The sequence below is a fragment of the Gossypium hirsutum genome, chromosome D02 (assembly GCF_007990345.1).
Source record: "Gossypium hirsutum isolate 1008001.06 chromosome D02, Gossypium_hirsutum_v2.1, whole genome shotgun sequence".
NCBI classification, from domain to species: domain Eukaryota; kingdom Viridiplantae; phylum Streptophyta; class Magnoliopsida; order Malvales; family Malvaceae; genus Gossypium; species Gossypium hirsutum.
In genome coordinates, this window is record NC_053438.1 from 50,974,516 (window position 1) to 51,046,604 (window position 72,089).

Consider the following 72,089-nt stretch of genomic DNA (forward strand, 5'->3'; position numbering starts at 1 on the left):
CCAAAATGGAAGCATTGGGAAAAGGCACGAGGAGCGAGGTAATTATGGTGCTCGAATATGGTCTTGTTACCTGGGTTTGGGTCTTTGGTTCAGTATGCTAGAGAGGGGGTGAGAATTAAGGGTATATTATGTTGGAGCCAACGGTCAATGAAACGACATTAAAAATTGTAAAATAAACAAAAAAAAAAAACTTGGAACAATGGCGGTCACAAACCCATAAATTATAACAGAAAGCGGGAAAGGGTTATAATTCACATTGTGTATTATGCCTTGGTAATGCAACAAGTGAATGTAGAACTCGGAGGGGGTGCTCAATACCCAAACTCTCAAAACAAATGAAATTGTAGTCTTTCTAAATTTAAACACAAAATTTATCCAAATTGAAAAAATATGTAAATTTTGTTATTACATCAATTGAAATTATGCACAATTGATAAAAAATATTAACATTACAATTAATTATCTTTAAATGGTTATTTACTTTTGAAATTAATAGAGATTAAACTGTTCCTAATTTAGACTGATTAAAAAGTCTTTTTAACCATAATATAATATATATTATAAAATTAAAAAAAAAATTCAACCGAGCGAAACTCAAATCATATTTTAAATGGAATTAGTTTTTTTTTTAGGCCCATTTTGGGCATAATAGTTTTGCGCCCAACCCTTCCACCTTTGGGCGTACAAAGAAAAGCTAAGCTAGCCGATAATTACCTTGGAGTTGGACTCGGAGATCAAGCAAAGCATTTTCATAACCCAATTTTTTTTCTTCAAACACAAATCAAAGGGAGAAAAAAGAATGGCAGTGGAGGGTTCATCGAAGAAGATGATAGCAACACAAGCAGAGATGGTGGAGAACAAGGTCCCCATCCCGTACAGGGATCAATGTGCACATCTTCTCATCCCGCTCAACAAGTGCCGCCAAGCCGAGTTTTACTTACCTTGGAAATGCGAGATTGAACGCCACTCCTATGAAAAGTGCGAGTACGAGCTCGTCATGGAGAGGATGTTGCAGATGCAGAAGATCCGTGAAGAAGAGGCCAAGTTGAAACAGGCTGGGAAACAGGGCGCTTCTGTTCCTCTCATCCCCAAAACTGCTAATGCTTAAGCTGTCTCCAGGGTCAGTCAAATTTTCTTTTCTTTCTTTCTTTTTCTTTCAGTTTCTTTTATATATAATTTAATAACTGGATATTTATCTATTGATGTTTTCGTTCATAGTTTGTTGATGGGTTCATTGATCTTTGTATTGAGGGCTGTTTAAGTTCCAAAATTTTGGGGTTTTTAGCTATGTTAAATTTTTGTTTTTATCTTTCTTAGTTGGCATGATGGATTGGTTTAACTTTTTTAGGGCTTTGTTTTAATCAAGGTTGGCTGCTATATGTTCGATAGAATTTTCCTGTCTGCTCTTATTATTGAAATTGAAGCGTTTAACCCTTTCTTTCCCTTTGTTGGATATAAGATTGATTGATATGAGACTCTGGTACTCCATTGTCAATACTTCTGAGGTTTTTACTGGTTTCCTGTTTTCTATTAAGGGACTTATTTTCATTTAGTCTATTTATAGTAGGGTGTACTGATTTGGGGGTTTATTTTGTTTGGTTCCTATGACGTTTGAATGGAAAGAAATGGTAAACTGGAATATCTCCGTATCAGTCCGTTTCTGCTTTGGGGCCTTTTTGTCCATGGAATTTTGTTTGATTTAGCATTTCATTTTGAAGATTTTGAAATTGTTATTAAGTTGTTCTTGCCTAATGATTCGAAATATGGTGGGGGGATACTTGTAGTGAGATTGAGAACAACATGCATTCTGGATAACCCCCATAGATGGGTTTGAGTAAGACTTAACAATCAAGTGTTTCTTGGACCTTTGTTAATGAGATTGCTTATTATGCTTTGCGAGTAATTGGATATATTTGTGATACTTTTCAGTTACCTGTTCTCCCCGGGGCATGGGGGGCTTGCAAAAAAAGTTGGCTTCGGTGTTTAGTTTCTTTCATGTGAATAAATTAGTAGGTGTAGCCAATGGAAATATTTTGATTATGTTCAGTATAAGATGGTTTGATTACAATGTAAAGAAGAAGTAGGAGTTTAACAGCAAAGCACTGAGTTCATACATGCAGATGCATAAAAGTGGAATATCCCAGTTATTTACCAAACATGAATTTCTGATTTATCATTTTGTTTGATTGTTCTTGCTTGTTCCCATCAAGTACTGCTGGTATTATTCAAAATGTAAATGAGGTATCCTAGGAGGCCTGGGCTAGTGAATTTGATAATGCTGCTGTTTTAGATCCGAGATATAGTCTTATGTTTTGAGCTTGAAAGGAACATAATCAAGAGTAAAGAGCTTGTCTGTAGCTACCCATTTGATGATGCATTATGCTTTACTCTAATCTCTAAGTTGATGGAAATGTTTGGTCAACATTTAAGAGTACTTTATAAGTTTAGCGAATATATCAATTTCTTGACAATTATATTTATGGTAAATATTGAAGCAAACTTAATGGAAGGAATATCAACTAAGCCATTGGTGTAGTGGTAAAAGTCTTGTGTTGATTTCAAGTATTGGTTGACAACGGGTTCAGTGTTCAAACCCTAGACAGCCCCTTCCCCCTCCACTCCTAACAAATGGCCAAAAGAAAAACTTAATTGAAGGAACAAATATGATATTTTCAAATTCTGAAAGCACAAGAATGCCATACTCACAACAATGGCTAGATTAGAAGCTGAAATTAGGCACTAGCAAAACTTGTCAGCTTTTTCCTTTTCACTTGCCTTAGTATAGTATACTCTTAAGTCCCAAGTACAAACTTTACTGATGTTACTGCAAAGGTCTATTTCAGCAGCTTTTAGGTACATTTCCGGTCGTATAACCGTATTCACCACTCTTAATATGCATTAGACTGGTAGATATTCTCTTCCAAGTAAAAAAGTGAACTCTAGCATACAATATGTGTGCATGTGCAACAAAATGAATGATCCAAATTTAAGAATTATTGACTTTCCCTTGTCCAGAAGATTCTTTACATAAAGAAAAATAAAAAAAAGCTGAGGTGCAATGCAATTTTGTTATGTCCCGTCTCCATAACATTTAGGGTGCGTTTGGTTCGCTGTATTGGATTAGAGGTGTATTGGGATTAGAGGTGTATTGGATTAGAGGTGTAATAGCAAATCAACTGTTTGGTTGAATGTAATAGAATAGAGGCGTAATAGTAATCTTGTGTTTGGTTGAATGGAATAGAGGTGTAATAGCATAATGGAAAAAACTAAAATGACTAGAATACCCTTAGCATAAATTTGTTTTGGTAAATGATTATTGTTATTGTTATTTAAATTTTAATAAGATTATTATTATCAATAATAAATAATTTAATCATATTTAAGCATAATTTTTATTAAATATATTTTAATTAAAATATATAATTTAATAAAATTCTTAATAATTAGCAGAAATTTGTTTTGGTAAATTATTATTAACAATAAATAATTTAAAAGATAATTTAACATAATTATTATTAGATATAATTTAATAAAAATATATAATTTAATAAAATTCTTAATATTAAATATTCTTATATGAATTTAATAAAATTATAATATATGATACTATAAAATATAATTTAAAATAATTATTATTAAATATAATTTAATAGAAATATATAATTTAATAAAATTCTTAATATTTAAATATTCTTAAATGAATTTACTAAAATCATAATATATAATACTATAAATATAATTTAAAATAATTATTATTAAATATAATTTAACAAAAATATATAATTTAATAAAATTCTTAATATTAAATATTCTTAAATGAATTTACTAAAATCATAATATATAATACTATAAATATAATTTAAAATAATTATTATTAAAATATAATTTAGTAAAATATATAATTTAATCAAATCATTATATTCCAATATAAATATCTTAGTCAAAATATGACTAATTTTCCGAAGCATGGGAAGAGGATTTATCTAGTAATTTTAAAATTTATCTCAAAAATGCTTAAATTAATAAATTGCAAAAAGAAATTACTGTAAGTTAGAGCATATGAAATTACTTTTTGAAGCATATGAAATTACTGTAAGTTAGAGCATATGAAATTAAGCAAAGATCCATTAAAATATGTTTTGAAGTTTGATACAATAGAGAAGGCAAACAAATAACCCATTTTTATTAGCTGACCAATAAGTCCATTGGCAGATTTTACTCTATATTCTAGCCTAGTACTCATCCCCTTCATCTTCATCTCCTTCACCAGATTCCAAGCCCACTTCTTCATAATCTTTCTCAAGAGCAGCCAAGTCTTCTCTAGCTTCAGAAAACTCACCTTCCTCCATACCTTTACCGACATACCAATGCACAAATGTACGCTTTGCATACATCAGATCAAACTTATGATCAATCCTTGAGAACACTTTAGCAACACTAGTAGAATTTGAAATCATGCAAACTGCCCTTTGAACCTTGGCCAAATCCCCACCAGGTACCACAGTTGGAGGCTGGTAGTTGATGCTACACTTGAACCCTGTGGGACACCAATTAACAAACTGGATGGTCATTTTGGTCTTGATTGTTGCCAGTGCAGCATTCACATCTTTAGGCACCACATCTCCTCTGTACATCAAGCAACAAGCCATGTATTTCCCATGGCGTGGATCACATTTGGCCATCATTGAAGCTGGTTCAAATGCACTGCTTGTGATTTCTGCTACTGATAGTTGCTCATGGTAAGCCTTTTCCGCGGAAATCACTGAAGACAACATGAAATGGATTCTAGGGTATGGGACTAAATTGGTCTGAAACTCATTCACATCCACATTCAAAGCACCATCAAATCTCAAAGATGCAGTCAAGGAAGAAATAACCTGTAAACGATCCAAACATCATAAGTATATACATACAATGCAAACAATCAAATTAAAGCTATCATTTATTGTACCTGAGAGACCAGCCTATTGAGATTAGTGTAATTTCATCTGAAGTTAATTTCATCTGATGCCCTGGAGTTAATTTCATCTGAAGACCACAAGAAGCAAGTAAGAAAACGAAATTCTAAATTCCACAAAAGAAACCAACTACTGCAAAACTTGAGAGCATCAGGAATAACCATTCTCTTGTCTTGTCATATGGTGCAAGAATCCCCTCATAAGCCTTCAATTCACACTAGCGAAAGCTGCCACCCCATGCTTAGTCTTTGCAAGGAATCATCCTGCAATCAAAGAAAATATCAATTACCATAAGGACAGTCAAAATGAAGCCCAGTTATATACTCCATATATGCTGAAGCCAAACACATTGCCTTTGCACCATAAGATTCATAGACCTTGTCAGCTATTAGTTTTCTCTCAATCCAACAATAATAACCTGAAGTACACTCATTCTACTCTCTTTCAATTCGTCCCTACATTTTACCTATAACCAACTATAACAAACACACAGATCTCTAACAAGAAAAACCAATAGCAAACTCTCATTATTAAACATAAAGCCAAATTGATTAGGAAACTACTTTGGAGGAAGATTGGCAGTAAGTTGCTCAAGTCAAGACTGGGAAACAGATCTCTAGATTCAATTTTGTAACACATGCAAGTTTACCAAGTCTACCACTCATTTCACTACACAAAGACACCCTGAAAATATTGCATTCGATGGTTTAAAGTAGCTACCGTACCTTTCTGACCATTTCTTGAGGCTCAAATAGATATGCTTCGACCCAACTGTATCTGCCCGGAACATGATACCACCACTGCAACCAAAGCTATTGTTTTATAAGACATGGTGAAAATAAGAGATCATGTAACTAACTATAACATAGATAATGCAAGAAACCAAATTCATTTTCTTATAGAAAATAGTGACTGAATTTGGCAGGCAATCTATTAGCAAATACTGATTCTTAATAGTAGATCCTATAGTAGTTAACAAGGGAACCATTAAATTCTCCAAACTTTAGAGACTATTCTTGAGTTCAAGTTGCAGAGACAAAAATTGGTGGCGAAGTAGTTACCAGTAGGATGGGAAGCTCATTCCGAGTACAGATGCAACATCAAGGGCTGATGCTCGAGCAACGACACCCTCATCCAAAACACGACATGCCTCGTTAATCGTTGGAAACAATACCATCTCGGTAATTTTTTCATCTGTAACTGATATAGGCTATTGAATGAGACCCAACAAAAATAAATCAGAAAAACAACGAAAGATATAGAGTGTTTTTTTGTTCTTAAGGCATTGGCACACAGAATGCTTCCAGCAGAAAAAACATTGTTAATATACCTTTGAAATTCAAAGGTAGAAGACGTTTGTAGCTTCGCTCTAACCTCTGATTCTGGAAATGGGTGGATTCGTGAAGGACCGGAGGTGGATCGGTGGAGGTGGATTGGTGCCGGAGGTGAAGGTTGATTTTTGAATTGAGAAAAAAAGGGAGGAGGGCAGTCGGGCACGGGGTTAGGGATTTTGATTTGGGGAAGAGGGGAAACGGGAAATGGGGAAATGGGTGTTAAATACATGTTCAGAGAGGGAGCTGAAAAGAAGAAGACTGAGAGGGTAAAACAGGGAGGGTAAACTGAAGCAGCATCTAAACTGAGCAAAACGGAAGGATTAGAAATTGGTGGATTTCACCGATTAGGTGAGTAATGGTTTAGCCCCGTAATCGCAATACATTGAACCAAACAACGGATTAGAGGCGTAATAAGTGGGGCGCACCGATTAGGGGTGTATTGGCATAGCCAATACACCTAACCAAACATTATGTTAGTTGCTAATGATACATTCCACCGATATTGTTTTTCAATTTTAAGATTAATATCTTATTGGGCTTTAGTTTTTGTAATATTGCTCTTAGAGCTTTAATGATTTTCTTTTTCATTTTCCATGAGTTCTATTTATAATACCTTGTTTAAATACATGGCAGGAGGGTTTAGACTACTTTGGCGGATATTTTGATGTTTGTCACCTGTGTGGGGGGAGTTTGAAACTGTTTGTTGTGGACGAATGTAAGGACTGTTTAATTTGTGATCTGTCATCAGCTCATCAACTTTGTTTATGGAATAAAGTTGCTCATCAAAGTGGACATCTGTTTTCACTTAGCCAACTAGGTAAATATGCTTCAGTTTGGTGTTTATTTAATTGCAACAGATATACAATGGATATGCATTAACCGGCGGTATATGCGTCAAATGAGAAATAATATGCAATGACAATGTATAATAAATCTTTTGCTATTTGATCAATCGGGCATGTAGATCATGGTTTTAGCTCACAAGTTTATATAATTCAACCATATCACCAAGTAATTCATCAAAAAGAAAAAGAAAAAGAAAAACATTCCACCTGGTCAATTGGGGCATTGATACATGTATAATGTCTACAAGCCAGCCCATTTGGACGCTTGAAATTAAAGATAACCCAACGAATCTTTATCTAGAGGAAGTGATTAGAAACCTATCGACTGCAGTTGTTCGTTTAACAGATTCGAACTTGGTAGACATTGTTGAGGTGTTCTATGTGCTTGGTTGAGTTAAAGCAATCCGTTTCTATAAGCCAGTCTATTTAGACAAATCTTCAATGTTGTAAGATTCAGATTGCAGGATTCAAATATTCATTTTAAAGCTTTTGCTATTTGATCAATGGGGGCAAATATATCGTGAGCTTACAAATTTATAGTTGAACCATACCACCAAGTAATTCAAGAAAAAGAACAGAAAAAAAGCATTTCACCTAGTCGGTGGGGGCATTGATGCATGTATAATGTCTACATACCAGCCCATTTGAATGCTTGAGGTTGAAGATAACTCAACGATTTATCTAGAAGAAGTGACTAAAAATTTTGTAGATCGAAATTGGTCATTCAACAAATTCAAATTTATTAGACGTTGTTGAAGTGTTCTATATACTTGACTGAGTTAAAGCAACTCGTTTCTATAAACAACTCAAATTTATGGGGCATATGTCAGATATTATTAGGTATTCAAGTCATTTACTCATTAATCACCGGGAAATAACTTGAAGATTGGAGACTCTTAGAGAAACTTAGGTTTTGAGATATCGACTTCGTACTGTCGTAAGCCAGGCATGGCCAAGTTAAACAATATACAAAATAAATATATAATATAAAAATATATTAATATTTATATAAAATAAATTGTTAAATAGCTAAAATTGATATAAATATAAAGTGCTTTAGACATGATTGCAACATTAAAAATACAGAGGTGTATTGACGGGTCTAATGACCCGTTCGGATTTTTTTTTTTTAATATGTTAACTTCACCCGTTTTCCTTGCAAAAGTTACTTTACAGGTTTGTAAGCTGCTTAAAAGAAAATACTTATGTGTTACTTATAAATTGCAACTTCGTCTCAGTATGCAAAATTTAAATTTGATATCATTTGTTTGGAAATATGGCTGAGTAGCCTTGTATGGGAAATGACTAATAAAATTATTTTTAATAAGATTAACAATTGTACATAAATTTTGATGATTAATACAAATATTTATGACATATTTTAATTCCACGAAAAAAACTTAAAATTTTAAATGTTTTTTTTGAAGACTGATGTATTTTCAATTTGACATAATACATAATTTTTAATTAAATTAGATTTGATTTATAGAAAATCTAAGATTTAATCAAATTAATTTATACAATTGTTTTATCTGTACCTTAAACCTCATTGTCAGCACAGTTGAAAACCATAAGAACTTGGCAATGCATAACCTTACAACAACCTTTTAACATCATTCCCAAGAATCCACATAACTCAAAAGATATGTTGGACGGAACTCTTAACAACATCCATCAATTTATCATATCCAACAACACAAGGTTCATTCAAGTCGACTCCAACAATATCTTAAGCACATATATCACCCGATCACTACACTCAAGAGAGGGTAACTTTACCCCAAATCCAACCCTCGTTCCTCTATGAATACAGCTCACCAAAAGGGGGATTCAGCCCTCCACACCAATCATGGCGTAACTCGCTTCATAAGTTACCTGTAACAATAAAACAAGTCATTTTAAAGAACTAATATCTAATAAATTTAAGATTGGAATGAGTACTTATAATCTTTTCTTTCATTCGAATTTTCTAACTTTCAATCTATGGAAAGAGCATTCCTAAATCCAAAGCCAATTTTAATGGTTCGTGATTTTGCTTCACCATTATTATTCAAATTATAAATTCTAATAATATCTATTCTTTTTTATATAATACTTATAACTACCCATAACCCATCCCAACTCATGAATCTCAGATTTTGCTTTGGATAGAGCCGTACCATAAACAAAACACATTTTTGGGTAATCAGGTTTGGCCCAACCTTGTCTGGTCATGAACAAGTTTAGTCGCAACCCAACTAATTGATTGATAGTTAGAAGTGATGCTATAAGAATAATGCCATAAAAATCGATTGTTTATCCAAAAAAAGGAAAAACTTTCAATGTTACATTGCACAGAATACCAATTGGAAAAGCTACCTTGGATTAGCAAGTCATATAAATAAATATATCTCACAATTTACAAGTTCAGGTTCCGAAACTCTCACCAGAGGGTGAAGGACTTGTTGAAGACTAAAGCCCTAAGCTGTAATTGACATAGCAAATCTTAAATTTCCTTTTAAAAAAAAAAAAAATTCTAACGAGCAATTCAAGTTTTATGGCGGCATCTCAACATTGGTCTCCATGGAGTCAACCACCAGGCATGCACGTGTAAAACCATTTAGGAGATAAATGGACCATTGTTTGCTCACACTAACTTCTAAATTCAACCATGAAAGCACTTTCTTTTTATCAAAATTAAAGCAATTTTACTCCAATGGGGTGAAGGTACAGGATACAAAATTATTTCACCATGGACTCATATTACCGTTACTGCAAAGACGTTGAGTCTCATCATATAAAACATTGTTAAACACATACCTGCTTTAACTTGCCTTCTTCCCATTTTTATCGCAAACCAGTGGCTTAATGCAGAGTCTTGGCTTAGTACTAACCAGGTTTTGGGGTAAAACTGACACACCAACCAATAGCGATCCATTAGGCACTCCAGAAAGGGGAAGCAACTCAACAAGAATAGATAGCTGAAAGATTTGCCATTGCAGTTAGGCAGTGAAAAGGACAGAAAACATTATGACAAGCTGTATAGGATCTTGTACCTCAGGAGATTTCAGATCCACAACTGAATCTGAAACAATGCCTTTAACGGCAGCAGCCACGGCACCAAAGCATTTGTTGCGGTCCAATAATACAGACATATCAGAATTCTTTGATACATCTTTCGAAGTTTTCATTTGGCTCTCTTCAGTCCCTCTTCTGTTAAACCCAACTGCAAACTAAAGATAGCAATAATGATTTGAACTTGTACAACTTTGTATTTAAAAGAAAAATGCAGACATTTATGTTAGGAAGACAGATTTCATTTGACAATATAACTCAGATATGGAGTATAGAAAAATAAACCTAGGTGGCTGGATTTTGAGTTAGAAACCACACTTTTTAAGGATGCAGTGAGTTTATTCTTATGGTGTTCACATACGTGGAAAGATAAGTCATCTAAACAAATACAATAGTTAAAATGCATTCCATTTAACATTTTGTTTTCACCATTCCAAGATAACCTATCCCAATGTTCCATAAACCTCTCAGGCAACATACTTCAAGTATAAAAGCTAAAACCTAAAGCTCAAACCTTTAGAGGTTGTGCAAGTTTATTCCGCTTATCATTCACAAATTGAAAGACAAGTTTCGATACAACTGCTTGCAGTTCCTTCTCATTCAAAGTACAGGTAGCTTGGATGGGAAAGATGCGGTGACACCAACTGCACCAATGAAATGAAATTTCACCCAAAATTCAGTAAACATGATAGATTGCTGAAGAAAAAGGAAAAGCATATGAATGATAATGCAAGGATGGAAAAGAAATCAGCGATTGTCAGCCGTGAAGATATCACAAAATACAAATTTGGCAATCCTGGGAAGTGATAACCCACCAAGCTCATAGAAGAGGCAAGTGAAAACATGATCTGCAAATAATTTAACTTACTGCATTGGAGATATTGTGGAATCTTTTTTAACTTTTTGACTCGTACAATTATATGTGCAAAAAAAAGAAAAAAAAATTAAATGCACTTCAAATTTAAGACTAAGCTTTCTTATATTAACATTGGGGTGGTGCAAGGTATTAATCATCCATGTCTTCAGTTCTAACAGCAGCCTACGTACAACTTATTTCATGATTAATGTCAACTTGTTTCCTACACAATTTCCATCCATCTACTATTGCAAAGTGATAACATGTAATTTTAAGTACAAAGGAAATATGTTCTGATAAAAAGTTTAAATGGACTTTAGTAATACTATTCTCTTAAAGAACTTCTAGACCAGCTCATTGAGGGTTTAGGAGCCAATTATGTTTTGATCTACTTGAGATATTATCTCAAACAATATTTTCTGAAGAGATCTCATTGTGTCATTTGGAAGATGATTCAGACATAACCAGAGTTTCTGGAAACAGAAGCCAGGGTAAGAACTATAAACATGCCAAAAGGAGAAAACAAATAAACTTGAGGATATCTGCAACAAACTTACAGTGGTGACTTTAAACTCCCAGACTCCAGATCACAAAAGATCTTTGAAACAACATCTATTGTGTCTAACGAGTTCCCCCATGGGAAGGTAAGCAGAAGCAAACCACTCCTTGTTAGCTTGACTAGTGAAAGAACAAATTCTGGTGCTTGACTTTTATCCGTCTTTGCAGATACAAAGCAGTCATCTTTTGGAATTCCCCCTACCACAATGAGATATTCTCAATAAATTTAGAATCCAGGGCATAAGCAAAATTGAACTGAATGTCAAAGTTCCAGTCTCTTAGGCCTGAAAACTACCCACCGGCTGCATCAGTGATCTCTGAGCTGTCGACACTATTGCCAATATTCTGATCAATTTCTTCTCTATATATTTTTCTTCTCTTAATATCAGCATTTGCATCAGAGTTTCCTGAACATCTCAAGGTGTCATCATCACCATTGAAGGGGCCAACATACTGCAAAATATTAAAACAATTAACAAGCATTAGTATTGAAAACAGTACAACAACATGCCCAATACCAGAAACCTGTTTCCATAAACCTCAAAAGAAACAATTCAAAAGTGGCGCATGCTCTACAATGTCAAATGCACCAATTCAGTGTTTTAGCATCATCATCCAAAAGTGGTGCACACTCCAAGTAGTCAATGTAAAATAGAAAATCTCTTTTTTTTTTTTTTTCAATTATAATGTATTAACGGATACAACTTAATTTGAAGATTTTGCATTTTTTCGCAGTCAGTTAGAAAGAAAAACGAAAATGATATTGTGAAACAACAGTGGCAGTGTCAATCACACTATGAAAGGACTATACAGACTCTAGAGGTTACTTAAACATATGGAAGGATAAAGCAACGTTCATTATTTATGCAACCAACAATTAGCAATTATAGCTCCCAGAGAGAGAACTTCAACTGCTTCCTGTTACTTTCTAACATTGGATGCCAAAACTTTTGCATTTCTTTTTTCGGTTCTCGAATCCCACTCGAAATCTCAGGACATGGTTCAATGAAATCAACAATTAGCTATGCCTATAATAGGAAGACTAAATCAAAAAATTGAGATGAAAAAGACAAGACCTTAGAAAAGATAGCCATAGCTTCTTTCGTCGCGCTCTTCTCCCTCTCTGATAACAAGATAAAAGAAAATGTCAAAACCCCATTTCCAAACTGAAAAAAAGAAGCAGCCATCAGACAAAAAACAGAACAGAAAATTGAAGAAAATCAGGGAAAGGGACCGCAGAAGTACTGATAGTGCAAGTGATAAGAAAACCAGAGTGAGAACGTTGAAGCAAAGAAGAAGGAGCCTCGTAATCGAAGCGAGGAATGCTTATAACTTTGGCGTGTTGCTCCCATGGAGTCATTGAGCTTTCGCTCTCTTCTTCATCCTTCTTTGAAACCAAGTTCAGTTCTCTTCTTTCTTCTTCTTCGTCACTCATTTTCTATTGCACCTCCTACCCAAAAAGTCCCTCTTAAAACCCTATCGTCTCTCACTTTTGTACTTATTTCAGGGACAATATTTGATAGTTGTTTACGGAGGTTTTTTTTTCTTTCCCTTTTATGAAACCAAAGTCTCGTATCGTTGTAAGAGAGTATCGATTGCTTAGGGTTTTGTTTGTTAGTTATTTTTATTTGTATTCGACGTATCCTCAAATAATTTGTATTTAAAAAAAGGTTTAATGCTCAATTTGGCCGTGGAATTATGTTTATTCTCACTTTGCTACCTAATTTTTTTTATTTTAAATTGGTACTTAAACTATCATTCCGCTACTTGGTTTAATCCATTTTTTCCAACAATGTTAAAAAATTGGATTACCACATTGTGCCAATAAGAATATGTCTTGTGGCAACTTTTAACTAATCATAATGTGTCACGAAATAATTAAATTTATTTAAAATAAAAATATTAACTTACTATTGATCGACTTTAATTGTTCACGTGACACTATTAAAATACGCCATATCACCTTTTTTAAATATTATATATAATATATTGTTTTAAAATATAAAAAAATCATACATAATATATAAAATAAATAAAAAAGCTTTAAAAATTCTAAAATATACAAATATAAATTTTAAAAATCAAAATATTATATAAAAATGAAAATTTTTATAATATTATATAAAAATGTATTTAACTTTTAAAAAATTGCAAAAGAAAACTTAAATTTTCAAAAAATATATATTCTAAAAAATTTGTCATAAATTTTATTTTTTCAAAAAAACTCTAAATTTTAAATTTTCAAATATATATATATATCTAAATTTCCAAAATAGATAAATTTCATCAAATATATATAGTTTTAAATGTTTAGAAATATATATATTAATTTTAGAATTTAAATTTAAAAAAAATAAATTTATGACAAAATTTCAATTTTTATATAATATTTTGATTTTTTAAAATTTATATTTATATATTTTAGAATTTTATTTTATTTTTAAACTTTGTTTTAATTTTTTTTGAATTATTTATATTATATATGATCTTTTACATTTTTAACAATATATTATATAATATTTAGAAAAAAAGGAAGGGTGACATGACACATTCTATTAGCACCATGTTGACAGTTAAAGTCGGTCAACGATAGTAAATGAATGGTTAATGTTTTATTTTAAATAAGCATAAGTGTCACATGTCATATTATTTAATTGGTTTAAAGGTGCCATGTGACATATTTTTATTAGTGTCATGTGGCAACAAGATTTTTTAACACCATTAGAAAATAATTGGTTGAATTGGGTAATGGAATAACAATTTAAGTATCAATCTGTGACAAAAAAAAAGTTTAAGTGCCAAAGTAGGAAAATAGACATAGTTAGGAGGCCAAACTGAGCATTAAGCTAAAAAAACATATATATAGTTAAAGTTAAAAAATAAAGGGTTATCATCACCCAATTTTCATAAGTTTTCATTTTGGGCACTAAAATAAAGTTTGCAATGTTGTTATATACTTTAATCATTTTAGTCACTCACTGTTAATTTGTTATTACATACACTCATTTTAGTCATCCAATTTTAATAAGTTTTTATTTGATTACTCATTTTATCTTTTTAACTTTTTTTAAAAACAAAAAAATTAACTCTAAAGAATAATTTGAGAGATCAAAATGAAAAAATTACTAAAATTAGTTGACTAAGACGTGACAAATTAATGGCAGATGAGTAAAATGATAAAAATATGTAAATACAGTGCCCCATATTACAAATTCTTTTTCAATGTCCAAAACACATGGGTTGCATTAAATATAAAAACTTAAAAACACACGGGTTACAAAGTTGGATGTAGTTTAACAAAATATAAAAACTTACAAAAAAAAAAAGGTAAGATCTATTTTCGCAAAGCAAACATATGGGTTGCATTAAAATAATTATGTTTAAGTTGGAGATTAAAACCACAATGTCATTTTATAAGAAATTTACGATATGTTTGATTCATTGGAATAGAATAAGACTATAATAAAATAGAGTTGTAATCAGTAATTCAACTGTTTGGTTGAATAAAATAAAATAAAATTGTAATAATATTCTTGTGTTTGATTGAATAGAATAAATGTTGTAATAGCATGAGGAAAAAGTTGAAATCATCAGAATAACCTAAGAAATAATTTAATAAAAAATAATAAATAATTTAATCATAATTTAATATAATTATTATTTAATATAATAATTTTTTAATAAAAATAAAAAAATTAATAAATTTCTTAATATAATTATTTTTTATTAAATTATATTAAAAAATTTTATTTTAAATTATACTTTGAAATAAAATTTTTTATATTAAACTATGCTAAAATATCTCAAATATTTTGTTTTTATATTTTATGAGTACAAGCTTTAAAGGAGTAATTTGGAAATTAAATTTGTTTTTGTTATTCAAGATTGCATGAAATAGTCATTCTTTGGTCATACCATTAGGGGTGAGCAAAACTTGATTCAACTCAAAAAATAAAAAAAATCGAATTTTTTTTGAATTTCGAGTTAAATGAATCGAGATATTTGAATTAATTAAGTTATTCGAGTCAACTCGATTTTTTTTTTTTGAATTTCGAATTCGAATCGAGTTTGGTTTTCGAATTCGAATAACTCGAATAATTCAAATAAACTGAATATTAAACTATAATAATTTACATTATTACCCAAAACTCCTAAATCTCTTCACTTTCCTCTCAAAACTTTTACTCTCTCCTATTTTTTTCACATAACTTTTGCTCCCTCCCCTCCCACCCCCTTCTACCCCAAACCCATTGCCCCCCATTTTTTTTTCTTTTTTTTTTTGAATATTTCTCTCCCAAAATTTTACTCCTCCCATGTATCCCCCAATTTTACTCCCTCAACCTCCAAAACTTTTTATTTTCCCTCTAAATTTTTACTTCTCACCATTTACCAATTTCACATTTTATCTTTAAAATAATTTTTATTAAAAAAATCACATTTTTACATTTAATATGTTTTTTAATTTCAAAATACATAGTGACAATGATAAGAAATAATTGAAACAACTAAGCAAGTAAAGAAGCTAACTCATATATAAAAGATTAATAAATAAATTATAAGGGGATTAAAGTTAATAACAAATTTGATTACAGTGGGTGACAATGATTATAGGGACCTAAAATATTTTTTTTAATTTAACTCGAACAAATATATTCGATTCAGCTCGGTTCGAATTCCATCTCACTCAACTCGATTTGAGAAAATTTTAAATCGAGTTAGGATGATAAAATATGATTTGTCAACTCGAATTTTTTTTATTCGATTTGATCGAACGCTCACCCCTACAAACCATACTAAAGATTAGCTACTATGGGAGGACAAAGAGTCAGGATGATTAGTGCAATTCTATTCCCTTCAACCAAACATGGTATTTATGATTGAAGTTTCATCCTATTACTGTAGTAATCGACTCATTCGATTTTAATGGAATCCTTCATTTTGATGCACATATTTCGTAGTTGTTTTCTCTAAGATTGAGTTTGTCCCTTTTGACACGGCTGGATTGTGGGGTATTTCCACAACCACTTGAAAGCATAAATAAATGTCAAGCATGTTTTTGTCTTTACCTATCTGGGGCCTAATTAAAAATGGGTTTCCTTTACTTGCAATGAACTTTCCATGTTATCCTCCTCATAGATTATTTTAATCTTTAAACTAGACTTGTTAACATAGCCAGCTAATCTAATTTGAAAATGAAATTGATGTCAACCCTTTGTATTTATGGCTAAACTGCTTACCAGATCAACAAAAGCTTTGCATTTTAACCATTGCTGCTGTTAGTGTTTTACGAGAAGAGAAGAATGGCAGAAGCAGGTTTGTTCAACATAGCTGATGGGATCCTGGGAAAGATAGGCAACCTTGCCCTCCAGGAAATCGGATTGGTATGGGGTGTCAAAGAACAGCTTGAGAAACTGAAAAACACAGTTTCCACCATTAAAGCTGTACTTTTGGATGCAGAGCATCAGCATGCCAAGAGCCATGAGGTTAGGGATTGGCTTGGAAAGCTTAAAGATGCAGTTTATGATACAGATGACCTGTTGGATAATTTTTCAACTCATGTTCTGAAACGTCAACAGGGGAAAAGGGGAAAACAGGTAAGCTTTCTATTCTCAAAAGTTAGTCAAGTAACTTACAATCTTAAGATAAGTCATCAAATCGAGGCCATTAGGGAGAAATTAGATGCAATAGCTGCTGATAAAATTAAATACCACTTTACGGACCGATCCCCTATAAGCATACCACTTGTAAAGGTTGAGAGGAGGCAGACACATTCGTTTGTCCGAAAGGAAGATGTAGTTGGGAGACAAGGTGACAAAGATGCCATCATGAAAAGGTTGTTAGAGAGTAATGGCGTTGACAATGTTTCAGTGATACCAATAGTTGGGATAGGGGGACAAGGCAAGACCACTCTAGCTCAACTAGCGTACAATGATGAGAGAACAGTGAAGCATTTTGAGTTGAGGATGTGGGTGTGTGTTTCCAATGTTTTTGATGTGAAAATGATAGTTGAGAAGATTTTGGAGTCTGCTACTAGTTCCAAGTATGAAAGTCTCGAGATGGATTCCTTGCAAACTCACCTTCGTAAAAGGATCGATGGCCGGAAATACTTACTTGTGTTAGACGATATGTGGAATGATAGTCGGGAGAGGTGGCTGAATTTGGCAGATTTGTTGATGAATAGTGCAAGGGGTAGTAAGATAATTGTCACTACACGTGCTCAACTGGTTGCTTCCATTACAGGCACAAGCCAGCCTTACCTGTTGGAAGGCCTTCCAGAAGACATGTCTTGGTCCTTGTTCGAAAAAGTGGCATTTAAAGAAAGCAAAGAGCCAAATGATTCAAGATTAGTAGCAATTGGGAAGGACATTGTCAAAAAATGTGCCGGTAATCCCCTCGTGATAAGGACCATAGGTGGCGTTCTATATACCAAAGATACCGAAACTGAGTGGCTCTCTTTAAAAGAGAGGCAATTGTCAATGCTAACTCGAAACGAAGATGATGTATTATCCGTACTAAAGTTAAGCTATGAACAACTGCCATCCTATTTAAAATAGTGCTTTGCTTACTGTTCATTGTTTCCTAAGGACTATGAGATAAACAAGCAAATGCTGATTTCACTTTGGATTGCAGAAGGGTTTATACAACCTTTGCAGGGAATTCAATGCCTCGAGGAATTGGGGGACCAGTATTTCATGGATCTCCTCAGGCGGTCTTTTTTTCAAGATGTGGAATATGATGAATGGGGCAATGTAATAAGTTGCAAACTGCATGACCTCATGCATGACCTTGCTCAATTAATTGCAGGGCTGCTCCATGGTAGATCTGGATTGTGAAAACATATCTGAAAGAACTCATCATGTGTCGTTGAGTGCCGAATTAGATTCATCCTGGAAAATTCCAACCACTTTGCTCAACGCAAACAAAATACGGACATTTCTTCTTCCGATGCAACCTATTCATCGTGTAGTTTTGGACAAGGTTGATCATGAAGCAATCATTTCAAGTTTTAGGCTTATGCGTGTATTGGATCTACACAATACCGGGCTTCACATCCTGCCGAGGATAATCGGTAAGTTGAAACATTTGAGGTATCTTGATCTCTCCAAGAATGAAGTCATCAGAAAACTCCCAAGTTCCATTACTGAGTTGCTTAATTTGCAGACACTAAAAATCTATTCTTGTAAGAGATTAGAACAGCTTCCGAGAAAATTAAGTAACATGATTAGTCTTAAGCATCTTGAGACTGGTCAATGTATTGGTTTGACACATATGCCATCTGGGATTGGGCAGCTAACTTCGCTTCAAACATTAACACGATTTGTAGTAGGCATGAGTTCCTTCGAAATGGCCAGTGGAGGTCTAAGGGAACTGAAAGACCTAAATGAGCTGAGGGGAGAACTAATGATAGCAAAACTAGAAAATTTGAGAAATGTTGCAGCAGAATGCGAGGAAGCAAACTTGAAGGAGAAACAACACCTTAAGGTGTTGACTTTAGATTGGAGCCGAGAAGTTAATAATCATGTTAGTTTTGAAGAAGATGAAGCATTGTTGGAAGGCTTGCAGCCACATTCAAATCTTCAAGAGTTTCACATTTATGGATATAGAGCTGAAAGGTTCCCAAAGTGGATGAGCTTTGACATGGCTTTGCTACTCCCAAACTTACTTGAAATCACCATATGGAATTGTATTAAATGCATACATCTCCCGTTGTTCAGTCAGCTTCCCAAGCTTAAGGTGCTCAGGCTTGAAGTGATAACTGCTGTCGAATACATTGAAGATAGCAGTGCCGAGTCTTCTTCATCTTTATCATTCAAGGGAAATCCAATGAATAGAGGAAGAGAAGGTAAAGAATTCTTCCCTTGCCTAGAAGAATTAGTGTTTTTTGATTTGCGAAATCTGAAGGGATGGTGGAGGGAAGCCCCTCCTGTTACCAATGATAATCATGGCGCAGCAGCATCACCACAAAGGCCATTGCAGAAGAAGGAATCAGTGCTTTCATTCCCTTGTCTTTCGAAATTAAAAATTGGGATTTGCACCAACCTGACACATATGCCATTGCATCCATTTCTAGAAGAATTGGAGCTAAAGAATACGCCTGCAAGGCTTTTGCAACAGTCAGCAATGGTAGCAGCAGGAGCAAATTTGGTGTATCCATTGTATCTTTCCAAGCTAAAGGTTATGCATATTGATGGTATCATAGATTTGGTGTCATTTCCAGAGAAGGGGATTCATCATCTTACATCTCTTCAACATCTATCAATAGAAAATTGTCCTGACCTAGTATGCCTAACTGAGGAAGGCCTGAAGAGTTTAACTTCACTCCGATTTTTTAATATTCGATGTTGTGAAATGCTCAAGTCACTTTTCAAAGGGTTTAAACATCTAACAGCCCTTGAAGAGCTTGAAATCAAAGAATGCAGAGAGCTGGATCTGTCAAAAGATTTGGAAGAGAATGTCATGGAACTGCAATGCCTCCGCACCTTGAGAATCGGGGATATGCCGAAACTAAGTTCTCTGCCTGATGGCCTTCAACATGTCACCACACTGAAAGATTTGCAGATTTCGAGCTGTTCGAATCTGAAGACGTTACCGGAATGGATTGGAAATCTGACTTCACTTCAAAGATTTGAAGTCTTGGACTGTCCTCAGTTAGCATCTTTCCCACAAACACTGTACTCTCTCAAAGCATTAGAGTACCTTGAAATTACAAGCTGTTCAAAGTTATTCGACACAGGCCAAATCAAGAAATGCAAAAATTGGTCAATGATTGCTCACATCACCGAGATTGTCATCGATGGAGAGAAAATGTGACCCAACTGATATTATGTATGTATTTTCAAGTATATATGGCAAAAGTAGTTTCAAAGACTTTATGTTATCTGAATTTGTAATGTTTTGTAGGTGTTGAAAAGCTAGCTCAGATTAGAGCCATCTTTTTTTCTTTTTTTAATATATAAGAGTAACGATCAAGAAACACTTTCTTTAAGGATCTAAATAGAATAATGATACAAATGAAACGAATATATAAACAATAGAAATTGTCAGTGGTTAGAAATATATTTTTATATAAATTTTATATTTTATGATAGTTAAAAAAAGTCACAATTCCAAAATTTGCCCCTGATATTTAGGGGTTTTTCAATTTCATCCTTATTCTTTTTTTTTCAAATTAATCTGATTTTAATGAAAAACTGACGTGGACGTGACATGATGACATGGCATTTGGGTTGAAATTATAAAAAAATTTAAAGATATATGATAAAAATTTTAAAAATTCAAAAATATATAGAAATTATAAAAGTTATAAATTTATCAAAAATTGTAAAAAAAAAAAATCAATTACCAGGCTAGTAATGATAGTACAATAATAAGCAAGCAATGGCACTGCCTTCTCGTTATGAGGACCTTCGAGTTCCACCAACTCCTGAAAGATTCACCACCCAAACAACTACAAATTTGTCAGCCGAACAGACATGAAGACCATCATTCCTTATAGCAAGTGCACTCGCTCCCTTCTCAGAACACCTGCCATACATCATATTCATAATGCATCACTAAAATGAAGAAAGGTTTTCCCCCAGAAATTATGGAAACTAAAACAAGAAAGCAGAAAGGACAGTTGGGTGTTTATGAACTTACACAGTAGCAATACAGCGCCAGGACTCGGCAGACCAAACCTTGACCAGCTTGTCATTTCCAGCAGATACAAAGAGTTTCCCATTTGCTTCATATTTAATAACTCGAAGCCCCGCTCGACGCATCCACCAAACTCATAGCACAATCTTCTCCGCCAACGCCCAATATTTTCTTTTAAAACAATCTTCATTTCTTTTCGGAATTTGGGAGACCAATAGGTCAACTAAATATGACTGGAGGAAATTAAAAGAAGAGAAGGGAAGATAAAAGCTTACAGGAGACTGGAACTGAACTCAAGAGACTGCAACTGAGTTCGGCATCGGGTGGATGGAAGTAAGGGCAGGTGCAAATTCCATGTCTTTGTTGTTTTGCTCAGATTCTTCCATTTGAGATTTTGAGTATCTTCCTGTGTATTGTTGTCGTTTTCACACTCTTTGACCTGAGAATCCTCCATTTTTATTTTTTTTCCTTAATTTTTGAATTTTTATAAATATTACATTTTGAATATTTTTATTTTATTTTTGCAATGTATATATTTTTATAATTTTAATTCAAAATGTCCCAGGGTTGCTAATATGTCAATTTGAGTAGAAATCAATTACTGTGAAGCTCGCGCTTGATTAAATATTTATTTTTAAATTTGTTTACAAATTTTTGTACTCAAATTTGAATTTAAACTCGAATTCGACTCAATAATTAAGCTTCAGGTTAATAATATATATTAAGAGTAATAACGTAATTTAATAATATAAAAATATAAAAAATTCGATAAGAATCCCAAATCGTTCAAATCAATTATTATTAAGTTTGAATTCGATTCGATTGATAGTTCAAGCTCAACTTGATCATTACTAAATCAAATTTGAATTTTTTCAAATCAAACTTAAGTAGTTTGTAAATATCAATATCTTATTTACACCCCTAATACCACACCAACGTGAAATCATAAAAGAAGTGTCATGTCACGTTAGTAAAATAATTGATCATTAGTTAATTAATAGTCACGTTAACTTTTCTATTGAAATTGGATCGACTTTGAAAAATAATAGCAAAGTAAAGGTGCAATTGGAAGAAAAAGAGAGAAATTTAAAATAATAAAAAAACCCAAAACGTTGCGGATAAATTTTGGAATTATGCCCCTCAAAAATGTATTCCGGCTTTTTTTAGAAAACTAACTTTATAATATTAAAAAAATTATAAAAATGACCGAAGTTTCAAATTATCTAAGAAAATAACCTAAAATCTATACTAAAATTGAGTGCAACCACTTCTCAAGGCAGCACAACCCCAAAAATGTTCCCAATTATTGCCTCATAATTAATTCAATAATTAGTTAAAAAAACCATTTTTTGTGCCGCCACTTTTTAAGGCGGCACAAGTTTTCTCAAATATCATATTTTCACGGGTATTCTCATAGTAAAAAGAAAAAAAAAGTTAAATTTTTTATTAATTTTGGTGCCGCCTCCTTCAATGGAGGCACCAAATATCAGTAAAAAAAATTGATTATAGGTTTATAAGTGGTGACTCCATGTAAGATTTTTTTTAAAAATTTTTTGTGCCGTCTATTTCAATGGAGGTACACACCACCTATATACCCTCAGCACCAACTTAACAAGTAAATATATATATATATTTTGTTGTTATTGTTATGTTGAAAGAAAAAGAAAGAGAAATAAATGTGTTGTGTTGAAAGAATGGGAGATATTTATTATTATGATGGTGTTTTATAGAGAAATTGTTACGTCATCACATTTATAGATAAACATCTCATAAAACATAATGTCATTTTTAGGGTAGTAGTTACGTAGTTAAGAGTTTCTGTTGCTAGTGGTTATGTGGTCAATAGTCTAGCCCCTATCGGAATACCCCATTTAACACTAAGGGAGATGAGGCTTCTAGTTAGTAGTGGTTACACGATCACAACCGCAAATTAGTTATGGTATCAAGGGAGAAGTGTTGGCGTGGGAAGTGCTCTCAAGCAGGGGAAGTGTTGGCGAAATGTTGTACCTCAATAACAACCAAAGTTGAATACAGTAGGGCTCTCGATTGACCTGATTCAAGCAGAAGTTGATGGAAACGAGCAAAATATTAATTTAACTAGATTGTCAACTCCATAATGTGATAATTTTAATTGAATTATTATTGTAATATTTGAAATGTTATTCAGTTAAGCAATATTTAATTTGTTAGTCATGTATATAAATGATCAGTGGAAGGAAAAATGTTTAGATGATGAGAAAAATAAATGTATTGTTCCATATAATCAGATACATAAATAAAATTAAGTTTGCTTTGGCAGTTATCTTTTTGCTTTAAAAATATTTCATATAATCGGATGAAAAATAGTAAAAGGGAAAAAGTATACCGTATATGATGAGAGTTTAATAAAATAAATTCGGGTGAAATAAAAAAAATTAGAAAATGATAAAAGAAATGAGGAAGAAAATAATATTTGAAGAAGATAAGAAATATGAAAATTTAAATGAAAAAAATGATGTGTTAATAAAAATAAATAAAGATATTGGTAACTGGCAAAATTTGCTTGTGTATGGAAAATTGAAAAAAAAGAAATACAAAAAGAAACAAAGAAATGACTGATGGGCTTATCCCATAAGTCAAAATTTTCCATCAGTCATTTTTTTTTTCTTTCTTTCTGTTCTTTTCTTCTTCTTCCTTGTTTAAATGAAAAATAGTCCTCCACCAGGCCTCACATTCGGCTATTGAAAGAATTTTGAAAGGTAAAAGAGTTTTTGTGTGTGTATTTTATTAAGTTTAAGTTTGTATTAAAAGTATGATTTGTTTGTTTTATTATTGTTTTTATGATACCGTATATCAGTTTTATGTATTTAAGACAAATAAATTTTTTTATTGTGTTTTATTAGCTTTAAGTTTGTATTAACGGCATGATTAGTTTGTTTTGTTAATGTTTTTGTGGTATCTTATATCAGGTTTTTTTGTATTTAAGGGGAAGGACATTTTTTTTGGCTGTGTTTTATTAGGTTTAAGTTTGTATTAAAGGTATGCTTAATTTGTTTTATTAATGTTTTTGAAGTATCTTATATCGGTTTTTTGTATTTAAGATATGAACATATTTCTTATAATTGGTTATTTGAGTGTATTTAATGTTTGGTTATTTGAGTTTATTAATATAATTGATATGTTATATTAAATTATTTATTATTTTAAAGTACTGTTTAACAATATTTTAATTAATAAACGTGACAAAAATCAAGAAGAGTTTACTTATCAGATTAGGCAATCACACGACACAAACGATCAATGAGACAATAAAAATATTAATTATGTCTTACCGAGAAGTTGAAATGCTAAATTTGAGGAATTATTTTTTAGTTGATCAATTTCTTTAATTGACAAGATAGTGTCGCGTTTTTAGAGCATGTAGCCATGGGCCGGGCTACTGTCTGGACAACCATATAATGTCTTACTTGAAAATGGCTGGATTTGGATCACAGGTTTTAGAGTGTTTAATTCGAGCTTTAGAGTTGATTTGATAAAAGTTTATTGATAATATTATTAGGTTTGAATTTTCATGATTTTGTTAATAGTATAAATTTAGTGTTAATTGTGAATTTGTTAAATACAATCCAATGACTATAAGTTTTTTCGAGTTTTAGAGTTGATTTGATGAAATTTAATTGCTAATATTGTTAGCAAATTATGGATTTCATTAAAAAGTTAATATTGTTACTTTTAAATACCAAAATGCATGGCTTTTGTCAAATATTGGTACCACATTAAGAAAAAAATATGTACCACATTAGAGAAAAAAAAAGGGCCTAAATTCATGTATTAAAAAATGTAGAAGATTATATATTATGTTATTATATAATGGTTATATAAATTTTATTTTTATATAATAATGTAGTGAATATATAAAATTTATTATTGTAAATATAATTTTCACTATAATTTAAAAATAAATAATTTTAAATAATTTATTTTTAATATAAATATTATTTTAAATTTTTTTTAGTTTATATTTCATTATTTAATAAAAATAGAAATTTAATTATTTAATATATTTTAAACATATTTTAAACTAATATATCTAATAATTATTTTCTATTATCACCTTATCATTACATCTGTGTTTGAATCTAAACATTTATCTTATCATTGATTTTAATATATCCACTACAATACTCAAATTTACTACTACAATACTTAATCTCATTTTTAATTTCACCGGAATTAATGTCATTGTCCCTCCAAAAACAACCTAAAGTTTCTTTTGGACTTTACATCACCCATTGTGAGATAGAATTTCATTGATACCGCCTGCAAACACCGGGGCTGAGAAATCAACACTAACACAATCAAATAATAAAGCAATATCTGCAAGTGTGACAGGTCTATTGTAATATTTCTAATGTTCAATGAAAAATCAGGGTATTTCAAGGATCGAACCCACAAGAGTTGCTGATTAAACGATTTCTAAACTACGAACATGCAATTAAAGGAGTCTAGCTAACTGCTCATTAATAATTATATTACGATAGGCCATACAAGAGGTTAATTACACTAATTAATTACCTAGAAACAGAAAATGACTAAATTGTAAATCAAGCAAAACTATGAACTTACTTGATTAATAACAAGCAGTGATTGGTTGACTTCCATGTTGCTAGTTAACCCTCGAATTACGGAACTAAATTGCTTAAACTCCTAATGTAACCTCCCAAACTCGGCCTAGACGTTATGACTAGATTGAGAAGGCTACATTAGCCACCGAAATGGCTAAGCTAACTTATGTTACTTTTGAAGACATTAAATAAACTCATTTTAGAGAAAACTGTAGTTTTACTTTGAGTTAGCTTAAAAGCATTCATTCATTAGGTCGTGTATACTTAGGATTCATTTTATCATGACAGTGTTGTTTTAGAAAATCCGTCTGCTTGTCGTTTTTCTTTAAAAAGAAACTCGAAGTTAAATTAGTGCAGCAGAAAAACCATTTTTCAAGTCATTTTGGAAAATTAGTTGCCTTATCGATTTGTTTTTCAAAACCAATTCATTTGCAATGTAGTGGAAACTAGGGAACAATATCAAATTTTACTTAAGCCCGATATCATGCATTATCCGGTTATTATGCTTAAGTAATCCAAGCATGCAAAAATCCCTAAAAGAAAATTTACTGTAACGCTGGGATTTGTGCAAGTGTACACAATCGTCATCAAGTAATAAGTAAGTATCGAGTTATCGTCTCCACAGGGATTCTATTTGTGCTAAGTCACTTAATTTGTAAAATTATATTAATAATTTAGTAAATAAAAACACAATATAGTTGAGAAGTGATGATTAAAATATATTAAACTAAATGCAATAATCCCTAATGCAAATTATCCTAAGTGTGCAAACTATATGAATGAAATAGATTTTAGTAAAATTAAACACAATTTGCAACAATTATAACATAAATAAACTAGGACAATTACTTTAATTAAACTCAATTTATTATCAACATGCTTAATAACATTCGGAATAACATTCCATGGCAACTTGATCATTCATGAGTTTGGAAACATGATTGAAAACTTGATCATTCATTTCAATCACGTATGAACGAAATACAGACTTGATTTTAATTGAAAACATGATCGATTGAGGCACAAACATTATAAGCATGAATCAAATAAATATTATTTAATCAAAATAATCATCCTAGCTTAAATAAAATTAAGCTATCATTGTTGTAAACAAGAACAAAGAAAAAAACATAACAAACATCTTTATATTAAATTAAAGAAAAGAAAGATTAAACCCAATTCAGAGTGGCTGTCACCCAAGACTTTGACTGACGAGGCTCCTTCGCTTCTTTGCGTTGCTCCTTTGTTGATGGCTCTCCAAGGTGGCCGACCAAGGGTTCTTTAAGAGGCTTAATTGCTAAAATCCTTATGCAAGGATGATGAAGGGGAAAGATAGCTAAAAGAGTTGAGAGAATGATGAATGAGTGAGAGATGATGGGATGAGGGATGATTGAAAAAGTGAGAAATGAGCTCTTATTTATAGGTGAGGCAAGGGAGCTAGTTTGCTAAAAATAGAAGTGTCCATCCTTTGAAACTTCCTCCAAGAGTGGCCGGCCATGAATTGAGGAAAGGTGGCTGATTTTCCCTTGATTTTGGTCAATTTGAGTGCCACAACAACTCAGGACTAAGACTCGGTCATCAGCAAATCTTCGGGAAAATCTCTGATTTCTTTAACTCTTCAAGGACTTTGTATAATTAAATAAAAAACAATGGTTTATGACATCCATGTGCAGCCGAAAATTGGATTGACTTGGTCCCCAAATTGGACGGTTTTGCAATTAGAAGAAAACTCTCAGACCTGTCCAATAATAATAGATAGTTTAGAGTACCAAATAATATAATTTAACCACTTTAATTAATCAATTTACTTAATTAATTAAAAACCAATTTATTAATGAAATATTAAAAATGAAATATTAAATATAAATTTATATTTTATTATTTAATTTAATTATGCATGGCCCACTTTATAGCTCAAAAATATAGTATGCTCAAATTAATATAAAATAAGCCATTTTATGCATGAAAACTATATAATAAAGTATAGAATCACATTTTAATAATGTAATAAATTAAGAAAATAAGTTCTAATTAATTATTTATTTATACAATGAATTCATGAAAAAATTGAAGCTCTGCTAATTTGAGTAAGGATTCAATTCGCTCAACTTCACCATCCCATTAATGTTTGAGACGTTGACCATTAACTTTAAACGTACCTCCGTAATTGTCATATAATTCAATAGCTCCAAAAGGAAAAACTCGGTACATGGTATAGGGTCCTTTCCATCGGGATTTCAGCCTCTCAGGAAATAACTTCAGCCTTGAATTAAACAACAACACCTTCTGACCTTCTTTAAACTCGGGAAGTTGTATATGAGTATTATGCCATCTCTTTGATCTTTTTTTACACATTTTGGCATTCTCATAGGAAAACAACCTCAGCTCTTCCAACTCATCCAGTTGTAACATCTTTCTCTCATCGGCCTACTTTAGATCAAAATTTAACTGTTTCAAAGCCCAGTGAGCTTTATTCTCCAACTCTAATGACAAATGACGCGCCTTTCCAAAGATTAACCGATAAGGAGTCATTCCTAACGGAGTCTTAAATGTTGTTTGATAAGCCCATAATGCATCATCGAGCCTTCGAGACCAATCTTTTCTGCTAGGTCGTACTACCTTTTCAAGGATACCTTTGATTTCACGGTTCACTCTTTCAACTTGCCCATTGGACTTGGGGTGATAGACAGTAGCAATCTTGTGCTTCACATCATATTTGTCAAGCAACCACTTAAGCTATTTGTTCACAAAGTGAACCTTCATCACTAATAATAGCTCTTGGTGTCCCAAATCGTGTGAACACATTCTTATGTAGGAATCGCATGACTACTGTAACACCCTAAACCCGACCTAGACGTTATGGCCGAATCTGACGATGTCATAAGGTAGTGCTTTTCGAAAAATATGTGGTCGCTAAATTCCCTTTTCTATTTAACTATTTTTTCATTACCTTATGTTAATTTCAAATCGTGTCATTCGTTTCAAAAACATTATTCGTTTACAAATCGTTATTCAATTTCAAAACATTTTTTTTGCAGAAGCTTTTAAACAGTTTGTGTATTTGTGGTAGTTTTGATAAAACATTAATTTCATTTGAAAACCCGAGTTTTCCCTAACACTAGCAGACTTAAATCATAAAAACGTATAAAAACCAAATTTAAACCAAAATACTTAAAGGCCATAATTACAGCAAAATACTCCCAAATAAAAGTAAAATCATAAATAGGTAATAAACAGTGTAAAAGAAGTCGTGTGGCCACCAATAAGTCCTCCGCCGCACTGATCTGCCTATATTTGGGGATTACCTGTACAGATTAAATAGAAGGGGTAAGTTTACGTAAAATCAGTATGTAATCCCCATACAAATGAACATATAGTAAACAGATAATCACAGTCTAGGCTTAAGCCCTTTTCAGTATCAGTATCAGTCCAGTTTGGGCCTTAGTCCATCTCAGTACAAAAATAGTCATGCAGTACGGCTTTAGCCCATCACAGTATCAGTAGCAGTAACATATATGCAGTCACAAAAATCCTACCCATCCAGCCTCTACACACCATCTCTGTCTAACCCTACACTTCATATGGGGATATAATCAACCCACCCATCCCTACACGCCAAGTAGTATTGAATGCGGCACTAGACAGTAGTTTGCAGTTGAGCTCCCAGTAAATTAGGCTCGAGGCCTTTCAGTATAGTTCCTCCGAACAATATAATCCCCCAACCCAACCCAATGCAATGCAATGCAATGCAATATAAATATGACATGCTATAACATAATATCACGCATGTAAACAGGGCATACAGTATCAAATCAGTGGGACATCATCATGCTTAATCATATTAGTCATACAGTCATTTTAGTCAATTAGGGGTCTAGGTAAACTTACCGACCCTATAGTAGGTTCACAGTCGACTTGGACAACCCGTGCAACCTTATCAGTCAAACAGTGAAAATGGGCCTACAAGCCCATGATGTTTGCCCGTGTGGGCCCACACACTGGTGTAGCCCACTTGACCCAAATTGGCCTCGGCCTTGTGATCCATTTTAACGTAACCTGTGCTAGGTAATTATTCATATGTGTTACACTATTTACTTATATGATCCTTCAAAGCTGTCTACTTGAGTCACTGTTACTAAATTATTTGTATCTTAAGCTACAGAATTTCGAATTAAGATCCGCAAATTTTCCCTAAAACTAGACTCATATATATTCTTACCATAAAATTTTCAAATTTTTTGGTTTAGCCAATAAGTACATTTTATTCTTTAAAGTTTCCCCTATTTTTCTATCTAATAATTTCGACCTTTCTGCACTAAAAGATAATTATATTCTCGTACAAAATTCAGATGATGTTCTTGTTTATTTCTCTTGAAAATAGACTCATTCAGGATTTTAAACATTTAAATTCTAACCAATAATTATTTTTCTCAATTTTTGATAATTTTCCAAAGTTAGGAAAGGGGATTTCGAAATCATTCTAACCCTGTGTCACTAAAATTCAAATATCTCATAATATGAAATTTTTTTGCTACTTCTTTTCTTCTATGAGAAAATAGACTCAAATAGCTTTAATCCCATATTTTTCATTCTCTAATTCTTTTTCCATAATTTATGATGATTTTTCAAAATTAGCCTACTACTGCTGTCTTGACAGCAAGCAATTTTGACTTTTCGCCGAATCCCTTATTTTTGTGTTTCGGGTACACACCTGGTTTTGTTTGATGTTAATACGCTCCCAAGCACTCCAATACCTAAAAATAAATAATTAGAGCCCAATTTAGATCACTAACGAAAACTCACAACTGAAAATCGCCTACATCAAAATCGATAGCAAACTTAAACACTTAACCACAATGAACCGAAATTTCTAACGCTCAATTTGCTTGTGAAGCTGCAACTGATTTCTGATTTTTGCCTAAACCAAGAGAGCCAAAACCATGCTTTTTAGGAACTAGCTGAGAAACTATAAAATAAAGGTAGTCAGATACTTATAGAACGAGTGTATACAATTGCTAGCCAGAAAGTGGGATAGTAGAAAAAAATCAAACAGAGAGGGTGGACTAGGGAGCAAAAATTCGGCAAAGCAAAGAAGAATAGGACGGCCAAAAAATTAAGGAAAAGAGAAGAATGTCGAAATTTGGGAAATAGAGACCAAATAGAAACTTAGATGATACCGATAGCTACCCCATATCCCTAAATTTTCTCCACTAATCCTACTAACCTACAACCACTCCAGAATCACACTCTACCGAAATGCTTGTCCATCATTGCGCAAAAATAACGCCTATCCTCTAGCATGGATTCGAACTCAAGACCTCATGCAATCAAGCACTCCACTTAAACGTTAGACCAACAAGCCCATTTTGTTATTTTATTACCAACTATTAAACTTAAGCCCTTTAGGCCAGGTTAAGGCTTTATTTGTAAAAATACTAAAATTTGCCCAAGTCATGGCTTGAACTTGGGACCTCCCACACTCACCCAGAGCACTTAACCATTGAAGTAGACAAGTACTTATGTCATATAAAAACAAAAACAAGAATTAAAAATTTTGGGGCGTTACAATTCTAACCCCCTTAAAAAAATTTCTGTCTCGAAATTTTACCTGATCAAAACAGATGAGGATACTGCTGTCGCATCGCATCTTCAAACTCCCACGTGACCTCTTCAGAGCTATAGTTACGCCAAAGAACCTTAACCAGTGGGATAGATTTCCTTCTTAGAACCTTTACATCATGCTCCAAAATCTGAACTGGCTCCTCCTCAAAGGTCAAATCTGGCCTAACCTCGATCTCCTCAATAGGAACAATATGCATGAGATCAGAGCGATAATGCCTCAACATAGAGACGAGGAACATGTCGTGAATACAATCCATTTCTGGAGGTAACTTCAACTGGTAGGCAACCGGTCCCACACGTTTCAGTATGCGGTAAGACCCAATAAACCTAGGGCTCAACTTAACCTTACGACCAAACTTCAGTACCTTCTTCTATGGCGAGACCTTGAGAAAAATGAAATCCCCCACAGAATACTCAATGTCTCGACGCTTCAGATCAACGTAGGACTTCTACCTATCAGATTCAGCTTTCAATCGATCCCAGATCAATGTAACTTTATCCTCGGTATCAGAAACTAGTTCAGGGCCCAGAACACGCCGCTCGGCCAACTCAGTCCAACATGAAGGTGTACGACACCTACGACCATATAAAGCCTCGTAAGGTGCCATCTGGATGCTAGACTGATAGCTGTTGTTATAAGCAAACTCTGCTAGCGGCAAGTAATCCTCCCAACTTCCTCGGAAATCAATCACACAACTTCTTAACATATCATCCAGTATCTAAATCACCCTCTCTGATTGACTGTCAGTTTAAGGATGGAACGCAGTACTGAAGTCCAATCTTGTACCCAGAGCTTCATCCAGCTTCTTCTAGAATCTAGATGTGAAGCGAGGATCCCTATCAGATATTATCAAAACTGTTACCCCATGCAGTTTTACTATCTTAGACACATACAGTTTAGCCAGCTTCTACGAAGAGTAGTCAGTACGAACCGGTATAAAGTGGGTAGACTTGGTTAATCGATCTACGATGACCCATATAGAATCTTTCTTAATAGATGTGTGGGGTAACCCACTAACAAAGTCCATAGTCACTTTTTCCCACTTCCAAAGTGAAACCTTGACTGGCTACAACAAACCCGAAGGTAATTGATGCTCAGCCTTAACTTGTTGGCATGTCAGACACTTAGCCACAAATTTGGTAACCTCTCGTTTAAGACTTGGCCACCAGTATAACTCACGAAGGTCATGGTATATCTTATTTATGCCAGGATGCATAGCATAAAGGCTACTATGCGCCTCTCGCAGTATAGACTGCCTCAATTTAGTATCTTTTGGTACATAGATTCTCTCACAAAAATAGAGTACCCCTTCGCTATTCAGTCCAAAATCTCAATATGCCCACTCTCAACTTGTCGGAAATGAAGTCCCAACAACTCATCCTCTTTCTGCTTACCCTTAATCTGCTCTATCCACGTGGTTTAACTTGTAGTTCGACCAACAGACTACCACCATCAAAGAAACTGAGGCAAGCAAATATCGCCCTCAGGTCAGTTATAGCTCTACGGCTTAGTGCGTCGGCCACCACATTGGCCTTACCAAGGTGGTATTTAGTAGTACAGTCATTGTCCTTAAGTAGCTCAATCCATCTACGCTGCCTAAGATTCAGCTACTTGAGGCTTTTGTGATCAGTTTAAATGATACACTTCTCACCATACAAGTAATGCCTCCAGATTTTCAGTGCGAATACTACTGCAGCCAACTCCATGTCATGCGTTGGATAATTCACCTTATAAGTCTTAAGCTGATGAGACGCGTACGCTACCACCTTACCCTGTTACATCAACACATATCCTAAACCGACATGTGATGCATCGCTGTAAATAGTAAACTCCTTCCAAACTCTGGCTGAATTAGAATAGGGGCATCAGTAAGTACAGTCTTGACCTTCTTAAAGCTCTCTTACTGTTCATCAGTCCAGTTAAACGACACACCCTTATGTAGCAGCTTAGTCAAGAATGCTGCAATCAATGAAAAACCCTCTACAAATCGTCGATAATAATCCGGTAGTCCCCAAAAATTACCCATCTCAAACACGTTCCTAGGCTACTTTCACTCCAACACAGTCTCATTCTTTCGAAGATTAACATGAATCCCCTTAGTTGAAACTACATGACCAAGAAATGTCTCTTCACGCAGCCAGAACCCGCACTTACTAAACTTAGCATTGAGCTATTTTTCCCTCACAGTTTGAAGAACGACTCGAAGGTGCTCATCATGCTCATCCTCAGTCCTCAAGTAAACCAGTATGTCATCGATGAGTACCACTAAAAAACGATCCAGATAAGGCTGGAACACTCGATTCATTAAAGCTATGAAAGCTACCGATGCATTAGTCAGTCCGAATGGTATCACTAGGAACTCGTAGTGACCATAACAAGTCCTAAACGCCTTCTTATGAACATCAGCCTCCTTAACCCTTAATTGATGATATCCAGATTGAAGGTCAATCATAGAGAAAACTGAAGCTCCTCGAAACTGGTCAAACAAATCATCTATCCTCGGTAAGGGATATTTATTCTTAATGGTCAATTTATTTAACTACCTGTAGTCGATGCACATACGTACCGTTCCATCCTTTTTCTTTACAAACAGAATCGGTGCTCCCTACGGAGACACACTAGGGCAGATGAACCCACGATGGACACCGGAGCTGTACCAGGAAGGAGCTCTATCCCAAACTCCACTTTACAATTCAGAGGTAAACCAGATAGCTCATCAAGAAAGACGTCCGGAACATCCTTTACCGTTTTGATATCCTTAACTATAGAGTCCCTAGAATTCAAAACACTTACATAGGCCAAGAATGCCTCACACCCTTACGAACTAATTTCTCTTCCACCAATGCAGAGATCACATTAGATAAGTAGTTCTGACGTTCTCCAATCATGACTACCTCCATATCCTCCTCGGTGATTTTCGCCTTCTTGACTTGGGCAGAAAGATCTCACTCCCCCTGCGGGGCTATCAGAACTTTCAAATTATCTCTAAAGCCATCCTCAAAGCTGACACATCGCTCATACTCAGATGCCATCATACCTCGCGCATAGCGGCTTAGTCTCAAAAACTCGGCCTCATACTCTGCCACATTAGGGTGACCCCAGTGACACCCCTGAAGAGCTCAGCTCTATTAGACCGGAGTCATTCCCTAACTGACCCTCGACCCCCAAATCCAATATTAGGCCTAACGACTCTCTCTAATATCCTTAGCATAGGCTAAGACAATGCATCGTCCCCAACCATGCGATCTTGAGACCCAGTTTCAGTAGCAGGTGACACTGACGTCTCAGTCGTATCCAAATTTGGTAGACTGTCCGATGACAAGGACTTAGCTCGTGCCCCTCTACAACGTTTACCTTGGCCTCTAGTACCCCTTCCGCGAGTACCTCTGGTGCTCATTGTCTAATTGCATTTTATCGATATTAACAGTTTTATGCATCAATTTATAGTTCTAGTGTTCATTAACAGATATTTTATGAAAACAGTATCAGAAGTGTAAAGTTTATTTCATCTATCGTAGTGTCAATCAATGTCTATCACTTTTACTGCAGTCTCAGTATACACTATTTTAAGTGTTTTCAGTATAGTCTATCTATAATAGTCTCAGTATATACTACCTATAGCAGTTTCAAGATATAATATCAAAGACAATTTCAGTTTCAATTTAAATAATTCACAGTTTCAGAAAACTTACTATATCGGCCCCGGAGACTCGATGTACCACACTTTCAGTAAAAATATTTAAAAATCAGTTATCAGAAATCACGTCTTAAAAAACCCACATCCAAAGCTGAATTTTACAACCCTGCTCTGATACCACTAAATGTAACACCCCAAACCCCACCTAGACGTTATGGTCGAATCTGATGATGTCACAGGGTAGTGCTTTTTGAAAAATATGTCATCACTAAATTCCCTTTGCTATTTAACCATTTTCTTCATTACCTTATATTAATTTCAAATCGTATCGTTCGTTTCTAAATTATTATTCATTTACAAATCATTATTCAATTTCAAAACATTTTTTTTCTTACGGAAGCTTTTAAACAGTTTGCGTATTCGTGGTATTTTTGATAAAACATTAATTTCATTTGAAAACCTGAGTTTTACCTAACACTAGCAGATTTAAATCATAAAACTGTATAAAAACCAAATTTAAACCAAAATCTGTAAAGGCCATAATTACAGCAAAATACTCCCAAATAAAAGTAAAATCATAAATAGGTAATAAACAGTGTAAATGAAGTCGTGTGGCCACCAATGAGTCTTCCGCCACACTAATCCACCTATGTCTGAGGATTACATGTACAAATTAAATAGAAGGGGTGAGTTTATGTAAACTCAGTGTGTAATCCCTATACAAATGAACAGACAGTAAACAAATAATCACAGTCTAGGCTTAAGCCCTTTTCAGTATCAGTATCAGTCTAGTTTGGGCCTTAGCCCATCTCAGTACAAAAACAGTCATGCAGTAGGGCTTTAGCCCATCACAGTATCAGTAGCAGTAACATATATACAGTCACAAAAATCCTACCCATCTAACCTCTACACATCATCTCCGTCCAACCCTACAGTCCATGTGGGGATATAATCAACCCATCCATCCCTACACTCCAAGTAGTATCGAATGTGGCACTAGACAGTAGTTTGCAGCTGAACTACCAGTAAATTAGGCTTGAGGCCTTTCAGTACAGTTCCTCCGAACAATATAATCCCCCAACCCAATGCAATGCAATATATAAATATGACATGCTATAACATAATATCTTGCATGTAAATAGGACATACAATATCAAATTAGTGGGGCATCATCATGCTTAATCATATCAGTCATACAGTCATTTCAGTCAATTAGGGGTTTAGGTAAACTTACCGACCCTACAGTAGGTTCACTGTCGACTTGGGCGACCCGTGCAACCTTATCAGTCAAACAGTGAAAATGGGCCTACAAGCCCATGATGTTTGCCCGTGTGGGCTCACATGCCTGTGTGGCCCACATAAACCAAATTGGCCTTGGCCTCGTGATCCATTTTAATGTAACCCGTGCTAGGAAATTATTCATATGTGTTTCCACTATTTATTTATATGATCCTTCAAAGCTGTCTACTTGAGTCACTGTTACTAAATGATTTGTATCTTAAGCTACAGATTTTTGAATTAAGATCCACAAATTTTCCTTACAACTAGACTCATATATCTTCTTACCATAAAATTTTTAGAATTTTTGGTTTAGCCAATAAGTATAGTTTATTCTTTAAAGTTTCCCCTATTCTGCTGTTTGACAGTTTCGACCTTTTTGCACTAAAAATTAAGTATATTTTTGTACAGAATTTGGATGATGTTTTCGCTTATTTCTCTTGAAAATAGTCTCATTCAGGATTTTAAACATATAAATTCTAACCCATAATTATTTTTCTCCAATTTTTGATAATTTTCCAAAGTCAGGAAAGGGAATTCTGAAATCATTCTGACCCTGTCTCACTAAAATTCAAATATCTCGTAATATGAAATTCTTTTGCTACTTCGTTTCTTCTATGAGAAACTAGACTCAAATATCTTTAATTTTGTTTTTTTCATCCTCTAATTCATTTTCTACAATTTATGGTGATTTTTCAAAGTTAGCCTACTGCTGCTGTCTAAACTGCAAGCAATTTTGACTTTTCACCGAATCCCTTATTTTTGTGTTTCGAGTACACACCTGGTTTTGTTTGATGCTAATACGCTCCCAAGAACTCCAAAACCTAAAAAATAAATAATTATATCCCAATTTAGATCACTAAAGAAAACTCACAACTGAAAATCGTCTACATCAAAATCGATAACAAACCTAAACATTTACCGGTAACGAACTAAAATTTCTAACGCTCAATTTGCTTGTGAAGCCGTAACTGATTTCTGATTTTTGCCGAAACCAAGAGAGCCAAAACCATCCTTTTTAGGAACTAGCTAAGAAACTATAAAATAAAGGCAGTCAGATACTTATAGAGCTAGTGTATACAATTGCTGGACGAAAAGTGGGCTAGTAGAAAAATCAAACGGAAAGGGTGGACTAGGGAGCAAAAATTCTGCAAAGCAAAGCAGAATAGGACGATGGAAAAATTTGGGAAAAGAGGAGAATGCCGAAATTTGGGAAAAGTAAAAACCAAATAGAAACTTGGATGATATCGATAGCTACCCCATATCCCTAAATTTTCTCCCACTAATCCTACTAACCTACAACCACTCCAGAATCCCACTCTGCCGAAATACTTGTCCATCATTGCTCAAAAATAACGCCTACCCTCCAACATGGATTCGAACTTAAGACCTCATGCAATCAAACACTCCACTTAACCACTAGACCAGCAAACCCATTATGTTATTTTATTACCAACTATTAAACTTAATCCATTTAGGCCAGGTTAAGGCTTTATTTATAAAAGTACTAGAATTTGCCCAAGTCATGGCTTGAACTTGGAACCTCCCACACACACCCAGAGCACTTAACGATTGAAGCAGACAAGTACTTATGTCATATAAACGCAAAAACAAGAATTAAAAATTTTGGGGCATTACAACTACTTTAGGATCTAACATCTGATCCAGAAAATGGTCCTTCCGAATGGATTTATTCAACTTTCTGTAATCAATACAGATTCTTCAACCAGTAACAATTCTCATTGGAATTAACTTGTTACGCTCATTTTCAACAATCGTGATTCCACCTTTCTTCGGCACATACTGTACCGAACTTACCCACGAACTATCTGACATAGGATAGATGATTTCCGCATCTAACAATTTGATCACTTCTTTTCTCACAACTCCTTTCATAATAGGATTGAGCCTCATTTTCCCATCAATTCGAGCTCTTTCACCTTCTTCTAAAATGATTTCATGCATGCAAAAAGAAGGGCTTATACCTCGAATGTCAACTATGGTCCAACCAATTTCTTTCTTAATTTTTTTTAAAACAGCAATCAATTCTGCCTCTTGATCTTTCGTTAGTTCTGCTGAAATAATCAATGGAAAAGTAGAATAATCACCTAAATAAACATATTTCAAATGGAAAGGAAGTACCTTTAGTTCGAGTGTAGGTGGTTCTTTGATTGACAACTTGGGTTGCACAAATTCTCTAACTTCTAAATCCAACAGTTCAAACTGTGTGGATTGAATAAAATTTCCCAAATTGGCTTCCATCAAAGCCATGTTTTCTTCACCTTGTTCATCCTCCAAAGGGTCAAGATCTAAGGCTTTCTCCAATGGATCTTCTTCAAAATTTTATTCAAAACCTTGGTTTCTATCTCTTCCATAACTGAACACTCCTCTGTCGGAAAATTTCATCGCTTTAAGAATGTTAAAAGTTACATGCTCCCCATGGCTAGGAAAGGTCTTCCAAGGATAATTAACACTTCCTTATCTGCTTCAAAATCTAAAATAATGAAACCAGCAGAAAAATAAATTTATCGACTCTTACCAAAACATCATCGATCTTTCCTTCGGGATATGGTAACGATCGATCCGCTAGCTGAAGCATCACAGTTGTAGGTCTTACTTTACCTATCCCTAACATCTTGAAAATAGACTTAGCCATCAAGTTGATACTCGCTCCTAAGTCACACAAAGCTTTACCACAATAAGATTTACCACTGTTATAGGGTATAGTAAAGCTTCTTGGGTCTTTTAATTTCGGTGGCAGTTTGTTCTACAGGAACGCATTGCACTCTTTTGTCAAGGCAACAATCTCATACTCACTCAGTCATTTCTTCTTGGACAGTATATCCTTCATAAACTTCACATAATTTGGCATTTGTTCTAAAGCCTCCACCAACGGACTATTCATATGTATCTGCTTCAAAACATCCAAAAACTTCTTGAATTGCACCTCATATTTCTATTTGTGTTGCTGCAATCTTTGCGGATATGGAGGTGATGGAACTTTCGGTTGAACCAGACAAGTTTTCTTAGTAGGTAAATCTGCATCCAAAGTAGATGTTAAAATATCTAAATTCACTAAGTTAGGGTTTACCTTGTCAGAATTTGTAGATTCTGATTCCTTTGGTGTAGGACCTTCAACATCTGGTTGACTTTTCTCGTTTTCAACGTGCTCATCTTCGACATCAATCAATCGGGGTTCAAGAGTCTTACCACTTCGCAATGCCACTACCTTGGTATATTCTTTACCCAAATTTCTTAGATTCTCAGTATTGCTCGGTAAGGTTCCTTGCAGTCTATTACGAAGCTCCGTAGCCAACTGACCCATTCAGTTTTCCAAATTTTTCAGTGTTGCTACTTGGCTTTGGATCAAAGCGTCATTCTTTGCCATATACGCTTTCAACAAGTTCTCCAAATTGTTTGATGCCTCAGTTTGAAGTGGTTTGAGAGCTTGCTGATTAAACTCTTGAGATTGGTTGGGTATTTGCTATATTGTTCGATCCATTTCCTTGGTTGCTCTAAGAAAAGTTAGGATGATTACGCCATGAAGGATTGTAGAAGTTAGACTGGGGTCCTTTTGCATTCTTATTTTGATATTGGTTGCCCATATAGTACACTGACTCGGGATTTGATGGACAATTCTCAAAAGAATGACCTTTCCTACAGTACACATAGAAAAATATTACAAACAGACTTGGTGCCTGAGCTGCAAAATTATTAGTACTATTAGCGGTTAACTGTTTTAACATAGAGGAAATAGATGATACCTGAGCTGATAATGAAGTGAGAGAGTCAACTTCATGAACTCCAGCTATGTGTCTTCCTAAATCTATTTGATTTGTTGGCTACTGATAGTTATTACTCACAATCCTCTCGATGATCTCATAAACCTCATTATAAGACTTAGAAAAAATTACACTATTCACGGAAGCATCTACCATCAATCTTGTATGTGCATTGAGACCATTATAGATGTCTCTAACTGAATACAGTGAGGAATTCCATGATGAGGACATTTACGAAGTAACTCCTTGAATCACTCCCAAGCCTCATACAAAGACTCGTCATCCAATTTTTGGAAAGTTGTGATCTCGTTCCTCAACTTAGTGTTTTTGCTAGGCGGGAAATACTTAACCAAAAATCTCTCTGCTAATTCTTGCCATGTAGATATGGAACTTGGTGGAAATGAATTGAGTCATACTCATGCTCGATCTCGAAACGAGTACGGAAACATCTTCAACCTCAGCACGTCTTCAATCACATTGGCTATCTTGAATGAATCACTCACCTTCATAAACAATCGAAGGTGGAGGTGTGGATCTTCCGAGGGCATACCACTAAATTGGCCCACCGTTTGTAGCGTTTGAAACATCACTGGTTGCAATTCAAGCTGGGTTGCCTCAATATCTGGCCTTTTAATTCTTGGGTTTAACTCACTGAAAAGTGGCATAGTATACTGTCTGATGCATCGATCCCTATCATTGACAATGAGGATAGGATTTCATACATAGTCGACTTCATTACCTTGGTCTTGATTTTGATTTCCAAGGTCCATCTCGACTTGTCTTTGAGCTATTCGTTCACGTCTTCTTTGTCTGAAATTTTATTCAATTTCAGGGTTATAGGGAGTAAATCGATAATTTGATCTTTTCTCATAAACACGTGAAAAGAAAATCAAAAAAATTAAAAAGAATAAGTTAGTAATGTTAGAAATAAATCAAATTGAAAATAAATAATTTCACGAAAAAAATGACTATGGCAACAGTTGACAATCCCCAGTAATGGTGCCAAAAACTTATAACGTTGGGGTTTGTGCAAGTGTACACAATTGTTATCAAGTAATAATTAAGTTTCAAGTTATCGTCTCCACAAGGATTGTATTTGTGCTAAGTCAATTTGTAAAATTATATTAACAATTTGGTAAAAAAGAAACACAATATTATTGAGAAGTGGTGATTAAAATATATTAAACTAAATGCAATGATCCCTGATGCAAATTATCCTAAGTATGCAAACTATATGAATGAAATAGATTTTAGTAACATTAAACACAATTTGCAACAATTATAACATAAATAAACTAGGACAATTACTTTAATTAAACTCAATTTATTATCAACATGCTTAATAACATTTGGAAAAACATTCCATGGAAACTCAATCTTTCATGAGTTTGGAAACCACATTAGGTCCTTTCGCAATCCTTTAATTAGTAAATAAGCATTTTACTAACCTTTTTTACTGAGGGTTTCTTAGCATTCGTGTGAGGTAACAGGGACATGTTAGGTTTGAAACAATTTAATCACACAAATCTAAAAACTATGCAAATAACAGAGCTTGGTTAGAGTTGTTATGCAACATACAATTCAATCGAGTTAGGATCTAAATTAAGCATCCACATTTCAATTATGTGTCCATTAGCCGTCGTCTGGTTAGGATCGTTCAGCTAATTCAGGTGCATTTCAATAATGTATGAACGAAATACAAACTTGATTTTAATTGAAAACATGATCGATTGAGGCACAAACATTATAAGCATGAATCAAATAAATATTATTTAATCAAAATAATCATCATAGCTTAAATAAAATTAAGCTATCATTGTTGTAAACAAGAACAATGAACACATAGCAAACATCTTTATATTAAATTAAAGAAAAGAAAGATTAAACCCAATTCAAAGTGGCTGTCACCCAAGACTCTGACTGACGAGGCTCCTTCGCTTTTGTGCATTGCTCCTTTGCTGATGGCTCTCCAAGGGTTCTTTAAGAGGCTTAATTGCTAAAATCCTTATGCAAGGATGATGAAGGGGAAATATAGCTAAAAGAGTTGAGAGAATGATGAATGAGTGATAGATGATGGGATGAGGGATGATTAAAAAAGTGAGAAATGAACTCTTATTTATAGGTGAGGCAAAGGAGCTAGTTTGCTAAAAATAGGAGTGCCCATCCTTTGAAACTTCCTTCAAGAGTGTCCGGCCATGAATTGAGGAAAGGTGGCTGATTTTCCCTTGATTTTTGGTCAATTTGAGTGCCACAACAACTTAGGACTAAGACTCGGTCATCAACAAATCTTTGGGAAAATCTCTGATTTCTTTAACTCTTCAAAGACTTTGTATAATTAAACCAAAAAATGGTTTATGACATCCATGTGCAGCCGAAAATTGGGTTGACTTGGTCCCCAATTTGGATGGTTTTGCAATTAGAAGAAAACTCTCAGACCTGTCCAAAAATAGTAGATAGTTTACAGGACCAAATAATATAATTTAACCACTTTAATTAATCATTTTACTTAATTAATTAAAACCCAATTTATTAATGAAATATTAAAAATGAATTATTAAATATAAATTTATATTTTATTATTTAATTCAATCATGCATGGCCCACTTTATAGCTTAAAAATATAATATGCTCAAATTAATATAAAATAAGCCATTTTATGCATGAAAACTATATAATAAAGTATAAAATCACATTTTAATAATTTCTATGTCCTAATTTCATATTTTCACATATTTCATTAATTTATTAAACAATTACTTGGTTTTAACAACAAATTTATGTAAAAAGGTAATGAATTATATAGGAAAATCCTATATATTTTTCAGTTTACAGTTACCAAGCCACAAATCAGAGATAATTAAAAATTAGAAGCCAAAACCAATAAAGTCTTAATAATACTTATTAAGAATAGTTCGAGGTCCAAGGTGATTCTCTGAATGCCGAGCCAGATCCTAATTTTAAGATTTACTTGAAAATTTAATCATTATTGGGAGGTGAGCTTATGAAAAGCTCAGTGTGAGTCGAATAATTATTTAAACGGGTAAAAACATCAAATACAGTGAAACATATTAGCATTAAAAGAAGAAAACAGAACCATCATAGGAATATCATGTCATTACATAGCCATTATCAAATGATGTCAAACGGTGTATGAGCATAGGTCATCATTCATTCGAGGAACAATCATTAATTATGATACCATTCAATACAACAAATACAATGCGTAGCATAAATCAATAATATTCAAATATGTCGTACACATGATGCAAAGCAAAAAGGTTCCTACCCATACCATCCGCTACACACCACGAGTTCCCCAAAACCCGTCTGCCAAACTCCAAAACATTATGAGCATAGCTCGATGTGGTAAAACCACCGAATAATCAATAATGCAGAAAATTTGCCGGATATCAAATAGTGCGATACAATTGCAATTAACATATAATACGCGATAAAATCACCAATCACCTCGGTGCTCCAGGTGCAGTACACTGGCTACGAATAATGCGGACTTAATATGTCACCGGTACTCCATGAAACTCCTCCGTCAACCACTAAATCCCAACCCATTGCATATGTAATATGTCACACAATCTCATACATAATTATACCTCAATACTTTTCACATTCATTTGACATGCTCAGCATGTCCTCAATAATCACATACTTTTAGTAAATGGAAACAGTTTTCCAATCTTTCAAATTACCATTGTGTTGGTATCAATTAATATCGTTCAAATTCACATTCTTTACGGATTTTCTTTGTGCATAAATAGCACCATTTTCAGTACATAATATAGCAAATATCTCGTACGTTTAAATCATACATAAGCTTAATATCTCAACACATTATATCATTCAGTTAAACATTCTCATATCTCATAACTCAAATATACAATTACAAACTCAATCAAACATCCATAGTATTAAACTAGCAATTTTGCCAACATGTCAATCTTTTAAGGCTCGAAACATACCTGGTTCGACCACTCACAAAACCAATAATTTGGCTATTAAGATAATTCAATAAGCAAGCTAATTTATCATATATAACATGATGTTTAATATTTTCAAACAATTTTATAATTTTAGGACCCACACCTTATTTTTTGCTTCCTCTCAACACATTAGCGAATCTTCCAATTTTCCTTACTAATTTCTCAAATGAATCTAAACAAAAATTCAGTATAAATTCAATCAATTTACCATTAAAACAGGCCCCAAAAACCCACTTATGAATTCAAACCAATCGTTGAAATTATAACTATTTTATGAATCCAAACTAGTTAGATTCCTTACACTGTATTGATGCAAATCGTACGTACAATCGTTCTTCGCATTTATGGATGATTCGGGGTGTTTGGGTCAGCACCTAATTCAATAATATACTGGAAAATCAGTAAATAATTAATGATTAAATTCCTTAATTTAATCAATTCATAACCTTTACCCAACAACTATGTCAAAATAACAAATTAGTTACCCTTAATTGCACATACGCTTCACGATTTGTGTGATTCAAATGGCCAATCGATTAAGAATGTTTTTCCCTAATTGAAATGGGTTTAAAATCTGATTAGGAGGGTTTAAGAACTCAAATTAATGTTGGAAAAATATAGGTAAGAACCAAGAAACAAAACAACCCTTTATTGCACATAGGCGCACGCACCACCACCCATGGTGGCCAAAATTGGGGCTGAATGTTAAAACGGTTTGAGATCTCATTAAATTTTGGAAAAATACCTTTGAAATCATTTAAAATCTCCAAAATTCTAGATTTTAAAATTTATGTTTCTAATGGACAAGATTAATTAATAAATTGAAGAGAGAAGAGACCTTACCCAAGCTAGTCGAGAGAAACGACAATGACACTTTCTTGGCAATGTTCGGGATTGATCTTGGAGTTCAAGATTTTAGATTTGGGGCTGATTTTAATGAGGAAAAATGACAGCAATAGAGAATATGTTAACAGATCTTGATGAAAAAAGAAAAAGAAAAATAAAGATGGTAAAACTAGGTGTGAGCGACGATAATAATGGAGGAAAGGAAAAAAAATTAAAATCAAAGAGAAGGAGAGGAGGAGAGGAAGACTAGGGCAATGAGAAGGAGGATTAAAGGCGGTTTATTAGTGAAAAATTAATATTTATACCTAGGTTAACTAGGCTTGGATGGCCCACACATTAAAACAAGGGGTTTTTGTCAAAAAAATTAAATTATTTGCATGAAAAGGGAATTGAAGTTAGGTCCTTAATGATAAATTCACTAATGTTAACCATCAAACCAATAACTCATTCTTAATATAATTTGAAATATTTATTTAAAAAAACAAGGCATGTCACATGCTAGGGTTTAAGGCAAAATTCGCAAAATAATAAAAATGATGCGAGAGAAGGGATTTGAACTTGGGTTTCAAGAAACGTTACACTAACACTTAACCAACAAACCAATACCTCATTTATTTCCTAAAAATGTATAGATAATTTAAAAAATTAAGGCATGATGACTCTCTCTCGATTCACAAACCCAATTCTATTAACCCCCAATTTTTAGGATGTTACACCTAAAATTGATCAATTTTACCTATCGGCCTCAATTTTACCAAGTTAGAAGAATTAGTCTAGTTTATCTCTCGACCTCACCCAACTAACCCTAGAATATTAAATTGGTGCTCGGTAAGATCTCCTCTTGGTCTCACTTATCTTAAATTTCCCTTAGGGGCGTCAATCCTAAGTTTTGAAGTCTATTTGATTTAGTTCAATTTTTATAATTTAGTCCTTGAACCAAAAGTTAACTAGCTAACATTTCCATCAGCCTCCCACTTTAGATTCAGTTACCCATTATCATACTGAAGCAAACAAATACACAATAATCACACAAAATATGCATCTAAGGTAAACATAATAAAATGAGAAAGCTTGGGCTTTTCTTGAAAAAGCTTGAAAGTAATGAAAGTGATAGCAAATGAAATGTAAAAGAGCACTTAAAAATTAGATTTTTAATGATTAAACTAAAAAGAAATTGAGTTATGTTAAAACTAAGTATTAAATTGAAAATATAAAGAGTTTAAGGGGCTGAACAAGCAAATAAACCCTAGCTATAGTGATAACTAACTTAACTAACTACTCTTGGAACTAAGAAAAACTAGAAGAAAATATAAACTAAGCCCTAGAGCTATGCAAAAGAAAACTACTCTAAACCTAAGTTAAAAAGATGAAAGAAACCCTAAACTAAAAGCTTTCTCTTTCTTCTCAACCAAAAGTGGCTTTTAACATTTGATTACAACCCAAAATTTTGGACCAAAATGCCTCTAGACTTTATATTTTGGTTAGGGGACATGTTGGATAAGGACTACCCCTACGATAATTTTTTGTCTCCTTTCGATAGTGATATCACGAAACCCATAGTTCAGTATTGTGTAACGGCCTGAATTTGGGCCTAGATGGAAATATGTATTGAGCATGAGATCACATAAAAACTTATGTGTTCAAGAAAATGACATAAATGAATGTCTGCTTTAGTGGTTAAGTGATTTAGGAAGAGTTGGGAGTGTTGGAGAAATCTTGGGTTCAAACCTGGCTTTAGAATTTTCTTTTATTTTTTCTCTTAAATGAATCTTGGCCTTAGCTTGAAGGCTTTATAAATGTTTTTGTGAAATCATGACACAAAAAGAGTCAGTGGTGTACTGGCAAGGTGGTGACACAGGTGTGGCAAGGAGGTGGCATCACAGGTGTGGTAAGGAGGTCAAAGGTTCAAGTCTTACTGCATGCAAATGGGATTATTTATTTTGCTCATGTGGAGGAAACAAGAGTTGGTGTTGGATTTGAACTTTATGTTGGAGAGTTTGAATAGGTCAAATTTGTGATTTAAGGAGTGGATCATGGAGGATTTCAAAAAGTTGGAAATTTCAAGAAGGATTTTTAATGAAAACATGATTTTCGAAAAACACTTCAATATGACATGCCAGATTCGGGCCTAACTTCTAGGCCGGGTTTGGGGTGTTACATATTGCAATATCCTTGACAGTTTTGAAATATGGGTCCTTTGGGAGTTTTGGGTATCGAGATACCTTATGGTTGATATCGCTATACCACTATTGGTGGCTTAATCTTTTTTATTTTAACATTGTCTGGGGCATCACGACTTCTATGCTTTGAAATCGCAATACCCCATTCTAAGTGATGTTTTCATTCATGTCCGGGTCACAGTTGACTCCCTACAAAAATCAATCAACTGTTAGGGTTCTTATGGCGTATTTGGCCAATTCGGGTCTCAAAAGTAGCACAAAAAGCACACTAATCACTTATTAATACAGAGAACTAAAACTAACTAAAAACACAAAAAAATACCTTTAAATTTCTTGAAAATAAGCTCGTTAAGTTTAATGGGAAGCATAATTTCACATATCAAATTACGACAAATCACACTCCCCCACACTAAAGTCTTTGTTTGTCTTTAAGAAAACACACAAACATGCATAAAACATATTTTTCATATTATCCCATCCAAACAAGATATGCAGATATGATGAATCTATACATGATAGGATCTAACTTATTCATTTCTTATTAAGTTTCACAAGTTTTGGTTTCATAAATGTTGATGCGAAGGTCACATAGGGCTTTTTGTCTTGTAACATTCTAAGGCTTGGGTTGGTATGGTTGCAAAGAAAAAATAAACTCAAAACGGTTCAAACATTATGAACAGTATGACACATGAAATTACTCCCAATTCCCCAATATGTAATCTTTAAGCTCGCCACATTATTTCTCCTCTCTCTCGCCTTCATTTACTCTCCAACAATGTGGAAGAAACGATTTGATATTGGCTATTATAAACAACTTAGCGAGTACTTGTGTACTATGATAGTGAAAAGCTCATTTTACGCTCCTTAATCTATTTCTCATTTTTGAGCATATTTTCAATTTTTGCTCTTTTCACTCTCAATGCTTTTATCCGTAACCATGCTTTTTATTTGCTTATTTTGCTTTTGACCGTCACACTACTTTTATTCGCTCATATTTTTCATTATATGCACATTTTGTAAGAGTCTATACATGCCATATTGAACCATGTCTTTACTATTCACTCAAGTCATTTTTAAGACCTCCAAATGTTTCTATCTAACCTTCAATGTCCGTGACTTGACATCCATTTATAGTGCATTTCAAGATTAAAGACTATGAATGGTTGAGTTTTTAGCTCACTTTAGGCTTCAGGTCTAGAAAAAATAGGTTCATCAAGAAAGGATAATTAAAGGCTCAAGTCATGGGAACTAGGGATAACTGTGACACCCCTAAAGTGACCCTAGTCGGAAAGCGGTTTCGGGACCGCTGAACTGAGTCACCAAATTATTTGAATATGATAATTATTGTCTAAAATATGTGAATATGAATGTGTGAAAGTTTTAGGCTTCGATTTAGTAAATTGCATGTGAATTTAGTCAAAAGGACTTATGGGTGACATTTTTGAAATGTGATAGGCTAATCTACAAGGACCTAATAGTGCATGTAATCAAAAGGGAGGACTTGCATGCCAATTTCCCCCCCTAATATGTAGTGGCCGGCCATGAGCATGGGTGGACAAGATGTTATGGCTAAAAACATGTCATAAACATGTTGGGGTAGTGCATTATGTAAGGATTAATAAAATAAAGGGCATGGGCAATAAAATATTAGTGTTAGTAGGATGAGAAACAAAAAAAAAAAGAAAAGAAAGGATGTGTGTGATTGTCCCCCCCATTGCCGTGAGTGAAGAAAAGAAAAAAAAGAAAATTTGTTCATCCTCTTTCATTTCTTTTGGCCGAAAATTCTAAGGAAGAAGGAAGGAGTTCTTGCTTCATGTTCGGTTGGTTGGTGTTTAGGAGGAGGAAATGTTGAAGAGATTCGGCCATGCTTGTAGCTAGGTTAAGGTAAGTTTGATGTTGTTCCATGAGATTCATGCATATTTTTGATGTTAGTTTGAGTTCTACCTAGCCTATGGTTTAAATCTTGCTATGTGATGAAGATGATACTCGGCCATGGGCGTTGTTTTCTTGGTTGGTGTTTGTTTCATGCTAAATCTAGATGAACAATGGGGGTTGTCATTTAGGTTAAGATCAAAGAAATTAATCTTGTTAAAACTTTGAACTAATAATGCCCATATGTGTGATAGCCGAACATAGACTTTGTTTAAAGTCTTGGTCAAAGGCCGGTTAAGTGTTTTGGAAATGATTAAGCTAGGTGTTTGATCTTTTTGGTTCGGCATAGTACATAAAATGTTGCTAGATGGAGAAAAAATTCGGCCAGCAAGAGGTGTGCTAAGGCCGAATATAATTTTGTATATTAATGAGTAATGCATGTGTTGAATTGATGGAATGGAGAGGATGTTTTAATAGTATATATATGTGTATTAGCCAAGTTTTGAACTTGAAACAAAATGGTATTTGGTCAATACAAGTGACCATACTTGTAGAATGTATTAAGTATGCAATCGGCCTCAACATAGACATGCATGTTCGGCCACACGAATGAATGCATAGATTGATGTTGTACATTCGACTATAGGTAACCATAATGATGATCCTATCTTGACTTAGACAATCGGCTCAAGGAGAATTTGTTAAGTGCTTAGTTAATTGATATTAGGTTAATGATGTGTGTATTTGGTCATAAAGGTGCACATGAGGAAATGTTTGATTAATTGTACTAAATTGCTTAATGTGATTAAAAATGCGTATGACCATTTTGTATTTGAACTAAAGGTGGCCATATGACCTATCAAATTCATTGTCATATTCGGCCATAAGCTAGCATAATGAGACTTTAATAAGTTAAATTTGTTTGAATTAGCTCAAGAGCTTAGAGGACCAAAGTTGGATAAAGGAAAGGAAAAAGTGATCGAATAGCCGCCGAAATCGTTCGACAACATCCGAGGTAAGTTTTAAGTGATTAAACATTGAGTAAATTCAATCATAATAGGACATAATGAGTTGATTTAATAAGATATGATGTGGCCATGATATGTCTTAAACTCAAATGGTAAGTTCATAAGTGTTTGGACTTGGAAATTTAAGAGCAAATTGTAATAATTTGCTTTGGACAGCAGCAGTAACGTGATTTTAGAAAATCACTATAAATTGTTGGTGTGGAATTATAGGCTGCATAAAATATGTAATCAAGGCTTAATTAGTCTAGTTTCTTATAAAAGAGACCTTGTGAGCAAAGAAATTTCCTATAAAGAGATATTTAAAGTTGTGTGAGACGGTGTCAGAATGACTCCGAAATCCCCTGTTCGGTTTTTAGAAAATCATTATAAATTGCACAAAAATGGTTATAAGATAAAATTTATATGCTTAGACTCCTTAATGAGTCTAGTTTCAAATGAAATCAAATACAACACATTTTGAATTCTGTAAAATGAGAAATTTGATTCGTAGTGAAGAGTGGTCAGATTAGTCAAACAGTGAAACAGGGGAAACTTTAAGAAAAATCTGGTATTGATTGGCCAAACCTAAAATTTTGGAATTTTTATGGATGGAAGATATACAAGTCTATATTCAGGAAAAATTAACGGAAAGTGATTTGGAGTTTTGTAGCTCCAGTTATAAATAATTTAGTGACTATTGCTCAGGAAAAACAGCTTGTGCTGAATTTGAGATTATGTTGTAAACCTTGATAAACTTGTTTTAGTTGCTCATAAGCTATTGATTAAACCCATACGTGAATTCTAAATTGTGATATTGGAAAATGATAGATGTAGATTCAGCCAAGACAGTGTGTATACGTGAAAGTATATGTGGTATGTGAAGTATATTTGGATAATTGTGATGTGAATACATGAAAATTTATATTTTGATTTAGGATTTTATGTGATGGATGTGAACATGCGTATGTGTGATAAGGCCGAATGGCCAATGTGATGAATGTGAACCCGTATATATATGTGTGATAAGGCCGAATGGCCAATGTGATGAATGTGAACATGCGTATGTGTGATAAGGCCGAATGGCCACTGTGATGAATGTGAACCTGTATATATATATGCGTGATAAGGCCGAATGGCCAATGTGATGAATGTGAACATGCGTATGTGTGATAAGGCCGAATGGCCAATGTGATGAATGTGAACATGCGTATGTGTGATAAGGCCGGATGGCCAATGTGATGAATGTGAACATGCATATATGAGATAAGGCCGAATGGCCAATGTGATGAATGTGAACATGAATATATGTGGTAAGGCCGAATGGCTAATGCGAAACGTGTATGAGATGGATATGTGGTAAAGCCAAATGGCTAATGTGAGATATGTACGAGATGTGTATATATATATATTGTGGCCAAATGACAAATGGTGAAAGGTGTGTATTATTAGACTTTTGGATGAGGCAAATGAATTACAAATATGACAGTCGATGTGAATGTTGTAACATGTGATTAAATGTACATGAAACTTGGAAATATATTCCGGGTAATACCTGATGACTACGTGTGGAGATTATGTCTGGGTAAGACCCGATGACTACGTGTGGAGATTATGTCCGGGTAAGACCCGATGACTACGTGTGGAGATTTTGTCCGGGTAAGACCCGATAACTTCATGTGGAGATTTCGTCTGAGCTAAAGGTCTCGCCGATAATCCGAGTAGAGGTTAGAGCTATAAGACTTCGTAATAAGAATTGCATATAAATATATTCAACGCGAAAGGTTAAACAGGTATGTACTCCAAGTTTATATGTGAGCTTGATTTGAACTAAATCATAAGGTAGTTATGTGATGCATATGAGAGCAATCTATGAGACTATTCCTATGATTATGTGACTTCGGATCAGTGTGAGAGGATATGTGAAATCATACAATATATCTATGTCACATGAGCTCACTTTTATGTGAAAGTTTATCTGCCTATTGTATATGATGAGATGTGCATATTCGGTAAAGGGATGGTATGCCCGAAGGAAGAGTGAAATAAAAATACGAACAACTATGTTATAATTTGATTGTTATCTGTTGACACTGCTTAAAACTTACTAAGCATTGTAATGCTTACTCCGTTTACTCTGTTTCCTCTGTTTTATAGATCTCATTTGGAAGCTACAGGCTCGGGGATCATCAGCAACTAGTCACACTATCACTATCCATTGTTTGGTACTGCTACGTTTTGGATTATCTTATGGCATGTATAGAATAGACTAGTGGCGGAAGAATATTTTTGGTTAATGTATATAAGCCATGCGAAAATGGCATCTTTTGAATGTTTATTTAGAGAAGTTTAAATTTTATCCCTGGCTGTGCTTAGTACTTATTTAAATGAATGATCTTTATTTCAAGAAAAAGTTCAAAATTTTACTGTTCTGACATGAGTTACAAGTCCGGTAATGCCCCTTACCTATTCCGGGCTAAGTCCCGAAGAGCATTCGTGCTAGTGATATATCCGGGCTAAGTCCCGAGGAGCATTCGTGCTAGTGATATATCTGGGCTAAGTTCCGAGGAGCATTCGTGCTAGTGATATATCCGTGCTAAACCCCGAAGAGCATTCGTGCTGGTGTTATATCCGGGCTAGGTCCCGAAGAGCAATCATGCTGGTGACGTGTATTCGGGCCTTCGTGCCTAGTAGGCTTCGTGCCGGTAATTTGAGCAAAGTTTAAGTGTTCATTACTATACGAATTCAAATTTAAATGAGATGATATGTTTAAAAGTGTACATATATGATGTTTTATAAACTTAGTTAAGTCATTTCAATGTGTAATAACGAATGAATATAGGCATTATGTGTGCGAATGATTAGAGGCACTGTGTGTGCAAATTCTTTTAACCGAGCACTATGTGTGCGAAATCGGTAATTGAGGCACTGTGTGTGCGAGTTCTTCAACCAAGCACTATGTGTGCGAGATCGATCAGTGGGCACTAAGTGTGTGAAATGAGATTCATGTAAGACCTCGTCTGGGATGAAGGCATTGATTTGAGATGTTGTGTAAGACCATGTCTAGGACATGGCATCGACTCGATATGTGATAATATGTAAGACCATGGTTGGACTATGGCTTTAAGTAAGTGACATACTCAGACAAGTACGACGCTCTTTAAATTGACAAATCTTAAGAAGTAGAATTGAAGTTAGATGTTGAATTTTAATTAGATAATGATATTCGGTATTTGAGTTTGAATTGGGGATTAATAGATATAAATTGACGATTGATTATTGTTTCGGCTGTAATTTTGTTATAAGTGGATACATGAAAAAAAAATGGTGGATATGTTGTTAAGGAATAGATTTATGTTATATGTGCACTTAAGTGCTTAGTTGAAAATGTGTTATGGATTTAGTCTATGAGATTCTCGGTATATGAAGTTATATGTGCTATTGCTGAATGGACACTATTTTGTTAATCTTGTTCAAGAAATTATTTTGATTAAGTTTCGACATTCGAAAGTTTGAAAGAATTTTGATGAATGTTGATAATTTTGGATATACGAGTTATGCGCTAGAATAAATCTCATGCCAGTGTATTATATTAGGCTTTATGCCTATTCGACTGTATACGGGTAACGTTAACTATGATTGAATGTGCTAAATGAACTAAATGTTCAGGTACGTGGAAGTTGACTTTTCTTTTGGAAATGAGTTAAGTTGAATATTGAGATGTGATAAAGTTATAAAGGATATTTATTGGGATGTTTGAGTATATGTGTACTTTCGGTTAGGTTACAGCTTATACATGAATGAAAATGTGGGTTACAAATATGTGGGTTGATGATGTGAATTATACATGTTAATATGTGCTTAATATGTGTTTGAAATGCATTTGTGAATTAAATTAAGTGATTATTGCTTATGAAATCAAGAAAATGAGATATACGTGCATACTTGTAGAAATGTTTATGTATTTGTTTTAAGATAAGAAAATGATTTTATAGATCGATGAGAAATCAATAATGAATTACAATTGCTATCGATGAGCTAATGTTTATATGAATATAATTCAATAAGAGGATGTTATCCTAAACTATGCATCGGTAGAAATTTTCGGGGACGAAAATCCCTAAAGGGGGGAAGAGTTGTGACACCCCTAAAGTGACCCTAGTCGGAAAGCGGTTTCGGGACCGCTAAACTGAGTCACCAAATTATTTGAATATGATAATTATTGTCTAAAATATGTGAATATGAATGTGTGAAAGTTTTAGGCTTCGATTTAGTAAATTGCATGTGAATTTAGTCAAAAGGACTTATGGGTGACATTTTTGAAATGTGATAGGCTAATCTACAAGGACCTAATAGTGTATGTAATCAAAAGGGAGGACTTGCATGTCAATTTTCCCCCCTAATATGTAGTGGCCGGCCATGAGCATGGGTGGACAAGATGTTATGGCTAAAAACATGTCATAAACATGTTGGGGTAGTGCATTATGTAAGGATTAATAAAATAAAGGGCATGGGCAATAAAATATTAGTGTTAGTAGGATGAGAAACAAAAAAAAAGAAAAGAAAGGATGTGTGTGATTGTCCCCCCCATTGCCGTGAGTGAAGAAAAGAAAAAAAAGAAAATTTGTTCATCCTCTTTCATTTCTTTTGGCCGAAAATTCTAAGGAAGAAGGAAGGAGTTCTTGCTTCATGTTCGGTTGGTTGGTGTTTAGGAGGAGGAAATGTTGAAGAGATTCGGCCATGCTTGTAGCTAGGTTAAGGTAAGTTTGATGTTGTTCCATGAGATTCATGCATATTTTTGATGTTAGTTTGAGTTCTACCTAGCCTATGGTTTAAATCTTGCTATGTGATGAAGATGATACTCGGCCATGGGTGTTGTTTTCTTGGTTGGTGTTTGTTTCATGCTAAATCTAGATGAACAATGGGGGTTGTCATTTAGGTTAAGATCAAAGAAATTAATCTTGTTAAAACTTTGAACTAATAATGCCCATATGTGTGATAGCCGAACATAGACTTTGTTTAAAGTCTTGGTCAAAGGCCGGTTAAGTGTTTTGGAAATGATTAAGCTAGGTGTTTGATCTTTTTGGTTCGGCATAGTACATAAAATGTTGCTAGATGGAGAAAAAATTCGGCCAGCAAGAGGTGTGCTAAGGCCGAATATAATTTTGTATATTAATGAGTAATGCATGTGTTGAATTGATGGAATGGAGAGGATGTTTTAATAGTGCATATATGTGTATTAGCCAAGTTTTGAACTTGAAACAAAATGGTATTTGGTCAATACAAGTGACCATACTTGTAGAATGTATTAAGTATGCAATCGGCCTCAACATAGACATGCATGTTCGGCCACACGAATAAATGCATAGATTGATGTTGTACATTCGGCTATAGGTAACCATAATGATGATCCTATCTTGACTTAGACAATCGGCTCAAGGAGAATTTGTTAAGTGCTTAGTTAATTGATATTAGGTTAATGATGTGTGTATTTGGTCATAAAGGTGCACATGAGGAAATGTTTGATTAATTGTACTAAATTGCTTAATGTGATTAAAAATGCGTATGACCATTTTGTATTTGAGCTAAAGGTGGCCATATGACCTATCAAATTCATTGTCATATTCGGCCATAAGCTAGCATAATGAGACTTTAATAAGTTAAATTTGTTTGAATTAGCTCAAGAGCTTAGAGGACCAAAGTTGGATAAAGGAAAGGAAAAAGTGATCGAATAGCCGCCGAAATCGTTCGACAACATCCGAGGTAAGTTTTAAGTGATTAAACATTGAGTAAATTCAATCATAATAGGACATAATGAGTTGATTTAATAAGATATGATGTGGCCATGATATGTCTTAAACTCAAATGGTAAGTTCATAAGTGTTTGGACTTGGAAATTTAAGAGCAAATTGTAATAATTTGCTTTGGACAGCAGCAGTAACGTGATTTTAGAAAATCACTATAAATTGTTGGTGTGGAATTATAGGCTGCATAAAATATGTAATCAAGGCTTAATTAGTCTAGTTTCTTATAAAAGAGACCTTGTGAGCAAAGAAATTTCCTATAAAGAGATATTTAAAGTTGTGTGAGACGGTGTCAGAATGACTCCGAAATCCCCTGTTCGGTTTTTAGAAAATCATTATAAATTGCACAAAAATGGTTATAAGATAAAATTTATATGCTTAGACTCCTTAATGAGTCTAGTTTCAAATGAAATCAAATACAACACATTTTGAATTCTGTAAAATGAGAAATTTGATTCGTAGTGAAGAGTGGTCAGATTAGTCAAACAGTGAAACAGGGGAAACTTTAAGAAAAATCTGGTATTGATTGGCCAAACCTAAAATTTTGGAATTTTTATGGATGGAAGATATACAAGTCTATATTCAGGAAAAATTAACGGAAAGTGATTTGGAGTTTTGTAGCTCCAGTTATAAATAATTTAGTGACTATTGCTCAGGAAAAACAGCTTGTGCTGAATTTGAGATTATGTTGTAAACCTTGATAAACTTGTTTTAGTTGCTCATAAGCTATTGATTAAACCCATACGTGAATTCTAAATTGTGATATTGGAAAATGATAGATGTAGATTCAGCCAAGACAGTGTGTATACGTGAAAGTATATGTGGTATGTGAAGTATATTTGGATAATTGTGATGTGAATACATGAAAATTTATATTTTGATTTAGGATTTTATGTGATGGATGTGAACATGCGTATGTGTGATAAGGCCGAATGGCCAATGTGATGAATGTGAACCCGTATATATATGTGTGATAAGGCCGAATGGCCAATGTGATGAATGTGAACATGCGTATGTGTGATAAGGCCGAATGGCCACTGTGATGAATGTGAACCTGTATATATATATATGCGTGATAAGGCCGAATGGCCAATGTGATGAATGTGAACATGCGTATGTGTGATAAGGCCGAATGGCCAATGTGATGAATGTGAACATGCGTATGTGTGATAAGGCCGGATGGCCAATGTGATGAATGTGAACATGCATATATGAGATAAGGCCGAATGGCCAATGTGATGAATGTGAACATGAATATATGTGGTAAGGCTGAATGGCTAATGCGAAACGTGTATGAGATGGATATGTGGTAAAGCCAAATGGCTAATGTGAGATATGTACGAGATGTGTATATATATATATTGTGGCCAAATGACAAACGGTGAAAGGTGTGTATTATTAGACTTTTGGATGAGGCAAATGAATTACAAATATGACAGTCGATGTGAATGTTGTAACATGTGATTAAATGTACATGAAACTTGGAAATATATTCCGGGTAAGACCCGATGACTACGTGTGGAGATTATGTCTGGGTAAGACCCGATGACTACGTGTGGAGATTATGTCCGGGTAAGACCCGATGACTACGTGTGGAGATTTTGTCCGGGTAAGACCCGATAACTTCATGTGGAGATTTCGTCTGAGCTAAAGGTCTCGCCGATAATCCGAGTAGAGGTTAGAGCTATAAGACTTCGTAATAAGAATTGCATATAAATATATTCAACGCGAAAGGTTAAACAGGTATGTACTCCAAGTTTATATGTGAGCTTGATTTGAACTAAATCATAAGGTAGTTATGTGATGCATATGAGAGCAATCTATGAGACTATTCCTATGATTATGTGACTTCGGATCAGTGTGAGAGGATATGTGAAAGCATACAATATATCTATGTCACATGAGCTCACTTTTATGTGAAAGTTTATCTGCCTATTGTATATGATGAGATGTGCATATTCGGTAAAGGGATGGTATGCCCGAAGGAAAAGTGAAATAAAAATACGAACAACTATGTTATAATTTGATTGTTATCTGTTGACACTGCTTAAAACTTACTAAGCATTGTAATGCTTACTCCGTTTACTCTATTTTCTCTGTTTTATAGATCTCATTTGGAAGCTACAGGCTCGGGGATCATCAGCAACTAGTCACACTATCACTATCCATTGCTTGGTACTGCTACGTTTTGGATTATCTTATGGCATGTATAGAATAGACTAGTGGCGGAAGAATATTTTTGTTTAATGTATATAAGGCATGCGAAAATGGCATCTTTTGAATGTTTACTTAGAGAAGTTTAAATTTTATCCCTGGCTGTGCTTAGTACTTATTTAAATGAATGATCTTTATTTCAAGAAAAAGTTCAAAATTTTACTGTCCTGACATGAGTTACAAGTCCGGTAATGCCCCTTACCTATTCCGGCGATGGTTACGGGATAGGGGTGTTACAATAACGTAGCATAAAGGTTGGTCGTTTAGGCTCTAGGCTACACAAACAATGTGTAACAACCTAATATTGACCCTAATCAGACATAGTGGTTTTGAGACCACAAATCTGAGTCAGAAAAATATCTTAATATTATTTTGTGAGTTTATTATGTGTGAATTTGATTGTGTGAAATTTTCGTGTTTTAATTTTGTCGTTTAAGTGTCCGATTTAATAAAAATGGCTTAATCGCGAAAAATGAAAATTTAAGGGTTAAATCTAAAAGCACCTAAATGTTGTTGTTTTTTTAAATGGGAGGATTTATGATGCAATAAGACAAAAAGTTAGATAGTGGGCATCATTTGACAAAATTAACCTTAATATATATGTTATACATAATTATAATTAAAAGGTTAATATAGTAATAAGGTAAATATTAACATTATAATAAAAATAAGTCATAAAAAGATGAATATGTTCATCTTTGTTAGCCGAATATTGAAAAGGAAGAAACCATCCATGGCTTCCTAAGTTTCGGCACTTCCTTAGCTTGATTAAGGTATGTTTTGGTTTTGGTTTTTTATGATTTTTATGTTTTTGTGATCATTGCTTCGTGTTCTATCTAGGCCATGCTTTAATTTTAGAATTTGATGGTGATTTTTAGATATGCCATTGATGAATACTTGAGCTTTCTGATAGTTGATGATGAAATATGAAAGATATGTGAAAGATTAACATGTTTTGTCTTTGAATTTTTGGTGAAATTGAGTAATTAGGGCTAAATTGTGAAAATAAATTTTTGAAGGACTAAAATGTGAAATAAATGAAATGTGGGGACTTGTATGAAGCTTATGAACATTCGGCCCTAGCATAGTGTGTGCAAATTTTGTGTATTTTGTGTTTTGTGCAATAGAGACTAAATTGCAAAAAGAGTAAAATGTCAGGGGTAAAATGGTCATTTTCCCATTTTTGTGTTTTTGGATTAAATTGAATGATTTGATGAATAAAAAGGATAAATTTGAATATTTTTAGATCAAGAAACAAAGAAAATGGAATTAGATCGGGGGATCGAAAGTAGCTGAGTAGTCGACTGTGTCCATCAATATTCGAGGTAAGTCTAATAGTAATTTAAATGTTATCAAATTGGAATTTATATATATATATATATATATCATACATTAGTAAGCTGGAACTAAAAGTATTTAAATGGAATAAAACTTTGAGATTTTTCTACATGATAGCCGAACATAGGAATTGATTTTGGTAGGTTGAAATTAAAGGTATAAATTACATGTATATTAGCTAAAGTATACTTTAAGTTCAATGATATGAAACTAATAGAAGAATATATGCATGGACATGTAAATCAAATGCAAGATTTAACTTCTTTGAGCAGAATCTGATGTATAATTTCATATATATGTGGTTCGAATAAATATATATATATAAATATATTCAAGTTCTTGAGTTGAATTTAATATATAAATTTCTTATACGTATGTGGTTCAAACATAGATTGCAAAACCTCTTGAGCCGAATTTGATGTATACATTTATATATATATGTGGTTCGAATATAGGTTACAAATTCATTGAGCTGAATTTAATGTTTTGAACTATACATATGAGGTTCGAATGTAATATACAAGTTCTTTGAGCTAAACTTAATGTTATGAATTATATATATTTTTTCATGTGGATCGAATATATGATTTGAGTTTCTTTAGAAGGATTTATGTGAATCATAAAGCATTATATGAAAGATTAATTTTGCATCTGAGTTATTCAGGCTCTGTACTTAGCAGGCTTAACGCCAGTGAAATAATTCAGGCTTAATGCTAGTGAAATAATTCAGACTTTACGTCTAGCAGGCTTAATGCCAGTGAAATAATTCAAACTTTACGTCTAGCAGGCTTAATGCCAGTGAAATATTTCAGACTTTACATCTAGTAGGCTTAATACCGGTGTTCTGAATTAGGCTTTAAGCCTAGCAGGCTACATGCCGGTGAATCATTTTAAAATATGTGATTAGTAAGTTCTTTGTCAATGTAATAACTAATGGATGATGAAATTATGATAATCGGGTATGTGTTATTTATTTCTTATTTGATATTAGGTAAGTACATTGATTGATTGTAAATAAAAAAAAAGAATATATTAAGGTATATATTTATATGTATTCGATAAGTATACATATTCGATTATGTACAAATGGTAGGTACAAATTTGTGAGTTTATATCATGTTTAATTGTTATGAATAAAAGGTCTTGAGGTTAATAAATGTTTTGATAGTATTTATAAAGGGTATTTGTGGCTTAGTAAATTTATTTAAGAAATTATATGATTCATATTTTATTTATGTATTGCTTAAGACTTACTAAGATAAGGTAGCTTACTTTGTATTTTTGTTTAATTTTGTTTTATAGATTTTGGAGATTGTTACGAGCTCGGGGATTCGTCAGTAAAGCTCGTCACGCTATCAAATAACTATGGTATTTTATAAGTTGAAACTTAATTTGGAATATGGCTTGTATAGACTAGTTTGAACTTTGTTTAAATTCAAATGTGTATATACTAAAGCCATGCGAAAATGGCTTAGTTATCTTGTGGTGTTCAGTTTTGAATGAATGATGTCTAGAGCATATTTTAATTTGGGTTTAGCATTGTATGAATAATAGAACATATGTATATGTATATATGTATGAAGATGTACCTATAGTTGTTAATAATGAGTTTCTTTAGTCTTATTATAAGGGTGAATGAATGTTGATATGCTTATTTATCTAATGATTTGGACTTGTGATTTAAACATAAAATTTGAATAGGATACGTTTAAATGTGGATGTTGAATGTAGTTGCTAGTTTATATGATTAATTCGATAAATGAATGAGTTTACCATTGAATATAATTTGATACTTGTTTTGCTGATAGCATATAATATCATGATATGTATTGGATGATTTATATGCATGATTCGAAAAATAAATGCTTAGTTACTTGGTAATGAATTTAAGCATAAACTTGGAAGTAGATCGAGTATGAGCATGCATGTACAAGTATAAAAATGGAGTTTATGCTTATGTCTAATATGGGCATATTTTGTTGTGGTCATAGGTATAATTTATAATCGGTAATGGTATGTAAAAAAGTGATAGGTTAAATTCGGTTATATAGTCTATGATATAAATGAATTTTATTATGGCATATAGTTGAATGGTTAGGTTTAGTCGTATTGAAGTTGATGTATTGAATAGTTATAATGTGGTGATTATGCATTTTTTTATTTTTATTATATAAATTCATGATACGTTATTCGACTATGAAATGAAATTTTTAGTAGTTACATTATACGATATTTTTTATGTGGAAAGATGAATAAGCTTTTCGTTTTTACGCAATTTGATCTTAAATGGACAAGTATTAAATTTATGTTATATGCAACTATAAGTTTATGATGTATTAGTATATTTATATATATATGCACTAACTAAGATAATTCGGTTGCTTTATGATAAAATGAGTTATGTACATGTAATAACAATAGAGAAGTTATTTACAACCATATCTTAATGTTACTGTATGATTAAATTTTAAGTAGTATGCATATCATTTGAATGTTAAATGTTTGCGTTCTATCATGCTATGTCCAGTAATGCTTCGTAACCCTAATCCGATGACGGATACGAGTTAGAGGTGTTACACAATGCCTTAGGTCATTCCTTAAGATCTCAACGATTACAAAACCAAAATATGCTTCTACTTATTTCCATAAATGATAATAAATCCTAATGCATTGATCCACATATTTATCCATATACTTATTCATCATTTGGAAAAAAATTCACACATTTTTTAATACCTATACTCTATTAGGCAATGTAACTTGTAACACCCTTCACCGATACAGTCGCCAGACCTGAGTTACAAAATGCTACATCAACCAATGAAACTTAATCACATGCATGGATTGTTTTGATTAAGAGCAACGACTACTAAAATTAACATTTAAAGAAAATTTCATGGCTAATTTAAACGACAATAGAAATGGTTTTAACTTTAATTAAGGTTCATTTTTAATAAATCTCGAAAAACCACGTAGGTATCGATACCAAATGAGCATGTATTGATATTTTTATCACGAGTACCGATACTCGTATATGGGTACTGATACCGAAGTTGGATTCTATCAAATTTTGGAAACATCCCAACTTTGAGGTATCGATATTTGTATCCCGAGTATTGATACATTACCCAAAATACCAAAAATCACAAATTAGAATGTTATCCATGCTCAAAACAATGTTCTACTCAACATACAATTACAATATAATTTAACTGAACTTATTAACATCCTTTAAACATTTATCATGCCACATTCATACATTTAAATAAGAATATCTAACATGCATTATCAAACTTAATCTCAAACATCAATTTAGTTGCAAACAAAGTCCAAAACAACATTTGTATTCTGTCAATCCAATACCAAAATAGAATAAATAAAATAATTTTAATAATCAAAACTAAAACTCTAACCTGCATTGCCTTTATTTAGTGAGTTCAAAACAATCACAAAAACTCACCTACTAAAAAATATTGCTTGCTTAGATCACTTCCTTTGCCGCTCCATCACACCGAAAAAGCTACTTATTTGCAAGATTTGAATGTGGAGTGTGTAAGCTTAAACAAGATTAGTAAATGTCAGAATAACCACAAAGCATAGGCAACATCAAAGGTTAAACAAGAACATACTAAGCACATTCACAACCATATTCTAACAGAGTCAAAATTACGTGTTCATGCTTCATTAATTCATAAAAATAACATATATTGTACAATTACACACAATATATCTCATATATATAAGTAATTTAATGATAATTTAATGATAAAAGTGGATTCTATCACCACACATTGGATACACGAATCTCCATTACACCAATGACTCAAGGATTCTAACATATCCCATAAGTGTAGCATCAAGCTAACACTCTCTAACACACCAACATGTCCCGAAGAATAGAGCTTAGCTCGACATTCCCTTACCTCTCCAAGCTGTCCCGGGGCTTCAACGTCCAAATTAGAAAACACAAAAGTGAGTACTCACAATCCTATGATATGCCAACTATATCCAACGGTTTCAAGAGACCACATGGCCAAAATATCCACAGTTACACATACTTAATTATTGCTTTAATGCACATAATCTCTATTCATATTCATCAATTCATATCACAAACTTGTACATAACGCAAGCTTATCGAATTAAAATTAATTGCACTTTAAGTGCCACAACTATGTTCATTGAGCCATCACATATCCAACCACATATGTATGCATTAAAATCAGTTTATCACATACAAGTATTCACACACATTACAAGTTACAAAAATATCTCAATCCACAAATTAACATTCATTAAATGTAATTTCACAACAAAGCAACAATATAAGAAAGGCTTACAGTCGAAACTTAGGATAGGGTTTTAGGATATTCCTAAGCTCTTGATTAACGCTATGAATCACGCATACTAGCAGTAACTCCCGACATTCACCAATCACGCTTCCACTTACAAGCTAAAAGCTCAAACAAGCTTTTCCTTGCCTTTAGACTTGCTCGTAGTGGCTCCCAATTGATATGAAACTTTTACACACATAACAAACACATTCTAAACTCATCAAAAATCAGCCTTGAACACAACCAAACATCAAGAAATATACAATTCAAGTCTCTCTTTTTTCACTATCGAAAACTAGCTAGTTTTGTCGAAATTGAAGTTTCGACACCCTAACCTCATTTTAATCCTCTATTTCAAGTTCAAACATCTTAAATAACATTTAATTTCACAAATAAACCATTAATTTCACCTAAATCCATGGTCCTAAATTTTCCAGAAAATTGAAGCTTTCAAGAACATAAGAAAGGGGAAAACTCTTTATTCTTAAAAAAATTTGGTTATAAACTACCAAATTGAAGTAAAATACATTCTAATTCGAGATTTGAACTCAAGAAGAAAAATGACGAATTTGGGAAAGAAAATGCGATTTTCGTTTGAAATTGGGTCTTTGAAAAGAAAGGGAGGACGATGGGTGTTCTTTTGTAGGAGACTAATTTCAAAAATTGGCAATTTGCCCTTTAGGTCACTCCTAGTTCTTTCCTTTTTCAAAAAGGTCCTAAATCAAATAATTTTATTTTTCAAATTAGACCTCAAAATTTAAATTTTTTTTAGCTAAATAATAAAATGAAAATCTGATTATGACACTCACATACTTCAATTACTCATTTACGACCCTATTTTTGGATAACTAACTCAACCTTCGGTTAAAAAAAAACCCGATTCTACTACCCAAAACTATTAGGTCGAGTTTTTGGGCATGACATAACTAATTGAACTAAATAATTTATTCACAACAAATAGAATTCATCAAGCATCATTCAAAGTTTGTACACTCAAAGAATCTATTTCACAAAAACATTCCACAATTCACCGTTATCAATCAAATCATGTTCAAGTACCATGCACAAAGAAAAGCATTTTTGAATTTTTTTGAAGAATGACCTAAAAATAGAAAAACATACAAAAGGAACATAAAAGCAAAGCAAAATAATATAGTGTGCATCCCCCCATATTTAAACTACACATTGTCCTTAATGTGTATCCTAACAAAATATTAGAAGGTTATTGGACTTCCCTGAATGGCCCAACGACTTATCATGGTATGGTTGGGTTGTGCACCTTTCGCGTTATTGCTCGAAGTGAGCTATACACAAAAAAAAAACACAGACAAAGAACATAGGAAACAAGTGCAAACAATAAAGAAAAATGAAAAATGAAAAACAAATCCAAATGTCCGTCTAAAATTTAGTATTTAATAGTGTCCTGCCGCATAAAAAAATGAAACTATGCTAAGACATAAAACTAGTCTTCATCCTCGGAATTGGCCTCTAGCGCAACCACTGAAGAACCGTCGTCGCTGACCATTCGTTAGCTACCGGAATGTCGCAGTCACTGACATCACCATGTCCAATTGTGCAGGCGCGACAACCTTTATGACACCCCGAGCTGGTTCGACTACTATTAGTTTGATTCAGGCCTAATGACAGTTTGACTAGTCTGGTTCGGGCCTAGTGTTGGATCTTCGGCCCGATTTCACATACCAGGCTTAGTTTAACCAACTTTGGGTGTTGGTCTTAGTTTTGGGTTTCAGGTCCAATTTTCAATCTTAAATCCAATTTTCAAGTTCAATAATCCGTTGGGCCAATTGTTTGACTTGAAGTTTAATTTCCCAAAATATCATATTTATTTTAATTGAATTGATTAATTTAATTTTGATTGATCAAAATTAATTTTTCTAAAAATCACCGAGATTTTCTGAAATTAATTTTTCAAGAAAATTCTTTATTCAAATTCTCTAATTAAACAAATTTAACAACAGCCTAATTTAATTTCACATTGAATAAATTGACTCAATTAAATTATTTCCAAAGTCATAAAATTTCCTTTTGATTCAAATGCAGTCATATCAAGCTTTTGTTGAGTTTGTGGAGGAATCAATCAAACATATACAATTAGACCCTAGTAATTACAATTATGTCTAGAAGCATCGTTCTGATAATTCGCATTTACTTAGTCATGGAGTCAGTCAACAAGAAGTACTATGAGTGAAAACTTCTTATTGTATACTTTTTTCGAAAGCAATTCATCCCACAGCTTTGTCCAATGTCCTCGTCATATGTGTGTTACCCTTATATGATATCCTTGATTCATTTGATTTAAATCCATTCACTCAATACAATCTTATTTTATCTCATTGTGACCAGTGTGTCTTCTTAATGATTAATATGATCACTGCTAATAAATGACTGTGATAAATTGCTTGTTCGAGAACAAGCAACCTGTGGCCACGTTCCATATTTATCAATCTACGCAATGCCAATGAGAGGATATCGTTAACTCTTTAATCGAGCTATGAATTTCATTGTTGCTTGTAAAGCCATACCATACACAAGTCAAGTACCCGACATACCGGCTATGGGCTTAATAATCTTTACAGCATAAGTCTTCACTTATATCAAAGCACATTTGTTATATACGCATGGTCAGTGACTAAATATGGATTTACGTAAGTCACACCATGAACGTCACAATAAATTAATTCACAAATGGATTCAAAATTAATTCAACTGGGTACAGTCTAATGTATCATTCTTCCAATGACTATATTTATGTCTCTACTAGTGGAGTCAACAGCTCCGATTGATTGATAATTCATGATTGTTTACAGAATCTTTGAATTAAAACTGCTTGCTCTTGTTCTGTTATTTACTATAGTATTCCATAACCCTAATTCGGTGACGAAGATGGACGAAAGGTGTTACACTTAAGCCAGAAAAAATATGGCTACGACATTAATCATTTAAAAATTAGATAAATTTTAATCTTTATTTTTTTATCAATTCATTCTCTTTATTTTTTTCTGAAAAGAATCCATTCTAACATTTTAAAATTGTCTTAACAATAAAATTTAGGAGAAACATAGAAATATTAATATAAAATGAAGTTTTAATCATTTAATTTAACAATAAAATTTAGGAGAAATATAGAAATATTAATATAAAATAAATTTTTAATCATTTAATTTAGAATAGGAACTTTATCTCAATTTATTTAAAGATGTACTTTTAATATTTTTAAATGGTCTATTTTAAACAGTTAACTTTATTTCAAAATTTCAAAAGTTTATAATTTTCTTAATATATAAATAATTTACCCTGATAGTAAAATTTTATAATTTTCTTAATATATAAATAATTTATCCTAATAGTAAACTTTTAAAATTTATACAAATGATAGGATAATTAAATTTTATATTATATTATTCGACACCTAACACCTAATTCAAATGACAAGATATCATATTCGTTGTCGAAGCAACTCAAACAAACACCTCACATCCAATCCGAAAGGTAAGACTCCACATTTGTTGTCGAAGCAACTCAAAAAAACAGATACATAACACTCAAAGCTGAATAAAAATGCGTGACACATAATTCATAATTAATATTCAGATATTTAAAATCAACATATACGACCCATAAGTTTTCTAGGACTTATATATATGCCATTTACAATTTATTTTTAACGAAGTGTAGCGATCACTAACGTGAGCTAAGACTTGAATCTTTAGATGCTGCTGAACCACACGAGCTAGTCAAAAGTCTACTAAATATTTGCACATAAAAACAAACATATTTGCGCATGAGCATTGAAAGCTTAATGAAGCTAATCTAATTCGATTTCAAAATATTAAAAAAATTAAGCAATTAAACATACTAAAATGAAATTGTAACATATCATTACCAAATTCCATATCAAACAACAATGATCATATAACCAAATATGATTTCCTCCATCTACCTTAGAGTATTTAAACAACATTTACCATAATTTTTCATGTGTATATCATATCTCACTTTTATTAAATATATATCACAGTACCAATGCATCCTCAAGATATTTGCATTTCATTTTCATATATAAGATAACCAAGTTTTATTATCATTATTTAAACCACATTACATTTTCATATTTAGTCACTATTAGTCGAATGTAAACTCAAGAACGGATATACGCAAGTTAATACATTGATATGCGCTTACGACTTTCGGAGAATTAAAGCTAATGATATGTACTCTAACCCTTCGAAAATTCGAGAGTTAAATAAAATGTACTACTCACTAAAACTTTCTTAGGCATAGTCTTATGACATGTAAATATATATTTTTAACCCTATCCAAGACGTTGTCATTATCATTTATCATTGCAATATATATTATTTTAATACATAATCCATTCGTATATATACCAATCATTTTCATAATCACCAAAGCATATTCACATTTCTCATTTTTGTATTTTCGTCAAGAATCATCGCATAGTACTATAAGCATTTAATTTTTAATCTATCATTGTTTTAATTGATATTTATACCAACTCTTTCATGCTTTAAAATACTTTATAACCGTGCATGATATCACAAAAGACATTATCATTAATATTTTAAGCTTAACTTCTCAATGAATTTATGCAAAGAGAATAATTTATCGTTTCCATCATAATAATGCAATCGAGATCATACCAAATATTTTCAAACTCATCAAGCATAGTCCTATACATTATACCAACAATCATCACTATTAATCCTTTAAGCTTAACTACTTGAACTAGCACTTACCAAGAAAAATAAAAAATCCATTCGACTCAAAATTTTGGACAGTTTATAAAATATAAAATTAAAAATTATGGTTACCTAAAATTAAATCAAATTTTATTTTTTATTTAATATATAATTTATTTTAATTTTTATGATAAAAAATAAATATTTTATATTTAAAATAGTGAAAATAATTTACAAGTTCTTAAAAGTTTGTTATATTTTAAAAATATTTTTGAAAAAGACTTTGAAATTTGGTCAAATAATATTCAAATACCATGAAACAAAGCTTATTTTGTCAAAATAGGTCTGAAAATCCAAAATAAAAAATTAATATAAAAAACCTAAAGCCGAACCAAATTATGATGAGCAATTTAAAAAATCTAAAAAATCCAATCAAATCAAACCGATATCATCTCTAATTTGAACACATATATGTTTAACACATTATATATTATTATTATTATTATTATTATTATTATTATTTAACACAATTATTGAACATCTAGAATTAATCAAATTTTCATCTAAACCAAAAATTCCCAAAGTCAATTAATTACTTCAAATCAAATAAACCAACTACATGCTTTAAACATATATATGTTCAAAAACCATTATATCAATAATAAATCTCTTAAGCCGAATTAGATTAACACAAACCGTAACTTGTCACACATCCCACACGTCTTTAGCTCTTATGGCTTGATCGAAATCTAGCTTTAACCAAGCTCATCTTCTCTAGGATTTTGTCTTTCAACATATAGTTTCCAACCCTTAAAACTATGGTCTGACTTTACTAAAACTCTCCTCCTTGGGTAAGAAATATTATAGATTTAAATGGAAAGAATTTCACTTGAAGCAAGCAAAAACTTCCAAGTTTGAATTTGAAGGACTCACGGTGGTAAGGAAATTTTTCAAGAAATCATAGTTGGTACTCACGGTTTATGGCAAAATCATCTTTTTAACCAGCTGGCAAAATGCACTAATGGAAGAACTCAATTTCGGTTTTCCTACACTGTTCTCCTATCCCTTTCTCTTCAGCCATGTCAAAGCAAAACGAAAGCTCCATTGAATTCTCTCCTACCCCCTACACTCCCCTATAGACTGGCTTCATGAACCACCATACAATGCCACTTATCCCCATCATATTTTATTGACTATAAAACTAAACTCAAAAGGAAATATCTATTGACTTGATCAATGGCCATAATCCTTCCTAATCTCTTTGATCATTATTAGAATTAAGATACCCGAATCCTTATTTAAATAAAATACAATGGTAAAATAGAATAAAAGTAAAATCCCTATAGAACTACACTTCTTTTATTTTATTTTAGAATAAGATTTTTTAAACCTTATTAAACTCCATCTATTTGATATTGATTAGAATAAGGTGTTTCAATCTTACTACACTCCTATTAGAATATGGTTTTACAAGCCTATAAATAGACATAGTCTACTCCTCTTGTAATAATTCGAATTCGACATAGTGAATTTTCTTCTCCTCTGTCCGTGATTTTTTCCCGAAAGGGTTTCGATGTAAAAATCTGTGTGTTCTTTATTTTTATTTCTCTTTCCTTTGAGATATATTGTCATTACCGACATTCTATTTTTTACAAATTGGTATCCGAGCTTTCGGGTTGTTCATCTCGATCAGGATAATGGTCACTTTGAAGTATGAAATTTTACTGTTGGATCGCAACACCAGATTTGCGTTGTGGCAGATTAAGATGCAAGTAGTTCTTGCGCAGATGGATTTGGAGGATTCCTTGCTAGGGATAGATAAGATGCTTTCGACATTAACAGATGAAGAGAAGAAGCGTAAGGATCGAAAGACATTAACACAATTACATCTACATTTTCCTAACGAAATTTTGCAGGATGCGATAAAGGAGAAGACCGCCGCTGTATTATGGAAGAGGCTGAAACAAATATGTATGTCGAAAAATCTAACCAGCAAGTTCCATATGAAGCAGCGTCTTTATGCTAATTATTTTGAGGAAGGTACGTCTGTGCATGAACACTTAACATTGTTTAAAGAAATTCTCTCAAACTTGGAGGCCATGGAGGTTCAGTATGATAAGGAAGATCTAGGGTTGATTCTATTTTGTTTGTTGCCCCTGTCTTATTCAACCTTTAGAGACACAATTTTATATAGCCGCGAGTCTCTCACAGTTGTTGAGGTTTATGACTCTTTGACCTCATATGATAAGATGAAGCATCTTGTGGTTAAACCCGACTCTCAGGGAGAGGGTCTCATTATTCGTGGGAGACAAGATCAAAATGCTGATTATGATCGTGAAAGGACATAGAAATGAAATCCTCGCGGTAAATCTAAAGGTAGATCAAAGTCTTCAAATAGAGGTAAAACTTGTAACTTTTGCAAGAAAAAATACCACATTAAATCTGAGTGTTGTAAGCTGTAGAACAAGATAAAAAGGGAGGCTACGAATCAAGAAGGAAAACAACTAGAAAAATTTTGTGAAGCTGATGTTGTTGAAGACTACAGCGATGGTGAACTTTTAGTCGCTTCTATCAACAATTCTAAAGTGAGCGAGGAGTGGATCCTTGATTCGGGCTGCACCTTCCACATAAGTCCCAATCAGGATTGGTTTACAACTTACGAAACAGTGTCTGAAGGTTTTGTTTTGATGAGAAATAATGTTTTGTGTAAAATTACAGGTGTTGGAACGATTAAAGTTAAGATGTTTGACGGAGTTGTCAGAACACTCAGTGACATGTGACATGTTCCAGAATTGAAGAGAAATTTAATTTTTTTAAGTACTCTTGATTCAAAAGGGTACAAATATACAGCTGAAAGTGGGGTTTTAAAGATTTCCAAAGGTTCCCTTATTGTTATGAAAGGGTAAAGAAAGACTGCCAAGTTATATGTTTTGCAGGGTTCTACTATTACTAGTGATGCAGGTGTCGCTTCCTCATCCTTATTAGATGATGATGTTACTAAACTTTGGCGTATGCGCCTAGGGCATATGAGTGAGAATAACATGGCAGAATTGAGCAAAAGAGGACTTTTTAATTGGCAAGGAATTTGCAAACTAAAGTTCTGTGAACACTGCATTTTTGGAAAGCAAAAGAGAGTTCAATTCACCAGAGGAATCCATAACATGAAAGAAACATTGGAGTATATTCATTCTGATCTATGGAGGCATCCAGAATGCCTTCGAGAGGTGGAGCTAATTATATGGTAACTTTTATTGATGATTTTTCTAGAAAAGTTTGGCCGTTCTTCCTGAAGCAAAAAAGCGATGTGTTTTTCGCATTTAAGTCTTGGAAAACTATGATTGAAAAACAGATAGGAAAACAAATAAAACATCTCTGCACAGACAATGGCTTAGAGTTCTATTCTGATGAGTTTAATGAACTATGAAAGTTCGAGAGGATTGTGAGACACTTGATAGTTCATCATACTCTACAACAAAATAGCGTTGCAGAACGAATGAACAGAACGATCATGGAAAAAGTTTGATATATGTTGTCGAATGCTAACTTACCAAAGTCGTTTTGGGCCGAAGAAGCCTCTACTGCATGTTTTTTGATCAATCAATATCCATCTGTT

The 72,089-nt window shown here is 33.3% G+C and overlaps 4 protein-coding genes, 1 non-coding gene and 1 pseudogene across 9 annotated transcripts; 3 read left to right on the forward strand and 3 right to left on the reverse strand.

Annotated features, from left to right (window-relative positions):
* The first annotated feature begins 640 nt into the window (after window positions 1-640).
* LOC107909942 (NADH dehydrogenase [ubiquinone] 1 beta subcomplex subunit 7) lies at window positions 641-7,084 on the forward strand. 2 transcript variants are annotated; one of them, XM_016837652.2, is made up of 2 exons: window positions 641-1,120; window positions 6,926-7,084. In XM_016837652.2, exon 1 carries the CDS (start codon window positions 800-802, stop codon window positions 1,106-1,108), a length of 309 nt encoding a protein of 102 aa, XP_016693141.1. In that variant the 5' UTR covers window positions 641-799; the 3' UTR covers window positions 1,109-1,120; window positions 6,926-7,084. The 2 variants fall into 2 exon arrangements, with proteins under 2 accessions (XP_016693141.1, XP_040945308.1); XM_041089374.1 differs by lacking the exon at window positions 6,926-7,084 and adding an exon at window positions 1,930-2,156.
* LOC107909943 (tubulin alpha chain-like) lies at window positions 4,167-6,707 on the reverse strand. Of its 4 annotated transcripts, none has more exons than XM_041089372.1 (6): window positions 6,333-6,707; window positions 6,020-6,158; window positions 5,684-5,758; window positions 5,120-5,221; window positions 4,952-5,028; window positions 4,167-4,877 (listed from the first exon to the last, which is right to left on the reverse strand). In XM_041089372.1, exon 6 carries the CDS (start codon window positions 4,773-4,775, stop codon window positions 4,233-4,235), a length of 543 nt encoding a protein of 180 aa, XP_040945306.1. In that variant the 5' UTR covers window positions 4,776-4,877; window positions 4,952-5,028; window positions 5,120-5,221; window positions 5,684-5,758; window positions 6,020-6,158; window positions 6,333-6,707; the 3' UTR covers window positions 4,167-4,232. The 4 variants fall into 4 exon arrangements, with proteins under 4 accessions (XP_040945306.1, XP_040945304.1, XP_040945305.1 ...); XM_041089370.1 differs by having other exon boundaries at window positions 6,289-6,707; XM_041089371.1 differs by having other exon boundaries at window positions 6,020-6,168; window positions 6,289-6,707.
* Window positions 7,085-8,698: 1,614 nt separating the features above from the next.
* Window positions 8,699-13,234, reverse strand: LOC107909941 (uncharacterized). Its single transcript, XM_016837651.2, has 8 exons — window positions 12,851-13,234; window positions 12,682-12,728; window positions 11,905-12,058; window positions 11,605-11,803; window positions 10,706-10,835; window positions 10,173-10,349; window positions 9,937-10,097; window positions 8,699-9,012 (listed from the first exon to the last, which is right to left on the reverse strand). Exons 1-7 carry the CDS (start codon window positions 13,038-13,040, stop codon window positions 9,942-9,944), a joined length of 1,053 nt encoding a protein of 350 aa, XP_016693140.1. The 5' UTR covers window positions 13,041-13,234; the 3' UTR covers window positions 8,699-9,012; window positions 9,937-9,941.
* Window positions 13,235-16,404: 3,170 nt separating this feature from the next.
* On the forward strand, window positions 16,405-20,483 carry LOC107909939 (putative disease resistance protein RGA4; annotated as a pseudogene).
* A 361-nt stretch (window positions 20,484-20,844) lies between these two features.
* LOC121214884 (uncharacterized WD repeat-containing protein C713.05) lies at window positions 20,845-21,679 on the reverse strand. The gene is made up of 2 exons (XM_041089375.1): window positions 21,245-21,679; window positions 20,845-21,130 (listed from the first exon to the last, which is right to left on the reverse strand). Exons 1-2 carry the CDS (start codon window positions 21,364-21,366, stop codon window positions 21,001-21,003), a joined length of 252 nt encoding a protein of 83 aa, XP_040945309.1. The 5' UTR covers window positions 21,367-21,679; the 3' UTR covers window positions 20,845-21,000.
* Window positions 21,680-40,378: 18,699 nt separating this feature from the next.
* LOC121214953 (small nucleolar RNA R71) lies at window positions 40,379-40,485 on the forward strand. The gene has a single exon (XR_005910689.1). It is a non-coding gene; the product is annotated as a small nucleolar RNA R71 (small nucleolar RNA).
* The last annotated feature ends 31,604 nt before the right edge of the window (window positions 40,486-72,089 follow it).

Coding starts and splice junctions, on each gene's coding strand:
- LOC107909942 (XM_016837652.2), top strand. CDS start 800: ATGGCAGTGGAGGGTTCATCGAAGAAGATGATAGCAACACAAGCAGAG.
- LOC107909943 (XM_041089372.1), bottom strand. CDS start 4,775: ATGTTGTCTTCAGTGATTTCCGCGGAAAAGGCTTACCATGAGCAACTA.
- LOC107909941 (XM_016837651.2), bottom strand. CDS start 13,040: ATGAGTGACGAAGAAGAAGAAAGAAGAGAACTGAACTTGGTTTCAAAG. Junction 12,729..12,850: donor TCTTATCACTTGCACTATCA/GTACTTCTGCGG, acceptor TCTTGTTATCAG/AGAGGGAGAAGAGCGCGACG. Junction 11,804..11,904: donor AGAGATCACTGATGCAGCCG/GTGGGTAGTTTT, acceptor TCATTGTGGTAG/GGGGAATTCCAAAAGATGAC.
- LOC121214884 (XM_041089375.1), bottom strand. CDS start 21,366: ATGCGTCGAGCGGGGCTTCGAGTTATTAAATATGAAGCAAATGGGAAA. Junction 21,131..21,244: donor TGGCGCTGTATTGCTACTGT/GTAAGTTCATAA, acceptor GATGTATGGCAG/GTGTTCTGAGAAGGGAGCGA.